The sequence below is a fragment of the Archocentrus centrarchus genome, chromosome 18 (assembly GCF_007364275.1).
Source record: "Archocentrus centrarchus isolate MPI-CPG fArcCen1 chromosome 18, fArcCen1, whole genome shotgun sequence".
Taxonomy (NCBI): domain Eukaryota; kingdom Metazoa; phylum Chordata; class Actinopteri; order Cichliformes; family Cichlidae; genus Archocentrus; species Archocentrus centrarchus.
In genome coordinates, this window is record NC_044363.1 from 7,154,493 (window position 1) to 7,220,780 (window position 66,288).

Consider the following 66,288-nt stretch of genomic DNA (forward strand, 5'->3'; position numbering starts at 1 on the left):
GGAGAGAGAGAGAGAGCGAGAGAGAAAGAGAGAGAGAGAGAGAGATGCTAGTGTCAGCTTCAAGCTGAAGCCGAATCAGCTCCAGCTATGTTATCTGTGAGTGGGGGAGGGGTTAGTGGTGTGTGGGTATTTTTAATTAACTGTCATTTATAATCATCAAAATTAAAAGAAATTAATATTTGAAATTTATCAATCTGTGTGTAATGAAGGAATATAATATACAAGTTTCACTTTTTGAATGGAACTACTGAAATAAATCAACTTTTTCGTGATATTCAAATTTTATGACCAGCACCTGTACTTCTAGAGGATCAGAACAACTGAATCAATAAATCACACTTGCATATTGAACACTAACAAATGCAACACTGCTGTTAGCTGAAGCTCCCTGAAAAGCCTTCAGCTGATCCAAAATGCTGCAGCTAGAGTACTGACAGGGACTAGAAAGAGAGAGCAGATTTCTCCCATATTGGCTTCTCTTCATTGGCTCTCTGTTAAATCTAGAATAGAATTTAAAATTCTTCTCCTCACATACAAGGTCTTTAATAATCAGACCCCATCTTAAAGAATCTGCTGCACAGATTTATTGTCTGTCTGTTATGTTATGTACGGCCTATGAGAGTTTACATGTGATACAGTGCTTCCAATGAATACACTGAATTTAAACTGAAAGAACAGCAACACTCAGACGGACAGTTTGTGGATGCAAATGTCTGACATCAGGTCAGTGAGGAAACACCGCCTGTTTGCTTTTTTAATCCACATTAACTTTATAACACGTGTATGACACTATAACAGCACATAGTTGACACAACATCAACGTGGCTACTTTTGCAGATTGTGACCATTTAACAGACCCTAACAGCAACATTTACAGCAAATATCTTTCAATAGAGATCTGCTCAACAGATTTATTGGCAAAAGTGATCAAATGTAGGTTCCCTGATACTCTTTATACACATAAGTACACAACACTTTGAAAACCTTTGCAGTAAAGCTGGCACGTGGTCACTTAAGTCTAACTCTGCCCCCTGCAGTGCATCATACAGCATTACACCATTGTTCTTCATTAGCAGAAACAGTTACACACAGTGTGACAGTAAGTATAAAAGGCTGAAATAGAAGCATTTTACTGCCATTAAAACCTTTAAATCACACAAGAGTTTTTTTTTTTTAATTATTATCATTTCAGTCACTGAATATGCAAACAGAACAAGTCTTGATAGAGGGCAACAGACTTCAGTGCAGAGTATAGTGAGTCACAGGTCACATGTTTGTCCATGAACAAACCACAGAGTCACTGTGGTGACTTGGTAGATGCTTCTTACTGATGTTCAAAGTGCAAACTGGGAGCGGAGAGAAAATTGATTTGTATACACAGCACATCAATTCTAAGATGTTCCCTTCTTGACACAGTAACAGCACATGGTGCACCTGCTTCTAGAAACTTAGAAATACAGCAAAAAGAAAAGAAAAATAATCAATGAACTCTCAAGCAAGCAGATGAAGCATAATGATGACGATGATGATGATGGTGCTTATGATGAAGTAAATATGACAGTGGGGGACGTCTGGGGGACCCTTGGTGCCAGCGCCAGTATTTGAACCTTTCAGCCCCGCAAGCTATCTGGTCTCGAACCAAGAACACGTGACAAAAGCAGCAGAAGGGCGTGACTCTGCCATCTCAACATACAGTTTTCTACCATATTACATGTGTATTACATGAGAAAAGTGAAGCGATTTTTACGGCTGTGAATTAGGTTGGGCTCTAAGGCTGAACTTGCTGCTTTGTATCAGTTCATATCACAGATAAAAGGACACAAAGTGCGTACTTGTCGTCTTGCTCTAATCTCTGTCTGTGTTTCCCTCTGTGCTGCACACAGATGCTGCAGTAGTTTGGTTTGGGCCGTAAAACGTATTTGCAGCACAAGAAAGGGGAGCGTGTTCTCCCACGTTTGTGCGCTTCGGCTTCCGTGTCCAGACGAGGACCCGCCCACACTCAGACGTAAAGGATCAGTTCACAGACCCGTTCTTAAGCGTTTTGTCGGTTCATTGGGAACAGCACCAGAACTGGCACAAGCACCGGCTCCTCGGCGGTGGAAAAGTAGCAACTGAGACTCTGTGTGGGACGCACAGATGATAGACAATAATAACTTAGTGAAACAGGATGTGCTCACCTTGGTCAGTTGTTTATTATTGAATCACCTTCAAACATGTTTCATTTACAAATTTGAGCACATGTGACTTAAACATACAGTCACTCTACTGGAAAACGTCCCAAGAGGCCGCCATGTCAAAATACCCAATTAATGAACAACTAAATAAACATATTTCAGCCTGGTGCAAAAACACTGTTCCACTCTCTGTAGCTTGTCTTCGGAAATCTGAGATAAATTGATCTACACAAACAGATTGTCTTTGTGAGGACTGAGTTTGTCTTTGCAAAGAGCTCAAACAAAACTACAGAGCACAGCAGCAGCAGTCTGCAGGGTATTCAACAAAGAAGAACAACACACAGAATAATTTACAGGAATCAGTTATGGGCCCACCAGGGTCACAGAATGCAACCAGAGCATTCCACACAAAAGATAACTTGTACATACGGGTGCAGGAAGACGTAACATGATACTATGGAGCCGTATGTTTAACCATAAGAACAAAAACTAAATACAGAGCAGGTCAAAGTCTGAATGATTTCCATCAATTTCCCACTTTTGATCATTTATGAATCACACAAAGATTTACAAATATGGCATAAACATCAGAGCTAAAAAATCCTGACAGGTTCAATCAAGGTCATCACTGAGTGTCATACAGAAAGCATGTACCTGTTTTTGCAGGGCACAGACACCCCTGGATGTATAGCAAGCAATAAGGAGTATTATTAATAAAATAATACATCAAGTTTACTCTGAACTTTCAGATTCTTCATCAAAATCAAAATGAGGTGAAATCAGTGACCCATCACTCAGAGGCTGTCACTTAGAGTCAGACAGGCCGATCAATCAAACTCATCACCACCAACCTAAAACATGGTGCTACACAACAGAGAAAAACAGCCCTAATCATGAGCACAGTCAGCACTGGAGCACATTATTACAGCAAGGTAGAGGACAACCACAAAATCCAGCACCACCTGAAGCAGCTGAGAGTTGATCTAAAATCTTATTTTGCAGCAGCATCAGCTCAGTGTGAGCTGAGGTCATAATGAACTGCACAAGTGCTGTACATTTGTGTTTTGAGCAGAACAAGCATGATAAGACCTTTATTTCTACACTGCTTCTCAAACTTACTGTCTAGAGATACCACCATAGAGATGTGTGAGGCACAGTGTAGAGAGTCAGGCTTGTACTTACTTGTACTTGTGTGCATTTTCTCCAAAAGTAGGTCGCTTTTGTACCAGCTGTAGTCTCCACCGAGAAGAACATAAAAACTCATCAGGGACAAAAATGTGTCTGGATCAAATCCTTCAGTTTCAACAACTTTTAGGCTCTCAGATGATGAAATGAATCCACCTCCATAAATAAAGTTGCCATTTCTTTATGGAGGTGCAGGAAATTCCCCACCTTTTCCTACAGATAAGGAAAGTAATCAGATCATCCTGAGACATTTTCCAAAACACATCTGCACTCAACACATGAGCCCACAGAGGGACTATAACTTTCTTCAAGACAGGAAATAGTCTGTGTCACAGTTGTGTGCATAAGTATGCTTTCGTGTATGCTGTAGGTATCGTACCTTCAACCTCAGGCAGCAGTTATGACTGCACGTTTCTCTGAATGCTGAAATAAAGTGATCTACGCAAACAGGCTGACTTTGAGAACATTTATTTTGCTTTTGCAAAGTGGTCAAAAACCAAGAGAGAGCAGTCTGTGAGGTATCTGACAAAGAATAATAACAAACATAGAATCACTTATAGATTATCTTCCTGCCACGGTCACAGATACAGTCAGAACATTCTTGCAAAAGATAACATGATAGTATGGAGCTTTCTGTCTCGCCATGAGAACCAAAAGAAGGAAATACAGAGCAGGTCAAAGTCCTAACTGCTTTCTTATTAACAAATACAATCACAAACAAAAATAGTAACATGAAGAATTCTTCATAACTGAATCATCTACATGGACCTTTCCTCCATTTGCACTGAAACAGAAATGATGAAAAGAAACTAGTGAAAAAAAAAGGGGGGGGGGTGTACACATTTCATTTCACTATGTTTCAGTAACTCCTCCATGTCCTCACCACACTCACCTGTCACCTCCTTTCTGAAGAGGATCTTGCAGATCATGAGGCAGGTGTTCCATTAGAGGTCGCCATATTCATTCATAAAACCATCATCATTGTTACTTAACTTTGCACTAAGCCTCTCTGCTGGTAATATCTTCATACCACTGAGTTGATGTAGGAGGCTGTTCATTGATCCAATTTAGAAGTGCACATTTATGGGCAAAAAAATAGCAGTTTATTTAACAATATTGATCTGTTTTTATCCATAATTTTATTTACAGGTGACAAACCCAATAGAAACTGTCGTGAATCTTTACAATCTCACTCTTTAAAATTGTATCCACTTCTTTAGTTATACACCACCAGAGTTTTGATATTTTGACAGAGTTCTTCCCCTCGATTGTAATAACTATAAATCCATTCATGAATGAGTCAGCTATGACAAGCCCGGTTGTGATGTGTTATATCAGGGAAAGAAAGGCCTTTGTCTTTAGGTAATTTTAGAGTTTTTAAACTCAATCTAGATTTTTTTCTCTTTCATGTGAATTTTGATGAATTTCTCTGGCCAATTTTTTAGTTCTATAAATCGGTAACATCTGAATAAGGAAGAGGAGACGAGGAAGAATATTCATTTTAGTCAATCTTATTCTGCCCATCCAGGAAACACTGAGATCCATCCATCTACCAAGATCTTTTTTAATGTTTGTAAACACTATGTCCATGTTTTTTTTGCTATTTGGAGCCATTTAAATTCCAAAGTATGTGACTTCCAAGGCCATAATCAAATACCATAAAAATGGGTCTATCTGTGTCACGTGGACACAGCTGATTTGTAGTTATTCCTTTTAGTGTCCTTATGACTGACACATGAATCAAGTGAGGATTGCTGAGAGATGCAATTATAATACAGCTCACACAAATAAATAAATAAACAGACTGTGAGCTCTTCACTGTCTCACCTGTGATAATCACTGAGCTCTTTAGTGATTCTCCAGCTCCTGGGATGTTAGACTTCTAAAGTCCTTTAGCTGTATCAACATTTGCAGCTATATTTCACTGCTTACTACAAAATTGTGGCATCTGTTTTGAAAAAAGTAATGCAGCACATTTAGCTTAGTGGTCGACCACAGAGAGTACCTGCTGTTCAGGAGCTGGAGCAGCATGCACATGCAAAAAGACACCAGATGGAACAAAATGGTTTAAACTGATATTTAATAACAGACAGATGCTTTTGGTAACATTTGAAGTTTATATGTTATTATAACCATGTAGTTCTGATAGCCAACTGTATCTGACCAAATATACACAAAATATGAAAATTTATAGACATGTACAGTGGATACGGAAAGTATTCAGACCCCTTTAAATTTTTCACTCTTTGTTTCATTGTAGCAATTTTTAAAGTCAAAAAGGTTCATTTTATTTCTCATTAATGTACACTCAGCCCCCCATCTTGACAAAAAAAAAGCAGAAATGTAGAAATTTTTGCAAATTTATTAAAAAAGAAAAACTGAACTATCACATGGTCATAAGTATTCAGACCCTTTGCTGTGACACTCATATTTAACTCACATGCTGTTGGTTCTGCTCCTTCATTGGAGTCCAGCTGTGTTTACTTAAACTGATTGGACTATATTAGGAAAGACACACAACTGTCTGGGATGGGTATTGGAGAAAAAGCATCCTTTTGAGCTAGTACAGCCATGAGTCTTCTTGGGAATGATGCAACAAGTTTTCCACACCTGGATTTGGGGATCCTCTGCCATTCTTCCTTGCAGATCCTCTCCAGTTCCGTCAGGTTGGATGGTGAACGTTGGTGGACAGCCATTTTCAGGTCTCTCCAGAGATGCTCAGTTGGGTTTAGGTCAGGGCTCTGGCTGGGCCAGTCAAGAATGGCCACAGAGTTGTTCCGAAGCCACTCCTTTGTTTTTTTAGCTGTGTGCTTAGGGTCATTGTATTGTTGGAAGGTGAACCTTCGGCCCAGTCTGAGGTCCTGAGCACTCTGGAAGAGGTTTTCTTCCAGGATATCTCTGTACTTGCCTGCATTCATCTTTCCTTCAATTGGAACCGGCCATCCTGTCCCTGCAGTTGAAAAACACCCCCATAGCATGATGCTGCCACCACCATGTTTCACTGTTGGGATTGTATTGGGCAGGTGATGAGCAGTGCCTGCTGTTCTCTACACATACCGCTTAGAATTAATGCCAAAAAGTTTAATCTTTATCTCATCAGACCAGAGAATCTTATTTCTCACAGTCTGGGAGTCCTTCATGTGTTTTTTGGTAAACTCTATGCGGGCTTTCATATGTCTTGCACTGAGGAGAGGCTTCCGTCGGGCCACTCTCCCATAAAGCCCCGACTGGTGGAGGGCTGCAGTGATAGCTGACTTTGTGGAACTTTCTCCCATACCCATCCCAGACAGGCGTGTGCCTTTCCTAATCAAGCCCAATCAGTTTAATTAAACACAGCTGGACTCCAATGAAGGAGTAGAACCATCTCAAGGAGGATCAGAAGAAATTGACAGCATGTGAGTTAAATATGAGTGTCACAGAAAAGGCTCTGAATACTTATGACCATGTGATATTTAAATTTTTCTTTTTTAATAAAATTGCAAAATTTTCTACATTTCTGTTTTTTTCTGTCAAGATGGGGTGCTGAGTGAACATTAATGAGAAATAAAATAAACTTTTTTGATTTTAGCAAATGGCTGCAATGAAACAAAGAGTGAAAATTTTTAAGGGGTCTGAATACTTTCTGTACCCACTGTACACCAAACAAAGCTAACAATGTACAGCTGGTTCCATCACAGAAACAATATGTTGGTTACTTCTTTGTCTTCACTTTCATTCAGATGTGATCGTGTCTTCAGTCAGTTCTCTTCCTGCGACCTGTGAGACACACAGGAAGTAGAGAACAGAAATTAAAACTTTAAACAAGGATAATTTTTTTTTCTTCAGTGCAGATTACATATCAATATTTACTTTACAGGATAACTCCTGTACAAATAAAAATCATTTTTATTATGAATCATAGTTTTCTTATAGCTTGCATTTTACATCTACCACCTCTCACATTTTATCTGAATGTAACACATAAAACATCATTAATCACAATTAGTCTCACCTTTGAGTTGAGCATCACCCTGGACTGAGGTGCAGTAAATGACTGTAGAAAACAATGTATCTTCATCTGATGGAGAGAGAGGACAGATAACCACAGTAACATTAGTGATTAAGATCTCTGTTCAATATTCATGTTATCTGTGAGGTTTGTTTTGAAATTCTCTAATATCTGATGTTCAGAGGTAGAGAAAAATATCACTGTCACTTCTACATCAGCTCATTATGTAAGTCGCTGCTAACAGGACACTAAACTAAATCAAGTTTCTGCTGTTTGATGACAAGAGCTGCTCTGATCAGCTTCTTGGTTTTTACCCTACATTTCATTGTTTAGCATCACAGAAAAAAATATCTTGGACCTTGATTTTTTGAGTCTCACAGGTTTAGGTTAGGCTTATTTTTGTTCTTGGTTAAGTTTTACCATACCATACCATACCATCTTTATTTATAAAGCACTTTAAAACAACCACAGCTGACACAAAGTGCTGTACATTAAAACACAAATAAATAACAATTTAATAACTCTTTCAGGTTAAAAAAAAAAAAAAAAAAAAAAAAAAACAGTTTAAAACTAGATCCTGCTGGAGTTAAAAGCCAAGGAAAAAAGATGGGTTTTAAGACGAACTTTAAAAGTGGACAGTGAAGGGGCCGCTCTAACCTGCAAAGGCAAGTCATTCCATAACTTAGGACCAACAACAGAGAAAGCCCTGTCCCCTCTGAGCTTCCTTCTTGATCTTGGTACCTCCAAGAGCAGCTGGTCTGCTGACCTGAGAGACCGGCAAGGTATGTAGGGGTGAAGAAGCTCAGAGAGGTAAGGCGGGGCAAGATTGTGCAAAGATTTAAAAACAAACATAAGAATCTTAAAATGAATCCTAAAATGTACAGGCAACCAGTGAAGTGAGGCCAGGACAGAGGTCATGTGCTCTCTCTTTTGAGTTCCCATCAAAAGTCGTGCAGCAGCATTTTGAACCAGCTGCAGACGTGAGAGTAGCGACTGACTGACTCCAAAATAAAGTGAATTACAGTAATCCAGTCGAGATAAAATAAAAGCATGGATCACTGTTTCAAAATGCTGCCTAGATAGAAATGCTTTTACTGATACCAATTGCTTCAAATGATAAAAACTGGACTTAACCACAGCTCTGATTTGGCTGTCCAATTTAAAATCACTGTCCACCTTAAAACCAAGATCAGTAATAATGGGTTTAAAATATACCTCCAAGGGTCCCAGGTCAACAGAGGAGGACTCACAGGAGCCACTGGGTCCAAACACCATTACCTCTGTTTTCTTTTCATTAAAATTTAAAAAGTTCAAGGCCAACCAAGCTTTAATATCACCTAGACATGCCAGGAGATGTTTTATGGAATGGATATCCTTCTTCTTCAAGGGCAAATAAATTTGACAATCGTCAGCATAACAATGAAATGAGATTCCATGTTTTCTGAGGATAGAACCCAGAGGCAGTAAATACAGTGAGAAAAGCAGTGGGCCCAGAATTGAGCCCTGCGGTACACCACATGGCAGAGAAGCAGCAGATGATTCAGCATCAAGAATGCTCACAGAAAAAGTTCTCTCTGCCAGGTAAGAACTGAACCATTTAAGAACAGTGCCACCAATGCCTACTAAGTGGTGTAAACGAGATATTAAAATGTTGTGATCTACTGTATCAAAGGCAGCAGTTAGGTCAAGTAAAACCAGAACAACATGGTTCCCAGAATCACATGCAAGAAGGATGTCGTTAAAAACCCTTAATAAAGCAGATTCTGTGCTGAAGGGTTTTAAAACCTGACTGAAAAACCTCCAGGGTGCTATTCTCATCTAAAAACTGTTTCAGCTGACAGTACACAATTTTTTCTAAAACCTTAGAAAGAAAAGGCAGCTTGGAAATAGGCCGATAATTAGCCAGCACAGCAGGATCAAGACCAGGTTTCTTAAGCAGTGGCTGGACTACTGCATGTTTAAAAATAGCAGGGACCACACCTGAGGACAGACTGCTATTTATAATGGTAAGAACAGGCTGCCCTATACTAGATAAAATTTCTTTAAAAAATCGTGGAGGGACAGGATCATGGGGGGAACCTGATGGCTTAATATGGCCGACCACATCCTCTAAAAGTGAGAGAGTCACAGACTCAAACTGAGTGAAAACAGCAGAGCAAGGGACTGAAACAGAGGGGTCAGAACCAGGAGCTGTGATAAGAGCCCTGGTACTAGCAACCTTTTCAATAAAAAAACGCAGAAAATTATTGCACGTATCAGGAGAAGCTTCCAAACAGGCATTCTGGGGAGCATTAAGCACAGAGTTAATAGTGTTAAACAAAACCCGTGGGTTATGGCTGTTGGAGGAAATAATTTTTGCAAAGTATTCCCTTTTTGCCTCTTTAACCGTGCTCTGGTAGTGACGCCAGCAGTCTTTTAAAATTTGAAGAGTCACCTGCAGTTTATCTTTTTTCCACCTTCGTTCAGCTCGGCGACATTCCCTCCTCACAGCACGAGTTCTGTCATTAAACCACGGCTCAGGTTTAGTCTTTGGCTGCCTGGTTTTTAATGGAGCCACCGAGTCCAGGATGGTTTGACAGGAAGAGTAGAACCAAGAAATAAGCTCTTCTGTATCAGAGGAGAGAAAGTCAAACGAACCACAGAGGTGAAAAAAAGCAGTAGAAAACTGAGCGGCAGTGGACGGGTTAATAACCCGACAGCGCCGAACAGGAGCGCGAGTTTTAACTGCAGTACGTGTCAAACTAACAGTGAATAACACAGGCAGATGATCCGAGAATACAGAGTCACAGATTTCCAGGTTAGTCACAGGCAGACCGCAGGAAAGAACCAGGTCCAGTGTGTGTCCGTGCTCATGTGTAGGGCCGGGTACGGCCTGTACCAGGTTAAAAGAGTCAAGAAGGCTTAAAAAGTCCTTTACCAGTGGCTTATCAGGACAACACACATGTATATTAAAATCTCCAACAATAAGAACATATTCATAATTAGGTATAATCCCTGCTAGAAAATCAGAGAAGTCATTTATGAAGTTTTTGTTGTATTTGGGGGGCCGGTAAACCACAGCGCAGAAAACCGGGTTAATGTGCCTCATCTCAAACGAGGTAAACTCAAAGCTGGAGAATGACGACTGTAGAAAGCACTGCTTACATTTGTAGTCCTGTTTGTAAACAGTCGCTGTGCCTCCGCCTCTCCCTGAAGCCCGCGGTGAGTTAAAATAACAACAATCCTCTGGTAAAAGCTCAGACAGAGCACTGGACTCGCCAACACTCAGCCACGTCTCAGTCACAAACAGAAGATCCAGGTTACGGGAACTAAAAAAGTCCCGAAGAATAAAAGTTTTATTCTAAATTTAATGAACATATTTTTACTTTATGCCACATTTATCTGTTTTGATCCATTTTGCGGAAACATTTGATGCAAACTATCAATACAAAGATCCAGAAATCAACCAAACAGATTTTTTTCTTTTTGTCTCCTTGATGTTTTTGTTTTTTGGCATTATTGCTGAAAAGGACAAGGAATGTTTGGTTCAGTAGCTTTTTTCTTCCTCTCTCAATTCAGCAACAATTAACATAAAATGTTGGCATGACACTGACTCTGTTTGCTCCTCAGTTGCGCCTTAACTATTGTTGACAGACAGAGCAAAGCTGCAGCAGAAGAGAACTTCCTTAACATTTGTTAAGGTACAATGGCAGATTTTTTCTGTTCAGAAAGCAGGCACTTTTTTGTTAAACATATCATGCTGTGAGTGTGTGGCAAAGCAAAAGCAATGAGCATAAAATATGACTTTCTTTACCTTTGTCCAAGCACTCATTGAACAAGTACTTTAAAAGAAACAGCAACAGAGCGCTCAGTACAGCAAGGGCAAAGATCCACGCTGTTTCACCAGGAAAGAAAACGCCCGTCACTTTGAGACAGTCTGGATCAGAAGTTGAATGTAAAAAATAAAACTTAAAATGAATGAAGGTAAAATAAATGAATGTTACAGACTTCTAAAAACCCTTTGGAACATTTTGTGCACTTGTTTCAGTTGCTGTCAACCACTAAATAAGAAAAAAGTGATTTGTTTTTTCAACTGTAAAACTTTTGGTCTATAATTGAACAACAAAAGAAAATCACATCAACAACAACAACACAATCACAGCTCGTGATGATTAAGACAAAGACGAGGTTCACCAAAGTTTTCCTGCGTTTCTAACATTCTCGATCCTCCAAAATGTTTAATAATGTTCATGTAAATGAGCAAACAGCTGATACTCACCAACTTTCTGATCCTGTCCACACAACAGAATCATGATGGTCATCGCTGAGGAGACACAAAGGATACAGATTTACTGAGATACTTATCACATCATGTCTGTTTCATAAAAATTTGTCACAAAAACAATAAAATATTAATATTAATATTTTTAATCATTTATTTTAAGTAGAAATGTAAAAGTACTCACACAGTCTGATGCTGAGAGCTCGGACCTCCATATCGTCTTATTACAGTCCAAACACTGAAGTGTAAAGACAGTAGAGTGCGAGTCTCTGCCTGCTGCCGCCACAACAATTTTAATATAAAATATTTTTACAGCTTAATCCAATGCAATGAAACAATTCAGTTTCCAGTGAAACTGAGTTGCTTTTGCATGAAGTAAAGTCTCAGTGTTTCTGTTCACTGTCAGTGGGTGGAGCAAGGAACCCCTTCGTAGGCCAGTTCATGTTTCCCACGCTCACATCATTAGTCTGATTTTATATGTTAATAAACTCACTCATAATGGCTGAACTTATTGTAGAGTCATTGCAGAAATACAAAAAAACTAAAGTATTAATCTTAGTGTTTGTGTCATGGTCCTGGGCTGTTTTACGTTCCTTTGGTGTAGTTCTGTTTCTTTGCAGTTTCTGGTTGTTTCTTCATTTTCTCACAGTTTAGTTTCTCAGGCTGCTGCTTCTAGGTTATTCTGGTTTTAAGTTCTTGTGTGCTGGTGTTTGTTATCCCTCCTGTGTCAAGTCTCGATGTCACGTTTAGTCTGCGTTTGTGTCTGGTTTGTTTACTTCCTGTTTTATTTTGACAGTCCTGTATTCCCTGTGTGTGTGTTGAATTTTGCTTCCTGTGTTTTTATTATGTGATTCAGTCCACCTGTGCTCCCCAGCTGTTTCCTGTTATCCTCATCATTCCCTGTGTATACATTGTCTGCATTTCCCTCATGGAGGTGTGGTTCAGTTCCTGGTTTCTGTCTGTTTTAGTTGTGTTACAGTGCTGTTCCTCTGTGTTTCTAGTTATCTTCAATAAAGCCACCATTTAAGTTCAGTTGGCCTTGGAGTTCTGCCTTTGGGTCCTCCCTGCCTGCCACACCACCCGTACATGACACTTTGTACCATTTGTTTTATCAATCCAACCAAAATCACTTTTCTTGGTGGTACAAGAGGAACAATATGAATGCTTCTGACAGCCAATAATAGTCATCATCTTTAAACCAGACATTTTTGTGCTAATCGATTCAGTAGATACTTCACACAGTAAGTGATATTTATCAATTTACATTTTTGTTCAAAAGACATTTCAAAAAAGTAATGCAGTTCTCTGACTCAATCATAGCATTTTCATTCAGACATACAAAAAAATGTAATGGAGAGTATCTGTATGTGCAATATTTGCTATACCTGTCCAAGATTTGTTTCACTTATGGCAATGCAATGTAACCACACCTTTGGACATGAAGAACAGGCTGTTTGGGTCTTACTGTGCACTGCAGGTCATGAGAGAGATGGAGGCGTCTGGCAGCCTGGTGCATTTTTGTGGAGTTTGCATGTTCTCCGTGTGTGTGCATGGTTCTCTGTGGGTACTTGGGTTCCTCCCAAAGTTATGTATGGCGTTGGGTCAATTGCTGTTTCTAAACTAGCCAATGGGGGCACGTTACATTGAAGGGGTGGGGGGTCATTTTAAATTGGGCAGAGATCAGCTTAAAAAAAAAAAAAAAAGGTAGGAGGCAACCGAGTAAACTAAAACCAAGGAGTAGGTGAAAAGCATACATTTATTAAAAACAAACTAAAACATTAAAGACAAGGCTAGCTCAGAAAATCCCCTTCGTACCGTCTTCACTTCCCTGTGGCCATTGCAACAATCAGTTCTTTTCTTTTTTTCTTCACCACATTCATGAAGTCCATTGTTTTTTTCCCTCATGGCCATCAGGGTGTCACCTCTGCCAGTTCTCCTCTTTGTCACAGCTGGTGGCCCAGTGTGTTTAGTTCCTTTTGTGTAGTTTTGTTTTACTTGTCAGGTTGTGTTTCTTAGTTGTTCCCACAGTTTAGTTTCTCGGTTTGTTGTTTGGGTGTTCTGTTTATTTAGTTATTTGTATGTTATTCAGGTTTCCATTTGTTCGTGTTCCTGTGTCTGTTTGGTTTCGGTGTCTTGGCCCTTCTGTGTTTAGTTCCCCTTCCTGTTGTTCCCTTGTGTGGTGTTCAGGTTCCCTCTCCCTTAGCTCTAGCTTAGTTCTCCCTGTGTTTTCCTTTAGTGTCCCTCTCTTGTCTTGTGTCTGTCTTCCCCGTGTTGTCAGCCTGTGTTCGAGTAGGTGTCTAGCCTTATGCTTAGATTCCCTCTGTTTCAGTGTAGCGTCTCATAGCTCATGCCTTGTGTCCTGCATTGCCGTCCTCTCTGCAGCTCTGTCTTGCTGCTTTCTCCTCTGCTTGCTCCCCTTCTCTGCTGCTCCTCCATTCTTTATAAAGACGCCCCAGCAGGTGTTTCCCATCACCCTGATTGATGCGGCAGAAAGTAAAAACCAAACAATAAAAGCATGTAATACAAATATTTAAAAAATGCAAATATAAAATGAAAAAAACAAAAACAAACTACAAACATTAAAATCAATTCTTCCACATCAAAAAGCATTCCCTGCTTCTTGGCTAAGGCAGCTGGGACAGGCTCCAGCTGACTGAGACTGAACATAAGAGTCTGAAATTGCATATTTTTGTATGAAACCCAGGAAAATCATCAACAATCTGTTTTAGGAGTTTCTGTTGTAATGGTCTCCCCACTGGATCATCGCCTTGTTGTGTTATGGGGGCTTGTGTGTCTCAGCGACCCTGAAAAAATTGCCGTTGCCATATTGGAGAGGTCGAAGGGTAGAGACCAGACTAAGATAATTCCTGGTCCTCCAAGATGGGGCTGGACATGGGCTAACAACCCCATCCCATAAAAACCCAAATGTTAGGGAAACAGCCACAATTAGATCTAACTCTGCTGGGTGTGAGGGGCTTCCAGAATCACCAGGTTTCTAGTGGTGAAAGCTATGATGAAGCCACGAGCAGAAAAATGGGAAAAAATGAGAATCCAAAAGCAGACAGAAGTCTACGGCCTTTGTTGCTGCCCTACAGGCCAGTTGGTCATCTATACATAGTAAGTTTAACCACTGCAGCTTTTACTACAATAATACCATTACTGCACATTCAACTCAGCTCTCTGGTGATTTTCAAGCTGACAGCATTGAAACCATAAAATGTGTTTCAACTGTGTCTATTTAAGTCTTCCATACAGAAAATTCAGTGGTGTTACACAAATGATAGAAATTTTATGCATAAGTACTATTTCCTTTTTAATATGCACAGATTAACTCTGCTTTAAACGTGCAGCCTGTGCCTGTTATAGAGGGCATATGAGAGTCTGTAAGTGAACACTTTGCAATAAAAGGAGAAATAAAGTAACATATGGATGCTTTTGTATTAATCATACAAATATTAAACTATAAATCCAAATCTCAGTTTTCAGTCTTTATTATTTCAAACAGAAACACAAAAAAAGCACCTGATGATGTGCAGAAACATTGAAGTACAGTCTCTTACAGAGAAGAAGCATCGTTGTGGGTTTTGTTTATCAGACAGTGGGATTTTACAGACGTGACTTTACATTGTTTTCTGAGGTGTTTATTTCTTTAATGTCACAGCACATGATGCATCTGTTTATAGAAGCTGAAAAATCCAGAAATCAAAATGAATTCACCAGTGAAGTATGAAAGATATTAACATCATTCCATGATCTGATTGTTTTAATTGTTATCGTTGTTTCCTGTATCACGACAGCTGAACAGACATTAGTTGTAGCTCTGACTGCAATAATAACACACTGCTGACCACAAACATGGTGCATCTGTTTTGTAAGAAAAGTACTGCGACAGTTTCAGATGAACGGTTGACCACAGTGTGTGTGTGAGTGTACAGGCTGCAGCAGCTCGTTTCTTGTAAGCAGCATTCATGTTTCTAAAAAAAAAAAGAAACAGAGCACATGGAACAAGCTGATTTATCTTCAAGCTCTGTGGATGATCATGTTTCTGATGCATCTTAATGTTTATCACTATCCAGATTTTAATGTTTGTCACTCTGTCTCTTTAGATTGATGCTTTTTTCACCTACAGTAGGTTTGGATGGCTTCTTTTTTCCTGACAGAATTTAATGAAATCATCATTTAAACACTGCGTTTATTTCCTTGTGTTATCTTTGTTCAAATAGTTTGATGATGTGAGACATATAAGCGTGACAAATGCTCATAGGGGGTTGTTTTGACTGTTGGGTTTTCTTTGTAATCATTGTAGGGTCTTTACCCACAATACAAAGCGCCTTGAGGCGACTGTTTGTTGTGATTTGGTGCTATATAAATAAAATTGAATCGAATTGAATTGAATTGAGTCAAATAAATAAATAAGAAGCACCAATATTTTTTTTCCCAGCATTGTTTGGGTAACAGATCATGTTTGAGTTAGAGCCTTGTTCAGTATCAAACTTCTCACATATATTTCACTGCTGACCACAAACATGGTGCATCTGTTTTGCAAAAAAAGAAATGCGACAGTTTGAGATGAGCGGTTGACCACAGTGTGTGTACAGGCTGCAGCAGCTCTTATTTTTGTAAACAGCATTCATGCATCTAAAAAAAGAGAGCAGATGGAACAAGTTGATTTAGCTTCAAACTTTAATCAACACACACATGCTTTGTTCAAACCATATATGTACAAAATCATCTGGTCTGGCAGCCAGTTGTATCTGACTGATAAGACACAAGATATTACAGTTTACAGACATGCACACCAAACCAAATCAATAGATGATAATTGTGGGTTATTTCATTGTTTCAGTCTCTCAAATGTGATCATGTCTTCTGTCAGCTCTCACTCTGCAAGCTGTAAGAAAAGCAGGAAGCTCAGAACAAACAGCATTAAAAAAGGATACAAATAACTCGTTGAGGACACTTCCTGGTTTTTATGCTACATTTTATATTTTTAGCTTTGTTGTAAGCTAAGCTGTAATTTCCTAACTTCTGCTCAACATTTGAGAGTGACAAAAATGTATTTCACAAAATGTATGTACACTAAATTTTATTTAAAAAAAAAAATGTTTATTTTACAGATTTTGGACCTCTTTTATTGTATTCCTCCTTTATTTTCATCTGGGTTTTCAAATGGCAGAATTTCTGGTTGCTCTCAGTACATACACCACACCAGAGAAAAAAACAAAACAAACAAACAGAAAACTAATGGGTCCGTTATCTACAAAGTAATCACACGTGAAATCCAGCAGCCAAAGTTTTCCTGCAAAATATTCTAGTGTGAAAAAATTAGTTTTCTGGTGTTTTAATGCAGATGACTGTTGCATTTATATTTGTAGCAATATTTTATAAAACATTCTGCTTTATAGTGGTAAAATTGAAACAAACCCAACTGACACGAGTAACCAAATGTTTTAAATACACTGACACAATTTCAATTTTGGGTGAATATAACTCATATACTTTTAAAGTGGATTGTTTTTTTTAAATTTTCTTCGAAAATTGAATTTATGCACAGCTTCACAATAAACAACCCTCACGGTGAAATGTTACTGATTCACATTCAAGGAACTGCAATTAGTTTGGAATGATAAGCATAGAAACTGCAGATTAATTGAGACCGCAGCATAAAAACAGTGAGGATGGCTGTCTTCCTGCTTTTACAACAATGTTAATAATACTTACTTTTTTTAATTCATTAATTTTTTTTACAATTTAGTGCACTACAATAGTCTAGCATTACAAAAGTACAGTGTCAACAACACTGAGATTTGCTTAAAAAGTGTAATTTGAAAAGTAATTTTTTTGTTTTTTTTGGAAATAATGTCTCCCAAATGGCCACTCATTATGTCTAAATTTGGTTGAAAAGTTAAAGGAAACTTTTCATTAACACAATGTAATCTCATCAAAAAACCAGAGCCAGCAAGAAAAAATAATTTTAATCATTTTTTTGTTAAAAAGAAACTGTTTATTGCTAATCTTTAAGGTACTTAACTTCTGTGACGTTCATGCTGAAGGTGAGCAGTTGAGTTTGAGTCAAACAGTTACAGGTCACATGTGAACACAAATTTGTTTTTGTTTTTTGTTTATTTTAGTTTTTTATAGAAAAGAAGCAGTGTTGTAGGTACTTTACAGATCAGAAAGAAAACATGGAATTTGGATTTTTTCTAATGTTTTTCTAATGTTTTGGATGGTTTATTAATCTCTCTCTCTTCCCCCTCAGCCCCAACCAGTTGCTGCAGCTGGCTGCTCCTCTCTGAGTTGGTTCTGCTGGTTTCTACCTTTTAAAAAAGGAGTTTTTCCCTCCCACTGTCACCAGTTGCTTGCACATAGTTGATCCTCTGATTGTATGGTCTTGACCGTACAACAAACAGTGCCTTAATCCAGCTGTTTGTTGTGATTTTTCACTGTATAAATACAATTGAATTAAATTAAATTCATCTCAAGTCCGTTAACTTTGACCTTTAAACATTTTTATTATTTATTGACAGCTTTAACAGTGAGAAACACAGAAGTGGAGACAGTACTCACAGTCTGGTGGAGGCAGCTCCGACCTCCATGATGTCATGCTGCAGACTGAAGCATCAGCTCTTCCTGTGGTTTTTACTTCGGCCTATGAAGCAACTGTAAAGATTTAAAAATAGTTTCCAAAGAAGGCGAACTGCTGTTGTTAAACAGTCAAAGCTTGTTTGAATGAACTGTCAGAGGTTTTCTCGTGTTCTCTCATAGTTTGATTCATTACATTCTAATATACTGTTTTCTTACAGGCACCAAACCCACAATAAAGATTTGGCTGTTCAGAAAGTCATTATCAAACGAGTATAAAAATATTATATAATGATCTGATGAGATTAACATTTAAAGTAATTTAACAGAGATATTTGATAAAATGCAAAACAAAAGTAGTTCTGATGGTAAGACTAGTTGAAAAGTAGGAGTGCTGATTGAGACTCATGTAGGTGAGATATTTCACTGCATGACTGAAATGTTTGATTAGTCTCGAAGGTCATGTGTTCACTAAAGTCAGAATGAATGTGTCAAACATTAACAGTGCACAACATTGTTGAAAACAGCTTTGTAAAGATAGAAAGATGTTTCAGTTTACACAAAAGTGTTGGATGGAAATTTAACCACAAAATGTTTTGATCTCTGGCTACATCTACTAACCTGTTATAACACTGCTTGCAATGACTACACCATTTAAGACTGAAGGTAAGAACAGCAACACTCAGAAGGACAGTGTGTGGATACATCAGGTCAGTGAAGAAACAAGGTCTTCAACCTGTTTACTTTTTTAGCCACATTAAATTTATAACACATGAGTGACACTGTAACAGTGACATAAAATCAATGCACGTTTCCTGTCTCAGCTCAGATGTCACAACTTTTGCAGATTGTGACCATTTAATAGAACCCAATAGAAATATTTACAGCAAATATATTTTACTAGAGGTCTGCTTGACATATTTACTACCATAAATTATTGAATGTGGTTTTCATGATACTAATTATACACATGAGTATACACCATTTTATGAGTACCTTTGCAGTAAAGATGGAACCTGATCACTTCAGTCCAACTCTGCCCCCTCCAGTGCATCATCCAGCATTACATCATTGTTCTTCCTTGACAGAAACAAAGTTATACACAGTGTGACAGTAAGTATACATGGCGGATGTAGAAGCATTTTATTGCCATTAAAACCATTAAACACACAAAATAATTCACACCTTTTTTTTATTTCAGTCAGTAAACATGCACCATTATATTCTATACTATAAAAAAAGAAACAAAAACTAATAACCTAGCACTGTTAATCACTCCTCATGTACACACTGCTCAATGTACTAATAGCAGAGAAACAACTTCCCGTTTCAAGAAAACCTTTCTGCTGTCATCAGTGGCCATGCTAATTAGCCTGAACAAATGATCTTCTTACAGCCTCTGACAGTGGACTCGTCCTGTTGGATCCTGTTCATACTGTTGACCATAATATTTTATTACAGAGATTAGAGCATGCCATAGGTACTGCCATAGGTACTGGTAAAGGTACTGCACCGCAGAAGTTTGAATCATATTTATCTCATAGACTCCAATTTGTTCATGTAAATGGGGAGTCTTCTTCACACATTAAGGTTAATTATGGAGTTCCACAGGGTTCTGTGCTAGGACCAATTTTATTTACATTATACATGCTTCCCTTAGGCAGTATTATTAGAAAGCATTGCATCAATTTTCATTGTAATGCAGATGACACTCAGCTTTATCTATCGATGAAGCCAGATGACACACATCAATTAGTTAAACTGCAGGAATGTCTTAAAGACATTAAGGCCTGGATGACCTCTAATTTCCTCTAAATTCAGATAAAACTGAAATTCTTGTACTCGGCCCCACAAATCTTAGAAACATGGTGTCTAACCAGATACTTGGCATTACTTTGACCTCCAGTAACACTGTGAGAAATCTTGGAGTCATTTTTGACCAGGATTTGTCCTTCAATGCACATATTAAACAAATATGTAGGACCGCTTTTTTGCATTTGCGCAATATTTCTAAAATTAGAAACATACTTTCTCAGAGTGATGCTGAAAAGCTCATTCATGCATTTATTACTTCTAGGGTGGACTATTGTAATTCATTATTATCAGGCTGTCCTAAAAAAAGCCTTCAGCTAATTCAAAATGCTGCAGCTAGAGTACTGACAGGGACTAGGAAGAGAGAGCAGATTTCTCCCATATTGGCTTCTCTTCATTGGCTCCCTGTTAAATCTAGAATTTAAAATCCTTCTCCTCACATACAAGGTCTTGAACAATCAGGCCCTTTCAGCTTTCAGGCCCCTCTTCTGTGGAAAAAGCTCCCAGGTTGGATTTGGTAGATAGACACCCTCTCTATTTTTAAGATTAGGCTTAAAACTTTCCTTTTTGATCAAGCTCATAGTTAGGGTTGGATCAGGTGACCCTGAACCATCCCTTAGTTATGCTGCTATAGGCCTAGTCTGCTGGGGGGTTCCCATAATGCACTGTTTCTTTTCATTCACCTTATTTACTTTGTTTATACTCCACTCTGCATTTAATCATTAATTATTTTTAATCTCTGGCTCTCTTCAACATTTCTTTTGTCCTGTCTCTCTCCTCTCAGCCCAACTGGTCGTTACAGCTGACTGCCCCTCCCTGAGCCTGCTTCTGCTGGAGGTTTCTTTCTGTTAAACGGGAGTTGCTCCTTCCCACTGTTGCCAAGGGCCTTAGCCACCACCAGGCCACAGCTACCAAGGGAGCAGGCCAAGACATCCGGCCACACACCCCAAGACCCACACGCACCCACCTCCCAGTGACGATCAGTGGCGAGCAGCGAAGAACAGCAGGGAGGGGTAACTCCCGCCCTTCGCAACCCTGTCCCACAGGGCCCAAGAACACTACCACCAGGGTTATCTGCTTGGTTATAGACAGAAAAAGGAGGTCACTCAATGAAATAATCAGTCAATCAAATACTGAGCTTGCATCTTTCTTTAAAGAGTTTCCACACACCTGGCGTTAGTGGGGAGTGGGGTTCCACATGAAATCCTGGGACTGCAGCTCAGTATTTTCCTCTGCAGGTCCTGAATGCTTTCATCAGGCTGGCCACCTCCTAATGTCACAGTGTACATTCCCTCCTTTAAAAAACATAAATTCAACCAGGCCAGGTAAAAGATGAACTTCCTTTAAAAAGATGTTTTCCTCAACTGAGATCTCTAATCCAGACGCGTAGTGATGAGAGTGTGAACCCGAAGCTTCGATAAGTGCTTCGAACCCTGAGCTTCCAACTCCAGAGAACCACTGCTTTGAAGCTTCAGGACAAAAAAAAAAAAAATAATCACGTGACATATGACGTCCAAAGCAGCAACTGCTTCGTTCTTGGAATGAATCACGTGATTCAGGTGATTCGCTGGTTACGAGTGAAGGAGCGAGAGCGAGACAGTCGGCCAGGTTCATATTCACACTGCTGTTCACACTGTTCATATTCACATATTCTCCAATCTCATTGTACATCCTGTATAATGACAATAAAGGCATTCTATTCTATTCTATTCTATTCTACACAGTTTTAGTGTTGTGATGGCCAACAGTTACTGCTGAGTTATGAATTAAAGACAATCTTTGCTGGCTCGTCCTTTCAACATGATGAAGGACGCTGTCATATCAAGATTAACGCGAAAGTGGTAGTTACACAAGCACACCCAGTTAATGTCATGTTTTCCCAGCACTCTGCTCAATAACACAACACACACACATTCATTCATCTGTATTTGTAAATAGAACCTGATATCATGATATTTGGTCAGAACGTGTGTGCCTCAAACAATGCAAAGATGCTTCAGATCACTGTGCATGATGACTGTGTGAGTGTGTGCATGCAGATATGTCATTGAAATCATTGCACTTTTCCAGGAGAGGGTGCTATAATTGAAGCTTTTAGTAATTAACCTATTTTTGAAACAGTTGTTCAAGCGGTTCAGTGCTTCACAAAAGCTTCATTTTCTCATCACTACAAATGCGTTTTGAGCAGCTGCTCCTGTGCTCTACAACCCTCTTACTTCCTGTCTCCCATGCATGCAGTGTTCCTCCTTTCTTTCCCCTTTATAGAGGAGAGTCCAAACCTACACCAATCACTTACTTCCAGTTCTCAACTCCAAACACCCAGTAGCTGGACTAGAGTGGGACCTCCACTCCCACATAGGTGTGGCCTATATCACAAAAAACAAACCAAAAAACAAAAGCATGCAAAACTTAACATAAAATCATCCTAACCCCATGCTTTGTAGGAGATCCTCTGTTATTTTCACTTTGCCACACATATGCTGATTTTTTTCTCTATTTCAATGCAACAAATGACCCTGTTAATGAAATCAGGCTTAGTCCTTCATGTCCAGCACTGAGACCTTCCTGTCATGCATGTTTATCTAGTACAGCTCCAGGAGATCCCAACAATCTTGAATGTAGAGAAATTTCAGTCTTTATATCATCAGGTATATCATCGTTTAAGATTAGTGGGTCTACTGTAGTGGCCCCACTTGCTACTTAACTGCTGTCTGCCCTTCAGTTTTATTTACACTTTAGACATTGAGGATGTTGGGGGTAGGTGTGGGTGAATCATGCTGATTGACATTCAGGTGCTCATCATGTTTCTGTCAGCTCAGTTTTAATAGCACTCTAGTTTTCATACAGACATCCTCACATTCACATTTCATTCACTCACGTATTCCAACACATGCAGCCAACATTTCAACTTCCAGATAAGTGGGGATGAGAGCAGGCACCCCTTTTTTCTTCATCCGATGTAGGACGGGGATTGGCTAGGGTGTTGGAGATGGCTCTGGAGTTACTGTTGGCTCAAGTGACACTCACTCGTCCACGCGCCAGAAGATGGGTTAATGAGTGGAAGTTTGTGTCCCATGGTTTTTTGTCTTGGTGTGTATGTTTGTCTGTGTGTGTGTGTGTGTGTGTGTGTGTGTGTGTGTGTGTGTGTGTGTGTGTGTGTGTGTGTATGGGGTTTGCTGTGCCTCTCCCCTCTGGGACATGTTTGCTCCCTGCTGGTCAATGCTGCCCACCTGGGAGGTGGGCACTCAGTGGTTGTGGGGTGCAGGGCTGGGTGTTTTGGCATGGCTGTTGGCCAGCTCCCTTAGGGGTTGTGGTTCGGGTGGGGGTGGCCTCCTCTTGGGTTGGGCACTCGGTTGTCATCGAGATGTGTGGTCCTGGGTCTTCATGGGGGGGCTGCGGGTGGCCTGGGTTTCATGGGTCTATCTCTGGCTCTGGGGTTCGTTGTTGTGGCTTCTTACCCTCCCTCCTATGTTTCATGACACACACACACACACACACACACACACACACACACACACACACACACACACACACACACACACACACACACACACACACACACACACACAACAGAACAAGAGTATATACTTGTTTTCTGTTCTATGCTTCTGTTTCAGATGCTATTTGGTGTTGTTTTTGTTTTGTCCTCTTTTACTAAAAAAAAAAAAAGAAGCAAAAAGCTGCAGCAGGTCTTTGCTTCTGAACAGCATTCATGCACATCCAAAAAGACAACAGGGTGACTCAACTTTAAACTCAACTTCTAAATATCACACAGACACTTTTGGTAGCATTTGAACTTTATATGTACTTACAAGCACTCAAAGCGCTTGTATAAGCACTTTGAGTGCTCTGACTGAGTAGAAAAGCGCTATATAAGAACTAGCCCATTTACCATTTATAACCATGTGGTTCTGATAGCCAGCTGTATCTGACTGAATATACACAAGATATGACAATTTATAGACATGAACACTAAACTCAGCTAACAATGCACAGCTGTTCAATTTGTCTTCACTTTCACTCAGATGTGATCGTGTCTTCACTCAGTTCTCTTTCTGCAACCTGTGAGACACACAGGAAGTAGAGAACAGAAATGAACAAAATTTTAAACAAGGATAGAAATTTTTTTTTCCTTTGGTGCATATTTGGTACAACTCCTACACATGTATATGTCATTTAAAAAAAAAATATGAACCATCATTTTTTTTTATAGCTTGCATTTTATATTTAACACCTCTCACATTTTGTCTGAATGTAATGCATGAGGCATCATTAATTCTCACCTTTGAGTTGAGCACCACCCAGGCCTGAGGTGTAGTAAATAGCTGTAGAAAACAACGTATCTTCATCTGATGGAGTGAGAGGATAGATAACCACAGTAACATTGGTGATTAAGATCCCTGTTCAATATTCATGTTTTTGTGGGGTTTATTTTGAAATTCTCTAATATCTGATGTTCAGAGGTAGAGAAAAATATCAACGTCACTTCTACATCAGCTCTTTATGTAAGTCACTGTTAACAGGACACTAAACTAAATCAAGTTTCTGCTGTCTGATGACAAGAGCTGCTCTGATCAGCTTCTTGGTTTTTACCCTACATTTCATTAGTGTAGCTTTGTGCTAAGCTAAGTGACATTTTATCTGAATGTAACACATAAGGCATCATTAACCACAATTAGTCTCACCTTTGAGTTGAGCATCACCCTTGCCTGAGGTGTAGTAAATGACTCTAGAAAACAATGTATCTTCATCTGATGGAGAGAGACAGTGGGAGTGAGATGACTGAGAACCAGTGATGATGATCTCTGTTTGCTATTCACTGTTTTCACTATTTTTGAGGTCCAATGGGAAATTCTAAAAAAATCAGATTTTTCAGAGGTGAATCAGAAAATGAATGTCACTCCTACATCAGCCCATTATGTAAAACACTGGTAACAGGACACTAAACTAATTCAAGATCTCCTTTTTTTCTGGCAGTAACACTTCGATGGCCAAGCCAAGTTTATTTATAAAACACTTAAAAAACAGCAACCACTGACCAAAGTGCTGTACATAAAACACATCAGGACAAGAAAAAAATAAAACTTACAAAAGTTAAAAATTACACACAAATAAAACAACTATAAAATGCATAATTTATGCTAACAATACATCAATAAAATAATACATACAAATAAAACCAATAATAAAAGCATAATTTATCCTAGAAATAAATAAGTTACAAATTTCAATAGACAGCCGCTCATATTAATCAAAGGCCAAACGAAATAAGTGGGTCTTAAGAGCAGACTTAAACTTGGCCAATGAAGAGGCCTGTTTAATGTCTAATGGCAAAGCGTTACAGAGTTTTGGAGCTGCCACAGGCTCTGTCTCCTCTGAGCCTCCGCTGTGTCCTCGGCACATCCAGGTACAACCGATCAGCTGATCTGACTGACCGGGAAGGAGTATTCAAGTGCAGCAACTCGGAAAGATAACGTGGGGCAAGGCCATGAAGTGACTTAAAAACAAGTAAAAGAATTTTAAAATGAACTCTAAAATACACGGGCAGCCAGTACAGTGAGGATAAAACAGGGGTAATATGCTCTCTCTATTTCGCGATCCCGTCAATAGGCGCACAGCAGCATTTTGAACCAGTTGCAGATGGGCTAGAGCAGACTGGCTAAGACCAACATATAAAGCATTGCAGTAATCCAGTCTAGTGGCAAATAAAAGCATGGATTACAACTTCAAAATGCTTCTTTGATAGTATATTTTTCATTTTCACCAGCTGCCTCAAATGAAAGAAGCTAGATCTCACCACTGCACTGATCTGATCCTCCAATTTAAAATTCTTGTCCATAATAAAACCCAAATTTGTGACAGATGGCTTTACATATTGTGATAATAAACCCACGTCCACGGGGGAAGATCAACCACCGAACACTAGGGCCAAAGACAATCACCTCTGTCTTTTTTTCATTAAAATTCAAGAAATTTATGCTTTCTGAGAATGGTTCTGAGGGGGAGCAGATACAAAGAAAATAACAGAGTTCCCATAATTGAACCCTGTGATACTCCACACGTTAACGGAACAGAGGAGGATTCAAACTCATTTAGATTTACGCAGAAAGACCTTTGGGTCAAGTAAGACTTAAGCCATTTCAAAACAGTGCCATGAAAACCAGCACAGTGCTCTAAACGAGAAATTAAAATATCATGGTCCACTGTGTCAAAAGCAGCTGTTAAATCTAAAAGCATTAAAATGATCTCCTGTATCTGTAGTCAAAATAATGTCATTAAACACCCTCAACACAACAGATTCTGTGCTGTGGAGAGGGTTAAAACCAGACTGAAAGATCTCGAGAATATTATTTTTATTTAAAAAGGCTTTCAACTGTTTATAGACAACTTTCTCAAGTATTTTAGACAGAAAAGAGAGTTTAGAAATAGGCCTAAAATTAGATAACACAGTGGGGTCCAATCCAGGTTTTTGATCAGTGGTTGAACTGAGGCATGTTTAATAGATTTAGGAACAACGCCTAAGGATAAGCTACTGTTGATAATAACGAGGACTAGTGGGCCTAAGGCAGCAATAGCCTCTTTAAAAAGTTGGAGATCCTGAGGGCTTCAGCTGACTAACAGTCTCATATAACAAAGGCAAAGTAACCGGCTCAAACTGGTACAGGACAGTCGAGCAAGGAACAGAGAATGAAGGGTCAAAGGTTGGAGGTGATATGAGGGCCTTAACATTGTTTACTTTATCCACAAAAACTTACAGAATTCCTCACATACCTCAGACGAAGGCTCAATACAAGACTATCCTTGATAGGTGCTCTCGTTTGGCATGTTTCACAACTACCTGGTAGTGATGCCAACAGTCCCTTAAAATTTGAAAAGACACCTGTAATCTGTCTTTTTTTCATTTACGTTCAGCTTTCTGACATTCACGTAGGGCAGCACGAGTGGTGTCATTTATCCAAGGCTCTAGCTTAATTTTAGATTTCCTGAGCTTCAATGGGGCCACTTCATCTAAAGCAGTCTGGCAAATAGAGAGAAACCAGGAATTAAGCATCTCTGTACCTAAACATGCAGAATCCAGAATTCTGCAGTTCTGTTCAATAATGGTGGAAAAGCAGACAGCAGTGAGCTGGTTTACAACACGACGACTATATGCAGAAACCCAAGATTTCATACGGCCACAAGGCATAGCAATGTCAAAAAGCATGGGCTTATGATCCAAAATGACAGCATCATTTAACGACAAGTTAGAAATAGAGAGACCATAGGATAAAACAAGGTCCAGAGTATGCCAACGTTCTTGAGTGGATGGGGTTGGACATGGGCTAACAACCCCATCCCATAAAAACCCAAATGTTATGGAAACAGCCACAAATAGATCTAATTCTGCTGGGTGTGAGGGGCTTCCAGAGTCACCAGATTTCTAGTGGTGAAAGGTATGATGAAGCCATAAGCAGAAAAATGGGAAAAAAATGAGAAGCCATAAGCAGACAGAAGTCGAGGGCGCTTTGTTGCTGCCCTACAGGCCAGTTGGTGTAACAGGCATGGACAGGCTGTAACTGTGTCTGCAAAAATGATCAGGTACGTGCAGTATAGAGGCAGGTCATTTTTAGTGTTGTAAAAGTTTAAGTGTCATGTAGACATAGTAAGCTTAACCATTACAGCATTTATCATAATAATAAAACCGTTACTGCACTTTAAATCAGCAGTCAGCTGATTTTCAAGCTGACAGCATTGAAACCATTAAACAGGGAATGTAAACTTGCGGCCCGCCGAATACTGCTGCCACAGCTACTATACACCAATCTATAGTCATAGCCCATTTCATACCGTCTCTGGCCAGTCTGAATTGTCAAGAAATTGCCAGAAACTGCAGTTTTCACTCTTTCACAGTTGTCAGTGTCTCGCCTGTATCAGCTCTCTGCTTAGTCTCCAACTCTTTAAATGTTGCTTTTAAAAGATCTGTCATCTAGAAGCTTCAGAAATGATCACATTTCTGATACATGTTAATGCTTATCACTGTAACCAGAGTGATAGAGGTCAATGACTTTGATTCTCATCTGTTCTTGAGTCTCTTTAGACTGATGCTTTTTCACCTACAGTAGGTTTGGCTGGCTTCTTATTTCCTTGTGTTATCTTTTTTTAAATAGTTTGATGATGTGAGACATTTAAGCATGTCAAATATGAAATAAATAAATAAGAAGCACCAATATTTTTTCCCAGCATTGTATTCAGTTTGGGTACAAGCTCATGTTTCAGTTAGAGCCTTGTTCAGTATCAAACTTCACACATATATTTCACTGCTGACCACAAACATGGTGCATCTGTTTTACAAGAAAAGAAAAGCGACAGTTTGAGATGAGCAGTTGACCACAGTGTGTGTACAGGCTGCAGCAGCTCTTATTTTTGTAAACAGCATTCATGCATCTAAAAAAAGAGAGCAGATGGAAGTTGATTTAGCTTCAAACTTTAATCAACAGACTCATGCTTTGTTCAAACCGTATATGTACAAAATCATGTGGGTCTGGCAGCCAGCTGGATCTGACTGATTAGACACAAGATATTACAGTTTATAGACATGCACACCACACACAGCTTGTTCAGTTACCCAAACAATAAATGATAATTGTGAGTTATATCGTTGCTTCAATCTCTCAGATGTGATTCTGTCTTCTGTCAGCTCTCACTCTGCAAGCTGTAAGAAAAACAGGAAGTACAGAACAAACAGCATTAAAAAAGGATATAAACAATTTGTTATGGTTACATATCAATATTCATTTAACAGAGCAGTAAAGACATTTTTAAGGTTAGTTTTCTTCTTTTATGTAGTGAAATTAAGGATTAAATCTACACTTTTATATCATTTCAGCATTAATGGAAGTGAGGAAAGCTCATAAGATGGCAAACCATACATTACATATTCCACTGACATGTAATAGCACATACATGTCTTTATAATGAAACCATGTATTAATCCATATTAGGTTTATCTGAATGCAGCACATAAAGCATCATTACCGCCCAGTCTTACCTACTGCAGTGTAATATAGAAGGGATCCTCTGTTATAGATTCAGACCTGCTGAGGATGGTTCTGTGATGGTTCCTGGTTCTGTTCTGAAAACAGATGGAATTAAATCTGTTAATAGCCAACATTTATAGTAAATAAAACATTTATCTTAGATCATTACAGTACTCATCATTAATAACACTTCTTAGTTTTTATGCTACATTTTATAATTTTAGCTTTGTTCTAAGCTAAGCTTAGATTCTAAATTCTATTTTTCTAAAAAAAAAACAATAATCTGACATGTTTATTTATTTATTTTACTCTTTTATTGTGTCCTCATTTATCTTTATCTAGGTTGTCAAATGACAAAGTTCCTAGTTGAATATACACTAATCAGCAACAACATAAACAAACAAAAACAACAACAATGAAACAAACAAACAATTCCACATGAAATCCAGGAGCCAAAGTTTTCCTGCAGAATATTCCAGTGTAAGATAATTAGTATTCCAGCATTATTATGCAGATGACTGTTACATTTATATTATTATCAATGTTTTATAACATATTATGCTTTTTAGTGGCAAAATTGAAACAGAACCTGAATGACACGAGTAACCAAATGTTTTAATGACATTATGTGCTTTCATTATATTCATTATATACATTATATGTTTTCAAATGGTTGATTTATTTATAGATTGTGTCTTTTGTCTTGTCTCTCTCCCCTCAGCCCCAACCGGTCACCTGGTTCTGCTGGAGGTTTCTTCCTGTTAAAAAGGAGTTTTTCCTTCCCACTGTCACCAAGTGCTGCTCATAGGGGGTCATTCTGACTGTTGGGTTTTCTCTGTAATTACTGTAGGGTCTTTACAATATAAAGCACCTTGCAGCAACTGTTTGTTGTGATTTGGTGCTAAATGAATAAAATTGAATTGAACTAAATTGAAGTGAAAAAAAAAAGTCAAAGTGGCAGCAGGCAACATGCCAGACATGTCACTTCAAAACTAAATCCACAGTCCAAAGTGGATGTTGTGGCCATGCCCACCTATTATAGACAGTGTATTTAAATAGAAATAATAAAGTAAATTATATGTTGATTAAATAAAATAATTAAGTAATTAAATAATAAAATGATACTTTGACTTTTTTCGAGTTTAGACTTTTACTACTAAACTTGAACAATGAAAAAAAGAAAAATATTCAGGAAATGAAAGCAAAATAATTGAAAGTGCATCATCACTTCTTCCATGTAACACTATCATCACAAAAGCACACTTTTCATACACTGTCTGCTCCAGCAAACACAAAAATAGTAAACATTCACATCAATAAGCAAACAGATGATACTCACCAGCTTTATGATCATGTGCACACAGCAGGATAATGACGATCATCCCTGAAGAGACAAAAAAGAGCTCGATTATATAAACTTTAGTTCAATTCTGCAGCTGCTGGCAAAGCTATTATAAGATCTCATAAAAGTGCTCACACAGTCTGAGGCACAGACCTCTGACCTCCATGTCCTGCTGTTGACTGTGTGCACACCTGACAGTGTAAAGTCAGTGAGCAGGGGCATTTCCTGTGTGGCTTCTTCCTGCAGCTAAAGCTAAATATTTAAAAATAGACTTCAGAGAAGCTGAGCTGCATTCTTGTTGCTCTGTGTTTCAGTTCACTATCAAAGGGGAGGAAAAGACAGACGTTGCTTTCAATGCAACATCCAATCATTTCATGTTTCACGTTTACCTCCATACTCTGATGTATTAGCATGCTAACAGACATTCATTAGCACTAAGCCTAAATTACAGATTAAAGAAAAAAAATTACCATTGTCCGTTCAGTGGCTTCATTGTTTCTTATGCAGGCAACTGAGGTCACAGCTCACACAAGCTCATAAAATTCAGGCACTGTTAAAATGTTGGCTGGTGTGATGGTCTCAATACTGTTGTGACAGAAAAAAAGAAAAAAGGTGGCAGTGGCGCAGTGGGTAGGTGCTCGTCTTGCAGCTGGAAGGTTACAGGTTTGAGCCCCTGTCCCCTGCGCTGCATTGTGTCCTTGGGCCAAAGACCAGCACATTGCCTAATGGTAGCGCCGGTCTCTGGCTGCATGACTGCAGATGAGTGATCTGGAACCATCATTTTGTTGTGTGCCTTGACACAATGACAATGAGTTGAACCTAACATTTTTGAATGGGTGCTCTCCAGGGTGCAGTTATCCCTATTCCTTGTACACTTTTTTCTACCACATCTTTTCCTTCCCTTCTCTTCTCTATTAATGTGCTTGGACACAGAGCTCTGTGAACAGCCAGCCTCTTTAGCAATGACCTTTTGTGTCTTGCCCTCCTTGTGCGAGGTGTCAAAGGTCATCTTTTGGACAACTGTCAAGTCAGCAGTCTTCCCCATGATTGTGTAGCCTACAGAACTAGACTGAGAGACCATTTAAAGGCCTTTGCAGGTGTTTTGAGTTCATTAGCTGATTAGACTGTGACACCAGGTGTCTAATTTTATGACCAGCACCTGTATGTCTCAATGAATGTAGACTGAGTCCCTATGCAATAGTATTCACTGCAGTCCAACCCTGCCACCTACAGTGCATTTGGAAACATTGCAACAATGATTTTCCTCTGGCTCAAAAAAAGGTTATATGCAGTTCACACTGAGTACATGTGGCTGATGCAAACACTAAAACAATTCAGTTATAAATTTATCATGATTCTTGTCAGCTGATTAAAATGCCTGGGACCCCAAGGCCAGCCAATCCAAAATGCTGCAGCTGAAGGCTTCTCAGGAATTTTTTAGGACAGCCTGATAATAATGAATTACAATAGTCCAGCCTAGAAATAATAAATGCATGAATTAGCTTTTTAGTAACACATTTTTTTTTTTTTTTTTGAATTGATTTTCCAAGATGGCGCCACTGTGTACGGGCTGCCGTCAGCTGTTCTGTGTATTGTTTGCTGTCGCTCTGTTCCTGGTAGTCATCTGCCCAGATGTCTCCGCTTTGATCACCTACGATCGGCAGACACTTCTAAACCTCCAGTTTGTTTTGGTACCAGCATATACTGTAAAGAAAAACTCAACGATTTTTCCTCCACACCTATCGGATGTACCTGAGAATTTGCGCCGGCTGCCCAGTGCTCCGGTCCCCAACAAACGCCAGAGGAGACGCGGAAAGCGGGGAGGTATCGCGGTGCGGGTCAAAACTTACCTGAGACTCCTAGGTTTGTCTGTTCATTACCCCCTGGATGGTGGTCTTTGCCGCCTCAAGGCTGTTGGGCTGCCTGTGGATTTCGGGCGTCGCTGGATCAGGCCGATTGTCCCACCTGTCATCCTGGAGACTCGGCGTCCCTCGTCCTGGCGCAGGATGCGGGATCGTGGAGGCGGCGTAAACCATGCTAACCTTCGCCTGTTGAAGCGGGCCCCGGCCTCAGCTAACAAGGATCTGGTCATCCGAATGGCCCTACTAAATGCTAGATCGTTAGCCAACAAAACTTTCCTTCTCAATGACTTTTTCATCGCACAGCAGTTGGATTTTATGTTTGTGACTGAGACGTGGCTTCATGCTGGTGAGTCTGCGCCTTTTTCCGAACTTTTACCTCCCGGCTGTTCTTTCTTCAGCTCCCCGCGGATCTCTGGAAAAGGTGGAGGACTTGCTTCAATATTTAAATGCAGTTTTCGCTGTCGTCAGGTCTCGGCAGACCTGTACGCCAGCTTTGAACTGCAGCTGTTGGAGATAAACTCTTCCCCCTCGGTGCTCTGCGCGGTGATTTACCGACCACCGAAGTGCATGAAGGACTTCATCGGTGAGTTTGCTGACTTGCTGACGGGTCTCATACTAAAATATGACCGTATTTTAATTGTTGGCGACTTTAATATTCATGTGTGTTGTGAGAGTGGTCCACTGGTTAAAGAATTTGCCTCGCTTATTGACTCTTTTAACTTAACACAACTCGTGTGTGGTCCCACTCATGAAAAAGGTCACACACTGGATCTGGTGTTGTCTTATGGACTTAGAGTCTGCATCACAGAGATACGTGACTGTGGTATATCGGACCATTTTCCTGTTTTATTTACAGCAGCGCTCCCCAGCTCTGGGATAAATAGAGTATCCTCTACACGTCGTGTGCGCTTGGTTAACTCTTCATGCGCTGCTGATTTTGCAGCTGCTTTTAAAAACTCTGACTTAAGCAATTTGGATTTTTGCTTGAGCCTGAATACCGAGGACTTCACTAACTCTTTTATATCTGCTTGCACTGCTGTACTGGACTGTATTGCCCCTTTTACAACCAAACGCACCAAACCTTCCTCCCAGCCCTGGCTGGATGAGACAACCCGCGCTCTCAGACGTGAGTGCAGACGCGCTGAGAGAAGGTGGAAAAAGGATAAGCTCCATGTCTCCTTAGAGATCCTGCGTAACTGTTTATTGAAATACCAGAAAGCAGTAAAATATGCAAAGTCTGCTTATTTCTCTAACATTGTTTCAAGTAACAGTCACAGGCCTCATTTTCTTTTTAGTGTTTTTAATTCACTTGCTGATCCTCGCTGTAATGTGAACCAAGCGAAGGTCTGTCCTGCACTGTGCGAAAACTTTAAGAAATTTTTTGTGGAAAAAATTTCTGCCCTCAGGCCTTCATCACCTCAGGCTGAAACAGACTCATCTGCACCTCCTCCCAGCAGAGCTGTCTTTGAGCAGTTTGAGCCTGTCACACTCTCCACACTAAAGGAGGTGATTCAAAATATGAGACCTGTAAACTCTCCCACAGACTGTGTTCCATCTCGCCTTTTTAGAGAGGCTTTTGATTCAGTGGGACCAACTATACTGGCTCTAATTAACAGTTCTCTTGCATCTGGTTGTGTTCCAGCTGCCTTTAAACATGCAGTTGTACAGCCTCTAATCAAGAAGAAGAACCTTGACCCTGATGTTCTTTCAAATTACAGACCAATTTCTAAATTACCATTTTTATCCAAGGTTCTTGAAAAAGTTGTTTTTAAGCAACTTCAAGCATTTTTAAGTGAACATGGAATGTGGGAAAGGTTTCAGTCAGGTTTTAGAATGCGTCACAGCACAGAGACAGCTCTTTTAAGAGTTTTTAACGATCTGCTTTTAACTGTGGACTCTGGTAGTCCTGCAGTTTTAGTACTTCTAGATCTGTCAGCTGCCTTTGACACTGTGGACCACGAGATCCTTCTATCCCGCCTAGAACATGAAATTGGCATTAAAGGCACGGTTCTGACTTGGTTCAGATCTTATCTTACTGATAGAAGTTTCTCTGTCCATCTAGGAAACTGTTTTTCTACCACAGCAAAGCTTTCTTGTGGAGTGCCTCAGGGGTCCATTCTGGGCCCAATTCTTTTTTCATTGTATATGTTGCCTCTAGGGTCGATTTTTAGGAAACATAATATTTGTTTCCACTGTTTTGCTGACGACATCCAGGTGTATATGCCCATCAAACTGAACAGCAGAGATCCATGGGAACCCCTGCTGAACTGTCTCAGTGACATTAAGTCCTGGATGAGAAACAATTTCCTAAATCTTAATGAAAGCAAAACCGAGGTCATATGCTTTGGTAAATTTGACCCCTCAAGCTACTCCTCTGGCACTCCGAGTCATTTGGCTCCTCACTGTCGTGATGCTGTGAAAAATCTGGGTGTCATTTTAGATAGTAGTTTTAAAATGGAGAAGCAAGTAAGTGCTGTTACCAAAATCAGTTTTTACCAACTCAGAGTCATTGCCAAGGTAAAACCTTATCTCCCACAGCAGGACCTGGAAAAAGTTATTCATGCTTTTATTACTTCCCGCCTGGACTACTGTAATTCTCTGTACTTTGGCATAGATCAACCATCTGTGCGCCGCCTGCAGGTAGTCCAGAATGCGGCAGCTCGTCTTTTAACCGGTTTAAAAAAGCATGAACACATTACCCCAGTCCTGTCATCCCTTCACTGGCTCCCTGTCCGTTTTAGAATCGATTTTAAGATTTTATTGCTTACTTTTAAAGCCTTAAATGGACTGGCACCTTTGTATCTGTCTGAGCTGCTTCACTGTCACACCCCTGTAAGAGCTCTGAGGTCATCGAACCAGCTGCTCTTACAGAGGCCTAAAACTAGACTAAAACAGAGAGGTGATCGAGCTTTTGCAGCAGCAGCACCAAAGCTATGGAACGATCTACCTCTCCATATCCGCACAGCTCAGACGATACACACATTTAAATCTCTATTAAAAACACATTTCTTTTCCTTGGCATTTGGCTGCAGTGCTACCTCCTTTTAGATGATTGTTTTATGGTATTTTATGGTACTTGTTTTAAACGTTTTAATTTTTAATTTTCTTATGTTATTTATTGTTCTTAATGTTTTTATTTATTTATTTTTATTTTATTATTTTATTTATTTATTTATATATTTTTATTTTTATTTAGTATAGTCCTTGGGGTTACAGATCTTGTACAGCACTTTGGTCAACGTCGTTGTTTTAAATGTGCTTTATAAATAAACTTGACTTGACTTGACTTGACATTGCTTACAACTAACAATGTGTTTGACCTGTGGGGGATTAATCATGGATGCACTTGTGTTAGGGCTGCGATACAGTCTGAACAGTCTCCACTCTATCTGGCACAGGATTTGAACTTATCACTGGACTTGCTCAGAGATTTATCTTAAATGGTTACCTCACTGGTTACCTCATTATGTGAGAAATGTTGCTTGAGTTCAGCCTATCAATTGATTGACTCAATATGTAATTGAATGAGGCAGAGACTGCTGATTGTCTTATTACTTTCATCTGGTAATGTGCATCCTAACCCAGGTCCTGAGTTGGTGCCCATCCAGACACCATCTGATGTTAAATCATTGTCTGGTTTTAAACTTGTTCACTTTAATTCTTCTTCAGAGGCTTCTTGCTCCAGCCTCTGACGGGGACGGTCGCATTCTATCTCTCTCCCTGCCCTCCCTATCTTTCCTGCTTGCTGCTTGCTGTGAGAGCGTCTCTTGCACACTGTTCGAATAAGAATAAGATTGAGAGCAATATGGATTTGGCAAACTGGGCCTTCACGACCATTGATCGAATTTTTTCCACTATGAGATCTGGGAAAGGGGAGCCTGCGTGTCCGAGTGGAACAGACCCGGTTGGATACGTCATCGATTCTTGGAGCTCGTGAAGACCTGTGTGCTTCTCAGCCCTCGAGGTGGAAGACATGGAAGACGCCTACATATTTGGCTATCTGGTAGTGGTATCTTTTCTGTTTGGGCTCGGAGGATACCTGACTTACCGAGAAATCAAGAAAACCTGGACGGCAGTTCGACATCTGCCGAGGCTGCCAACCCAGGTGGATGGGCAGACCAGTTAGACTGAAGGCTGTTGGAAAAAAACAAGCAGCCTGTTCCAAAACAACATCTGCATTATCAGAATTCGGCTCCCTAGCCGGCCTTGGCCGGCAATCATATCTCTCCAGGACAATGCGTGATGGCTGCTCTCCCCCTCAGCCCTCTCTGTGATTTGTGAAGCTGGATCTGGTGTACCACGGCCGCTGATGAACTTCCATCACTATCAGCAAACTGTTTTGGCTAGGAGCTGGCATCTGGGCTCCACAATGGCCCCCTCACCCTCTCGTCTCCGTCTGCATCCCCTCCTGACCCTGACCCTACCCACCATACTGCTATCCCGGCTTTATATGTGCAATATGCTTTTGCTGAGGTGTTTTTTGGAACCTCTTTATGAACACAGTATGAGATGATTTTTTGAACCTAACTATCCCAGTGTATCTCTTTCTGTCTTTCTGCTAAAGGTAGCGCCGTTGAGAAACGGCTGCATGACCTCAGACATCTTTCCCCCCCTGTCTGTGTTATGTTTATGCTTGTTTTGGAATTTCCCCATTTGTGGGACTAATAAAGGCATTCTTGATCTTCTTGAATAATGTGCACAGCTGGCTTTCTAAGATAGATATGGTCTAGATTTGGGTGAAATCAACTGATCCAGATACTGCAGTAGTTAAAACCCTTTAACAATCCTAGGGCCCTGATACGGGCCCAAATACATGGGAAAATGAACTCCAGGAATGTTAAAGGGTTTTAACCAAACCCATTTCTGATGATATTTTTATATATGGATACAATGTTTACTGCACCAACAGGCCCTCGAAGGGAGGTGGTGTTGCTATAGATCAGTGCTTCTCAAGTATTTTCTGTTGCCCCCCCAGGAAGAAGAAAACCTTTTGCGCCCCCCACCCCCACTGTTTGCCTACTGAGTAGGCAAAAAAAAAAAAAAAAACGTGCACCATAGAGCTGTGACTTACTGCGCACACTCTGACAATGAGAGCGCCACTGCCACCTACTGTTGTGGATGTGCAATTACACTTTATTCTAGTACAGCAAAAAATTTTCCTTCCAAATTGATGCTATTTTTAAAGTCTTTTAAAGTCTTAAACTTATATAACCAGTCAAACCAGTCAAAGGTTTGGACACACAGGATTCTGTGTTTTAAGATTCAAAGCAATTTTTCAATTTTTCTTATATAAAATACAGAAACTTTATTATTTTCACAATGTTCATTTGCATTATTTACATTTTTTGCAACTTCTTCAAATGTGAATATTTAAAATTTAGTCAACAACTTTCTAACTTGTTACTCTGCATAATGATATTCATATCACACATGACTGATTAATATTTTTAGATTAAGATAAAGCTTTGAAACTTTATAAGTAGATGTTATTTTATTTTCTATTATATGTACACACAGTATAGAACTAAGGTCAAGCCCAAATAACCTGAGAACCTCCTCCCAGCATCTAAACCTCATCCTCTTCATTATTATCATAGAATCAGCAGCACCCACTCAGCTCCTGAGTTCTGCTTCTGAACAGCTGCATGAAACAGAACACATGTGCACTAGACTGCACTACTCATAGGTACATACTCAACATCAAACATTGCAGGTTTATTTCAATGCTTACAAAAACACAGTGCATCTGTTTTGGAAACAAAAAAGTAACACTTTGAAATTAACAGTCGACCACAGGGAGTGCCTGTTCTTCAGGAGCGAAGAGCTGCAGCAGCTCTGAGCAGAGTTCATGCACCTGCAAAAAGACAGCAGGTGGAACAAAATGGTTTAAACTCAACAGACAGATGCTTTTGATACCATTTGAACTTTATATGTAGTCATAACCATGTGGTTCTGATAGCCAGCTGTATCTGACTGAATACACACAAGATAGGACAATTTATTGACAAGCACACTAAACTCAGCTAACATTGCACAGCTGGTTCAATCACAGAAACAATATGTTGGTTACTTCTTTGTCTTCACTTTCATTCAGATGTGATTGTGTCTTCAGTCAGTTCTTCTTCTGCGACCTGTGAGCCACACAGGAAGTAGAGAACAGAAATTAACACAATTTAAAAAAAAAATAGAATTTTTTTTCATTGGCACATATTACATATCAATATTTACTTTACAGGACTAATCCTACACAAGTATATATCATTTTTAACGTGAAACATAAGTTTTCTTATTATAGCTGGCATTTTACATTTACCACCTCTCAGATTTTATCTGAATGTAACACATAAAACATCATTAGTCACAATAAGTCTCACCTTTGTGCTGAGCATCACCCTGGACTGAGGTGTAGTAAATGAGTGTAGAAAACAATGTATCTTCATCTGATGGAGAGAGACAGTGGGAGTGAGAGGACTGATAACCAGTGATGATGATCCCTGTTTGCTATTCACTATATTTGTGAGGTCTAATGGGAAACTCTAAAAAATCAGATTTTTCAGAGGTGAATCAGAAAATGAATGTCAGTCCTAGATCAGCCCATTATGTAAGGCACTGGTAACAGGACACTAGAAATATGGTTTGTGATTTTATGAACCTCATCAGTAATTAACTTCTGTACTGCAGTTTTTCCCTGCGTGAAACAAACAGGGTGGATGGAGCAGCTACATAGTTCTCTTTTCTTCACTTATTGATCAGGCGGTTGATGAAGGACCTCCAGCTGTTTCCCAGTAAAGGTTTAATGGTGCTTACAGGGAAAAAAAAAAGCTTCTTTTGGACTCTAGAAAAACATCATCTGGTACCGGCTCCACCTCTTTGCGCTTGTGCAGACGGACTGCACATAAAACAGTGTCGGGATATTTTTTCACTACTTTCATCTATCATCTATACTTTCCTTACTGCAAGCAGAGGCCCATTCAATATTTCGCGCTGGCAGTAACCACCCATTCATTGCGTCATATACTGGGCGGGACTTTCCACACCCACAGCAGTGGGTCATCCATCATTTCATACTATGTACTGTGAGGACTACTCAACCTCTGCTAGGAAGGACCCATCACTTATCTCAATACTTTACGCTACGTTCCCCATTGCTAACTACAGGCATTGCTCCCATGGACCTCTAATGAGTCACTGTTACTTTCATCTATCATCATATATACACAGGAATATATTTTATTATTCACTTATGTTATTTGTACTGTCACAATTTTTATTTTTATTACTTGTGCTGAGAATATTTTTTTTTTATTCTATTTGGCCTTCAGACTGGTGCATGGAGTCATTATTTTCATATTTTAGGTACCAGGCACCACTTTTATGGCCTGTCTAAAATACGAGACAGGTACATTATGACAGGTACATTCCTAAAATGGAGTTCTGTAGGCCCCCCACCCTCGTGTTCTTGTGGCCAAAAGGGGGGCGAGATAAAACTTGCCTGTGTGGGATGATACTAGCGGTGTTATCTCAGCAGATGCTTAAGGGAAAGAGGACTCATCATGGGGACATCTGTCTGAACTGTCATAAACCTAAAGGTACCCCTGTGATGTGTACGCTTTAAACATGTGACTTTAGAGTGGGCGTAGTTTAACCAAAAGATTCAGGTTTCATGGGTTAAGACTTTATGTAAATTAGGAAGGGTCAAAGGCAAGTGAGCAGTTACCATCTTTAGGATATAAACAGTGACCCGCTCTTTGTCTGGACTCTCTTCTGAATTCTTATTTCTGGCTTTTCTCTTTTCTGTCCTCTTTTTCTTCCTGTTTCTGTATCTTTCTCTGTCTCTGTGTTTCTCTCTTCTCTCCTCTCCTCTCATCTCTTCTGTGTGTATCTTAGTCTCGAATATGTTACTGTCTGTATCTTGGTTTTTGTTGGTGTTCTGTGTAACTAATATGTCTAATAAACAGCCTGCACTGGAACCTGCTCGTCCCAGTGAGTTTTTGGATATTTTGGGTTTAATTGAGTTTGAATCTTCGGCCAAAACGAACATGGAGACTCAAAGGAAATGTCACCGACAACAGCTGATTGCTGTTGTTGTGTTATCAGTGTTTATGTTGAAAAACTGGGGGCTGCTTGAGCATAATCTTGTAAAGCTTTATATTCACAAGCATTCTCCTGAATACGTTTCTGCTGCAGGTCTATATTTAGTCACTAATCAGGGATTAAAGTATCAAAACTATTTTGATGGGGAATGGGTCTTTCCAGGACCGGACAATCGCTAGTGCTAATGCTGGGAGCTGAAGTAGAGACAAAAATAACAGCTGAAATTCTCAGCACAGCGAGTACAACACAAACATGGTAGAAAACCGTGGAATTTAAACCCAATGAAAGCAAATGTTTCAATGACATTATAAACATTTATAATTCCAATGCTTTTAAAATAGATCATTATTTCAAAAAAGTTTGTTCTGTGTTGAAGTTAAAATTGATTTTGAAACTGAGTGCATATCTGAAGGTGACCTTCATGTCACATGTGACCATTCTGAGCTGCACGAGGAAACTCAAGCCTCACATCTGATGCAGTGCATGTCTGAAAGAGCTGCTTCAGGCTTGTGGTTTTTATTTGAGGCGCAACTTTGAGAAGCTCAAATTATCACTAGCATCTACACATTTATAAATAACACACACTGTTCACACTGAACAAAGATTCAGGCGATCCAGTTTTTCTTAATTTTTGTGAGTACTTTTGTGTTACTGTTATAGAAAAACTGCTCTGCAACATACCTTTCTTTTTACTGATTGTTCGCACAGAAGCATAAGTCACTGTGTTGGCCTCTACAGACAAAACGAGAAAAACATTATAAAAATATTAAAGCAGGCGCCGATAAAGGATTTCTCATAAACATCTGTGTTCTGACCTGTTTGATCCTCGGCTGATCCTGAACCCTCTCCCTCTGACTGACAGAGCAATGCTGCACCTGAGAAGGAAAGAAAAAACAAGAGCAATGTTTTTCAAAGATTACTGACCAAATGCAATTAATTAGAACATTTTCCATCTAGCAATAATTAAGGTGCAGTGACTCCAGATTACAGCTGCCATACACTTTTGCTTTAACAGGCCGTACTGTGAGTGTGCAGTACAACAAAACAGAAGCAATGAACCTGAAGTTACTGTATGCATGAAATATATTTATTTTCTTTACCTCGGACCCAGCACCCTTTGCCAAAGTGACAGAGTCCCACTGCTGTCATCAACAGAGCGCTCAATAAAATGGTGGCAGTGATCCAAGGTGTGGCTGCAGAGGAGGGACGGCTCTCCTCTGTGTGAACGTCTGGATCAGTTTCTGAGTCTAAACGAAGATTTCAAAAGACAGAAAGATTGAATTGAGAAACTGTACAAATGTTCATGTCAGCTTCTTCATACTGACTCATTTAAAGTGTTGCAAACTGGAAATTTCAGCTTTTCAAAACTCCGACCTTCAACAGCTTTGCTTAAAAAGAGCGTCAGTATCATTCATGTCTCACCTGTGACTTTCAGCCAGCTCTCTGGTGATTCTCCAGCTCCTGAGATGCTGCACTTGTAAAGTCCTTCATCAGACTTGGAAACTCTGTAGATGTTCATGTTTCCTGTGGAGATTCTGTGGATGTGATGTCCATCTTTATAGAAATCAGCTGTGAGGTTGGAGGAAGCGATTTTGTTTCTGCAGTGAAGAGTCACAGTTTGTCCCTCCATCACAGGAAGAGCAGGAACCTCCAGGATCACAGAACCATCTGAAACAACATGCAATTGATATTTATGTCATATTACATTTAATTAAAATGAATATTGCTGTCTCCTTGTTGTCTTGATGCAAACATACCTGTGACAGTGATGTTGATAATGTTGCTTCTCTTCCCTCCTTCAGTCTCAGTCCAGTACTCTCCACTTTCATCTGTATAAACATTGTTGATGCTGCAGGATGATCCTGTTGGTGTTCTCTTATTAGTGTTGCTACATGATTCTAATTTCCCTTTGACTTTATGCACAATTTGACAATAATCGACTCCTTCACAGTAAAATGTTACTGATTCATATTCAAAGAACTGCGATCTGTTTGGAGCGATACTCAGAGAAACTGCATCTGAAACAAAGAAGAAAGATTCAGTTTAGACTTTTACTGCTGAAACTGCTGCAGTGAACTTAAACCATGAAGGGATAAAAGGGTCAATAAAACAAAAAAAGATCATCATAACTGCTGTTAACTCACCAGCTAACTGCTCCTGTGCACCCAGCAGGACCACGATGGTCATCACTGAAGACACAGAACAGAGCTACAGATTTACTACATTTGTTGACTTACAGCTATTAGTAAAGTATTATCATATCACATCTCATAACTAGTCTTGACAATGTTCAGTAGTTAAACTTTCTTCCTTTCATTGCCCTGGATAATGTATAAACAGAGGAGATACTCACACAGTCTGAGGCACTGAGCTCTGACATCCATGATGTCTTGCAGCTGCATCAAGTCTGCAGCGTAACCTGAAGCATAAAAACAGTGAACAGAGTTATCCTCCTCCTGCTGCCAAAATAATTTTAATATCACTTCAGTGCAATTCAATCATCTAGTTTTACAAAAGTACTTCTGAGAGAAGCTGATCTGCTTTAGTGTCGAGCCTCAGTGTTTGAGTTCAGTGGGTGGAACAAGGAAGGAGTTCAGACTAATGTTGTGTTTGATGCAACTTTGTAGGTGGTTCAAGTTTCCTGTGCTCGTATCCTCAGTTTGGTCAACGTTCCTGCAACATGTCACAAAAGTATTGAAAATTTTAAACCTCTCTGAGTCGAATTCAGGAAACCATCAAAGTCACTGAAACTATTTTCAGTCTCAGGACAGAAAGAACTTGCAGTATGATCGCACTTTAGAACATTTAGTTCTTTGTCACTGAAGAGAAGACTGTGTGTTTGTGTTGCTGTGTGTGTGTTGCATGGTGTATGTGGCATCTGTCTTTCACTGAGAGAGAGATGCCACATACACAGGCTTGAGGAGAAAGCGGGAGATTGTGTTGGGAATGTTAAAAAAAAACAACATGAGTCTGGCATGGGCGGTAGCCATGGCCCCCACAAAGACGTTCACGTCTCTCACACGAGCCGTCCTAGCATCAGCATGGCGCCACTGCAACAACCTCGTCACAGATAAAACAAAACAGGCTCACAGTGTAGTGATCGCTAAACATGAGCTGTGTGAAACGTGATGGCTCTGTGATTAATTCACAAGTCAGCATGTTTGATCTTATGCTGAATCTCCCCCACAGGGAATTCAGAAATTTGTTGCAACGTCTGACCGCCTTGTTAACACAGATCTTTGCAGGGTCTAATCTAATACCCTCTTTCTCGTAGTACTCCTGAATGTACAACTCCTGTTCATCTGGAGTTTTCACATTCTCAGGATAGCCCGAAGCTTCTTGCTTGCACTTTAGAAACGTTTTAACGTATTCTTTAAAAAGCGATGCAGACCTGTGAGGGAAGTGCCACACTTTGTGGGTAGAGAGGATTTTGTATCCTTTTTCAACTGCTTGTTCAAGCTCGAATGACACCCACGTGCCGGAGAGCTGTCTCTCACTGTCGGTGTGTGTGTGTAATTAGTTTCCTGATTCTCAGCCTCTGTGCATGCGCAGCATAGAGGGAACATCAGTTTGTCATGACACCTGTAGGGGAGGACAGGATGATAGGGACCTCTAGGTGGGAGTATTGTGCATTTCACAAACCCCAAATAATTCTTCAACCTGTCAAAATCCCTATAGATGATGACGGGGTGGCCCAGAGGATACTGTTTCTTTGCCTGTACCGTCGGGCACAGGCTGGTAAAGTCATAATAATGGATCTTTTCTCCATCACTGACCTTGTGGTACAGCTTCATCGCATTTGCGCGACCATCAAACAGCACATCTCTGGAGTTCAGACGTTCCACATTTTTGCAGCTTTGCATGAACGCCTTCACAGATGGAGCCATCTGCTTTAACTTTGCTCAGTCACATTCCCACATCATATCAACAACCCATGAACGGTCCTCAGCACATCCAGCCTCTGACAAAAACTGTAATACAGTTCACCGTATGACTTTTTGGACACTGGATTAATCTTACTCTCTGGAAAAAAAATGACACAACCATGAAATACACAGCCTGCAAATTTGTAGCATGTTTTTGAGCAGCGTGAACCAAATACAAAATATGGGACGTACTTTTTGCTCACCCCCGTTGAGTGTGTGTTTGATCACAATGTTGTCTTTGTGGGCTAAATACTGCAACCACTCAATAGAGATGCTGGAAAATGTTTTATGTTGATTTATGTATGTGCTGTTGAGTGTGAGAGCTACTGTGTCTCTAGGTAATAACCAGAGGTGGCAAAAGTACCGAGATTCTGTACTTAAGAAGAAGTACAAGTACTTGTGTTAAAAAATACTTGGGTAAAAGTTGAAGTACTGGTTCAACTTCTTTACTTAAGTAAAAGTAAAAAAGTACAGGCTCTGAAATGTAGGTCTGAAATGTACTCAAAGTAAGAAAGTAAAAGTAGCTCTTTGGGCGACGTTTCTACCTGCTATTTTTGTGTAACTCAAACTGAACTGCATTATATATTATTGTTATAATATAAATCTTCAAGATGGTGCCGGTGAATGTTCAAGATGGCGCCGGTGAGGTCAGCAGCCGTCGTACCTGCTCCTACGCTTTGTTTGTATATATTAGGTTTAGCTCTAATTTTGAACTTTATAATTCCGCCTGCTCTGTGTCATATCACGTATGACAGACAGACTCTTTTTAATATCAGAATACAGCACTCTGGCTGTATTCTGACACCTTTTTCTCCCGACCCGACTTGGCCTCAGGAAATACTGCGTTTCCAGTGGGCCAGCTCAAACAAAGGACCCAGGTCACGGACAAGGCCCCGAGGGAAAAGAGCCGGCGTAAGAGAGAGGCTGAGGCGCAGAGCGCACCAAACGCCACTGCCGAGCATCCTGTTGGCTAATGTCCAGTCACTGGATAACAAGCTGGACGAACTCAGGGCCAGGATACAGTTTCAGAGGGACATAAGGGACTGCAACATCATCTGTCTCACGGAGACATGGCTGACTCCCCTCATACCGGACCACGCCGTACAGCCGTCGGAGTTCTTCAGTGTTCACCGCACGGACAGAACGAGTGACTCTGGAAAATCAAGAGGAGGAGGTGTGTGCCTAATGACTAATAACAACTGGTGTGACAGTAGGAATGTTGTCCTTCTGAAACAATCATGTTCACCTAACCTGGAGCTCCTAACCCTGAAATGCCGCCCCCACTACCTGCCCCGCGAGTTCACTTCGGTCATCTTCAGCGCCGTCTATATTCCACCTCAGGCGGACACAAACACTGCACTATCCGAGCTACATGAGGCGATTTCCACCTATCAGGCTAACCAGCGTGATGCGGCTGTCATCGTAGCCGGGGACTTTAACAGTGCAAACTTGAAAAAGGTAATACCGGAGTTTATTCAACACATCGACTGCCCCACCAGAGGAGAGAGGACCCTAGACCACTGCTACTCTACATTCAAAGATGGCTACAAAGCAAAGCCTCTTCCGCCTTTTGGGAAGTCTGACCACACCTCTGTACTTCTCATGCCGAAATACAAACAACGGCTAAGGCAGGAACCCCCTGCTGTGAGAGAAGTGACACGGTGGTCTGATCAAACAGAGGCCGCTCTGCAGGGTGCGTTGGATTCAACCGACTGGGACATGTTTCGCAGCAGCGCGGGCGGAGACATCGAGGAGTTTACGGAAACTGTTGTGGGATTTATTGGGAAAGTTGTTGAAGACACTTCACTTAGGAGGACCATCAGGACTTTTCCCAACCAGAAGCCGTGGGTGGATAAATCTGTCCGCGACGCCCTGAGGTCCCGCACCGCTGCCTACAACTCCGGCCTCGCCTCTGGGAACATGGAGGACTACAAGGTATAGTATATAGAGTATAGTGTATAGTGTGAATTACTTTTTTTTATTTTTATTCTTCTTATTTATATGTGTGTGTATATATGGTTGCAGGTACAAAATACATTTCACTGTGCATTGTACTGTGTAAAACTGTGCATGTGACAAATAAACACTATCTTAATCTTAATCTTAAATAATACATTCAATTAAATTTTCAATTCAATTTTATTCATAGCGCCAAATCACAACAAACTGTCGCCTGAAGGTGCTTTGTATTGTGGGTAAAGACCCTACAATAATACAGAGAAAACCCAACAGTCAAAACGACCCCCTATGAGCAAACACTTGGTGACAGTGGGAAGGAAAAACTCCCTTTTAACAGGAAGAAACCTCCAGCAGAACCAGGCTCAGGGAGGGGGGGTCATCTGCTGAGACTGGTTGGGCTGAGGGGAGAGAAAAGACATGCTTTGGAAGAGAGCCAGAGATTAATAACTATTAATGATTAAATGCAGAGTGGAGTATAAACAAAATAAATAAGGTGAATGAAAATAAACAATGCATTATGGGAACCCCCCAGCAGCCTAGGCCTATAGCAGCATAACTAAGGGATGGTTCAGGGTCACCTGATCCAGCCCTAACTATAAGCTTGATTAAAGGAAAGTTTTAGGCCTAATCTTAAAAATAGAGAGGGTGTCTGTCTCCTGAATCCAAGCTGGGAGCTGGTTCCACAGAAGAGGGGCCTGAAAGCTGAAGGCTCTGCCTCCCATTCTACTCTTAAGTATCCTAGGAACCACAAGTAAGCCAGCAGTCTGAGAGAGAAGTGCTCTGTTGGGGTGATATGGTACTATGAGGTCTTTGAGATAAGATGGTGCCTGATTATTCAAGACCTTGTATGTGAGGAGAAGAATTTTAAATTCTATTCTAGATTTAACAGGGAGCCAATGAAGAGAAGCCAATATGGGAGAAATCTGCTCTCTCTTTCTAGTCCCTGTCAGTACTCTAGCTGCAGCATTTTGGATCAGCTGAAGGCTTTTCAGGGAGCTTTTGGGACAGCCTGATAATAATGAATTACAATAGTCATTAGTACAAGAATTTCAGTTTTATCTGAATTTAGAAGCAGGAAATTAGAGGTCATCCAAGCCTTAATGTCTTTAAGACATTCCTGCAGTTTAACTAACTGATGTGTGTCATCTGGCTTCATGCTGAGTATCATCTGCATAACAATGAAAATTAATGCAAAGCTTTCTAATAATACTGCCTAAGGGAAGCATGTACAGTATAATGTAAATAAAATTGGTCCTAGCACAGAACCCTGTGGAACTCCATAATTAACCTTAGTGTGTGAAGAAGACTCCCCATTTACATGAACAAATTGGAGTCTATTAGATAAATATGATTCAAACCACTGCAATGCAGTACCTTTAATACCTATAGAATGCTCTGATCTCTGTAATAAAATGTTATGGTCAACAGTATCAAAAGCTGCACTGAGGTCCAACAGGACAAGAACAGAGATGAGTCCACTGTCAGAGGCTCTAAGAAGATCATTTGTAACCTTCACTAATGCTGTTTCTACACTGTGATGAATTCTGAAACCTGACTGAAACTCTTCAAATAAACCGTTCCTCTGCAGATGATCAGTTAGCTGTTTTACAACCACTTGTTACTACTCAGTTAATGCCATGTTTTCCCAGCACTCTGCTCAATAAAACAACACACACATGTATTTGTAAATAGAACCTGATATCATGATAATTGGTTATAACGTGTGCGCCTCAAACAGTGCAAAGATGCTTCAGATCAATGAGGTGTGCGAGTGTGTGCATGCGGCTGTGTAACTGAAAGCATTGCACTTTTCCAGGAGAGGGCGCTATAATTGAAGCTTTGAGTAATGAACCTATTTTAGAAACAACTGCTCAAGCGGTTCAGTGCTTCACAAAAGCTTCATTTTCTCATCACAAGCTCTAAGAAAGGAGCAGTGTTCTCTGTGGCCTACCTTAGCTGACAATAGAAACAAGGCCTTACAAATGAGTCTCCAGGAAAACCACACACTGCCAGGGAACCCCACACAGACATATACCACAGCTCCAGGTTCAAACGAAACAGCTGCCATAATGACCAGCACCTGTGCTTATAAAGGGGAACACCGTGCCCACAAGGGGAGGCACATAAGTCAGCTTCCACCCCCCACATACTGTTTCAAGAATCTTTGAGAGAAAAGGAAGGTTGGAGATTGGCCTATAATTAGCTAAGACAGCTGGGTCAAGTGATGGCTTTTTAAGTAGTGGTTTAATTACAGCCACCTTGAAGGCCTGTGGTACATAGCCAACTAATAAAGACAGATTGATCATTTTTAAGATTGGAACATCAATAATTGGAAAGACTTCTTTGAACAGTCTAGTAGGAATGGGATCTAATAAACATGTTGCTGGTTTGGAGGAAGTAACTATTGAAGTTAACTCTGAAAGATCAACTGGAGCTAAAGAGTCTAAACAAATACCAGCAGTGCTGAAAGCAGCCGAACATGAAGATAAATCTTTGAGATGGTTATGAATAATTTTTTCTCTAATGTCTAAAATTTTTTGTGAAGAAATCCATGAAGTCACTACTAGTTAAAGTGAGGTGTTTATTTCTTATAAATGTCACAGCACATGATGAATCTGCTTATAGAAGCTGAAAAATACATAAATCAAAATGAATTCATCAGTGAAGTAAGAAAGATATTAACATCATTCCATGATCTCTTTGTGTTGTCAACATTGCCTCTGTTTCCTGTATCATGACAGCTGAACAGGAATTAATTGTTGTAGCTCTGATTTTCTCACAGTGAACTCCAACCAGCAGCAGCAGCAGAGCCACCGTCACCTTAGTGAACACAGTCAGTAAAACAAGCTGAATGATGGCCGAGGAGGAGTCTCTGAGTCTGTGTGTGATTCACTGCTGAGATGATGATGAGTCTCTTTAGACTGATGCTGCAGTAGGTTTGCATGGCTTTTTGTTTTTTTAGAGAATTTAACGAAATCATCATTTAAACATGGCATTTTGGATTTACAGGTGTTATCTTTGTTCCATTAGTTTGATGATGTGAGACATATAAATGCAACAAATATGAAATAAACAAATAAGAACTGCCAATAATGTTTCCCAGCATTGTATTCAGTTTGGGTTAGAGATCATGTTTCAGTTAGAGCCTTGATAACTATCTTCACATGTATATTTCACTGCTGACCACAAACATGGTGCATCTGTTCTGCAAAAAAAGAAATGTGACAGTTTCAGATGAGTGGTTGACCACAGTGTGTGTGTGTGTGTGTGTGTGTGTACAGGCTGCAGCAGCTCTTTACTTGCAAACAGCATTCATGCATCTAAAAGCAAAAGGAAAAACAAATAAAGCAAAAGAAACAAAAAAACAGAACACATGGAACTTTGCTCAAACCTTATATGTACAAAATCATGTGGTTCTGGCAGCCAGCTGTATCTGACTGATTAGAGACAAGACAGTTTATCCACATGCACAGTATAAAAATAAAATAAAATAATAATAATAATAATAATAATAATTATAGTAAAACAATAAATGATAATTGTGGGTTACTTCTTTGCTTCAGTCTCTCAAATGTGATCATGTCTTCTATCAGCTCTCGCTCTGCAAGCTGTAAGAAAAACAGGAAGTGCAGAACTAACAGCATTAACAAAAAAGGATATAAACAATTTGTTATGCTGCATATTAAACGCCAATATTAATTTAATAGAGTAGTTCCTGAACAAGTGTGAACATTTTTAAAATTAGTTGACTTCTTTTATTTAGTGAAAGTAAGGATTAAATCTACAGTAAGATGGGGCCTGATTATTCAAGACCTTGTATGTGAGGAGAAGGATTTTAAATTCTATTCTAGATTAAACAGGGAGCCAATGAAGAGAAGCCAATATGACAGAAATCTGCTCTCTCTTTCTAGTCCCTGTCAGAGTGATAATACACGATCAGAAACCCCTGCTGTAGGTCCACTGGTTTGTTACAGCATGTTTTTTTACAGCTTGTGGGCATTCTATGATTTAGTTTTATGGATTTGAACCAGAGACCTCCACACCGTGCTTCAGAAGTAACACACACATGCAAACAAAAGAACACGTAATCACAACAACACTGATTTTCCCAGAGTGAAGGGAAGCCTCTGTAATCAGCATCTAAGGCGACTGACTTGGTCTCAGTGCAGGAGCTGTTATTGCTGCTGCAGCTTACCAACACTCTTCCTGAGAGTACTGCAGTTTATTTAAAAGAGCACTGGGTGTCCACTTTGTAACAGGATGTCACACTGACAGAGGCGCCTGCCCTGAGTCACCACATAAAAAAAGTGCAGCCTCTTCTCTGACTTTGATACACCCCTGTGAGCTGGTGAAACAGCACTTGCACAAGTTCCCTTTGTGTTTCTTTTGCCACAAAGCTGTTCACAGTCATTAACTGCAATAAAATAAAATGTAAGCAACAAGCATTGCCTTGGACTTGGCTTCACAAAAACAGTGAGTCATAGTTGTCAAACAATTGATGATGTGTGCAGTCAAAATCAGTCACACTTTGTGGATTAGATTCATTCCTGTTTAACTGTATTTATTTTTTGTGTATATAGTTCCCAACAGTCACTTTAAAGCACTTTGCATTGCCTGCTTTAGTCAGCACTTCCTGAAGCAAGGTGAAAAAACTATTATACCTATTATAGAGAGAATCCTAATGATCAGGTGATCAGAGTGATGGCTAAACACCACTCTAATGTGAGCAGGCTGAGCACCTCTGAGCTGCCCTCTGTTTGCCCCTTTTCTGGCCTTTCTGATGAGCAGCAGGGTGATGCACTGAGTTTGCTTCAGTTTCCCACTTTGTTCTGTGACCCACTGCCTCGTACCATGACTATGTAGTCTTGGGACTACAGTATGTAGACAATGCAGCTTCAGTACCACGGTAAAGAGTCAGGAGTGGTATTGCTGAGTTCACTTAGCAATTAGGCTGGGAGTACTTAAGGTCAGGGAGAAGAGAGCAGACTGCCAGTACCATCACTGTGCAATAACTGTCCATCTTTACTATCTATTACATATTATCTGAGCAACTAAAGCATCACTGCTTCCAGTCTTACCTACTGTATTGTAGAATAGAAGGGATCCTCTGCCACAAGATGGTAGAGACCTGATGAAGATACACGAGTGCTGGTGGATCTTTCCAGGTCTGCTTCAACAGCAGGTGGGATTAAATTGGTTGGTAGCCACAATTTCCACTTAATACATTATTACAAACTGGTTTACAATGTTTCTGATGTTGGTTAATATCAGGACAGCATATTGCTTGAATGGCTGTAAGTCAAAATGAGTCTTACCTTCTATTTGAGTGTCACCCGGGCCTAAGAGGGAGTAAATGGGTTTAGAAGACAATCCATGTAAAGGAGAGATACAGTAGGAGTAAAAGGGGGATTTCATCAGAGCAGCAACAATGATGAAAATCTGCATCTGCTTTTTTTTAATCAGTCCTAGATTGACATTTTCAAAAATTCTACAGCAGGGGTGACCAAACTTGCGGCCCGCGGGCCGCTTCCAGCCCCGCCCACTTCCGGTCCGCGAATTGATGTAAAAAATAACACAATTTGGCCCTTTAAGTTACTTTTTTGAAATTTCGCCTTCCCCTACAATTAAGGTTTTAAGCGAAATGGCAAAAAAAGGAACAGAAAGGGCCAAATTGTATGTTATTTCTGACATCAATTCACGGACCAGAAGTGGGCGGGGCCGGAAGCGGCCCATGGGCTGCAAGTTTGGACACCCATGTTCTACAGGAACAGGAGAACTATACAAACAGGAGAGAACTGCAGGTTCAACTTAAAGGTTATTCTGCACTCAGTACACGTTTTACTACATGCCATGTGTAACAAGTTTGAGCTGCAAACTCACAACCTTTACCATAGATACAGGTCTACAACTCATGTTTAGCGCTGTGGCTTTTAGTTGAAGTGCAACTCCAGGAAGCTCATGCTGTCACCTACAGATTTATAAATAACACACATGAAGTGAAGAGTCGGGCCAGACGTGACAAGCAGGCAAACAAGAAGTGGTGCAAGCAGTTGCTTTTGACTTGATTAACAGAATTTTGTGCTAAACACTGTCATAGATTATGTTTTATCTGAGTGGACTAAACAATAACTCATTTCCACTTAAACATTAAACATCAGAATACCTGTCTTCCTGTTTTTTGTTACAGCAGCATGTGTTTCATTTCCTGCATCTGCTGCATTGGCCTCTATAAAGACAGTAAACAGAGAAAAACAGTGTTGAGGCAAAATAGACTGAACTTCTTTCTTTCTCAATAATAACAAAAAAAATCTTTGAATAAATATTACATCAATCCAAATATTTATGTCTGTTTCAGCATCACTATGTAAACACTACTTTATGTTATATCAGAATAACAATCATCAGTGGTCACATCCTATTACATAATTGTTGGCTTTACTGTTGCTACTTTTCCACCGCTGAGTAGCCGGTTCGCGTGCCAGTGCTCGTGCTGTTCCCAATGAACCGGCGAAACGCTTAAGAACGGGCCCGCGTTCCCACCGCGTTTCTGTGAACTGCTCCTTTATGCATGAGTGTGGGCGGGTGGAAACCGAAGCGCACAAACGTGGGAGAACACGCTCCCCTTTGTTGTGCTGCAAACACGTTTTACGGTCCAAACCAAACTACTGCAGCATCTGTGTGCAGCACAGAGGGAAACACAGACAGCGATTAGAGCAAGACGACAAGTACGCACTTTGTGTCCTTTTATCTGTGATATGAACTGATACAAAGCAGCAAGTTCAGCCTTAGAGCCCAACCTAATTCACAGCCGTGAAAATCGCTTCGCTTTTCTCATGTAATACACATGTAATATGGTAGAAAACTTGAAGTTGAGACGGCAGAGTCACGCCCTTCTGCTGCTTTCATCACGCGTTCTTGGTTCGAGACCAGCTAGTTTGCGGGGCCGGAGTTGAAGCCGTTTTTCGGCCGAGCACCGAGCACCTAACGGTTCAAATTAAGGCACCAGCACCGGAACCCTGTTGGTGGGAAAGAGGCCTGTGTGGTGCACAGTGTAAGTTTGGTTTTAAAGGAGTTTTATTGTTCCTGAAGAAAGGAGGAAGTGAGTTTAATGTAGCTGATGTTGATATTGGCACATGTTTGTGTTCTGACCTGTTTGATCCGCTGCTGATCCTGAAGTTTGCATCTTTGCTGACAGACAGAGCAGTGCTGCAGAGGATGGAGGAAACTGAACTTCACCAATGAACAACAACAAAATAGATTTTTGGAGCATTAAACAACAAGTAAAGAAACAGCAATGTGCAAAAGTTTTGAGCCACTCCTCACACCTTAATGTTTGGGAAACTGTTGGAGCAATTTATTTAAAGATGTGCAAACCTGGAAATGCTTGCACTTCTATTAGTGAGGCAGAAACAGAGCCTGTAAGTCAGTATTTGGTATGACTGCATTCATTTTTCAGCACAGTCTGAACTCTCTCAGGCAGCTTTCTTGTGATTATTTAAGCAGGCTTTAGGATAGTTCTCTCTACTTCTTGAAGGATATTTCAAAGCTCTTTTGTTGGGTGTAGCTACCTTTTGTTTCATTCTCAGTCAAGATTATTCCACAGTGGGTTAAATCCAAATTTTCTAGGCATTAAATTATTTTTTTCTGTACTTTGAGTGTGTACCAGACTTTGAGTGTGCAGAAAATTCGAATTGATTCTCTCCTGGTGCTGCGTAGATATCTTTAGATTCTTTTTGGGTCATATTTTTCAGTCTGTTCAGTTTTCTCTATTACCTGTTCTCTAGTCCGTTAGGCTTTTTTTTTTTTTTTTGTCTATTACGTCTCAGTATTTCCTGTGGAACTGCTAAACAAGGACACAGACTTTCGTGAATTCGCCATTTTTTTTGTTCTCGCAGTGACTTTGTAGTCCAAGTTCAGTTATGCCAAAGTTGCAAGTAGACAAGTCAAAATATTCTGCAGGTTCATCGTATTCATTCTCCTGCTCTTGGTCAGACTGACTCGAAATTGTAAAGGTGGATGGACAAGTGTTCAATTGTTGACGTCTTTAATAAATTTGTGAATAAAAAGTTTCTCTGTCAGTAGATAAGCATATTGCTGCTATCAAACTACAAAAATGGGTGGAGTAGAACGCTCTGCGAACTGGAGGGGGCGGTGCATTAAAAGTCTCATTCACATTTAAAGAGACCACACCAAAACGAGCTGCTCTAAGACGTGCCTCAGAAAGGTGTAACAGAGGGGTCTGTGGAGCTACAATAAAGAGGAATTCAGACCAAAGCATTGCAGTTCTACTTTGTATAGACCACAAGTGAATGATTTACATATGAAAAGGAAGGATTTTAAGCATGATAAGTGCCCTTTAATAATGTTGATAGTGTGCCACTGTATGTTTTTTATTTGAGTAAGTAGTTATTGCATTGGCAGTGTTATTATTATTATGTCTTCTGTACCTCTGTCCCAGTAGTCTTTGCCAAAATGATGGAGTCCCCCAACCACCAACACAGCAATCAATAAAGCAATGACAATAATCCAGGGTGTGGCATTAGTGGATGAATGGTTTTCCTCTTTGTGATTGTCCACGTGAGCAAATAAAGATAAAAAAAAAAAAAAAAAAAAATTTAAAAGACAGGAAAGCTTCTAAAATGCACTGGAAAGGTTAGTACACCTGTTTCAGTTGCTTAAATCAGTCATTTGACACTGCACTCAGACTTCAGACTTCTACTGCAACAACACACATTTATATTAAACAAATACATAAAACTTAATTGAAACTTTACTGCTTCTCACCTGTAACTTTCAGCCAGCTCTCTGGTGATTCTCCAGCTCCTGAAATGCTGCATTTATAAACTCCTTCATGAAGCCTGGAAGCTCTGTGGATGCTCATGCTTCCTGTGGAGCTGCTGCTGATGTGGAGTCCATCTTTATAGAAATCAGCTGTGAAGTTGGAGGAAGTTGTTTTGTTTCTGCAGTGCAGAGTCACAGCTTCTCCCTCCAACACAGGAACAGCAGGACTCTCCAGGATCACAGAACCAGCTGAATAACAGTGGATATAAATGTATTATTAAAACTTGTGTTTGATTATGACAGCATGTTACTGTCTTAATGGAAACATACCAGTGACACTGATGTTGATGCTGTTGCTTCTATGTCCTCCTCCAGTCTCACACCAGTGCTCTCCACTGTCCTCTGGATAAACATTGCTTATAGTGCAGGAGGATCCTGTTTTTTTCACATTACTGTTGCATAATTTTTCCCATTTCGGCTTTCGTACAACATTATAGTGAGAGACGCCCTCACAGTGAAAAGTTACCGACTCATATTCAAAGAACTGTGATCTGTTTGGAACGACATGAAGAGAAACGGCATCTGAGACAAAGAAAAGGAGAAAACTTCACTTTAGAATTTGATTGTTGAAAAACCAAGAATGAAAAAAACAACAGAGCAAAATAACAGAAATCATAGAAATAATTCCATCAAACATCCCAGAGGAATGAACACATTTTCCCACTTCCTACTTTTTCTAAATCCTCTCCTTCTTCATCACAACATTGTAATTGATGGTTACATCAGTGAGCAGGTAGCTGGGACTCACCAGCTTTCTGATCATGTGCACACAGCAGGATCATCACAGCCGTCACTGAAGAGACAATGAAAGAGCCGCACTTTACAAAGATCCTTTAGTAGCATCGTTATAACTGTTGACTCCTACAGCTGCTAGCAAAAAAGCTTCCTCTACATGAAATCATTCAAATGCTTTAAATATTTGAACCACATCAACAAACTCTTTATAGTTTAGGTTTAATATGGAGGTGAGGCAGTACTCACACATGCTGACACAGAGAGCTCTGAACTCCATGATGTCTTACTGCACACTGAAGTGTGGACACTGTGAGCAGGCGTATCTTCCTGTGTGACTTCCTGCTGCTGCTGAAACAGTTTGAATAATAAATACTTTTACAACTGAATGCAGTTCAATGAAATGTAGTCATTTAATTTTATAGAAGTAGTTTAAAGAGCAGCAAAGTTAATTTGGGGTCAGAGTTTCGGTTCAGTGTCAGTGGGTGAACCAAGGAACTACTACAGACTGATGATGTACAAACAGAAGACAAACTTAATTATTCACTTGATGATTAGTTCATCCCGTACAGACGATAATCTTTGCACCAATTTTCTCTCCTATCAGCCAGTAATTATCACTCTATTTCAATTTAAAATAAAAACAGGCAAACTGTAGTTCAGTTTGAGAACATATAAGAGATTAAAATATAATAAACGCTTCAATGAAGATTTTATGAACCAGACTGACCAACACCCCCCAGCCTCAGACAGAACATGCAGGAACACTTTCAAACACATTGACACTAAACACATGTTGTATGTGCTGTGGGAGGTTTGTGGTTGGTGTCATTAAATTACCTTTTGGATCAATGCAATATCTGATTGTGGGGCATATTTCTGCCAAGTACAATTATTTCATTCAATCTTCATCCATTCATTCATTTATTGTGTCATTGTTGTTTAATGGGCATAAACCCAACACATTCAGATTGATGAAACAGTGTCTGCATGGAGCTCATGACCAGGTTGAGCCTTTGAATCAACATTTTGTCTTTCATTTGTTTCAGGACCAAAACAGCTCGCCTGCATTTCCAGTATTGGAGCTGTGATCTTCATAGCAGTTAAACCAGGGTCAGATTTGATCCTGTGAAAGTGTCAGAGTGCCAACAGTCCCTGATGACCTTATTATAAACAATAACAGATGCATATAAATATTCTTTCAAGACTTTCATTTCCATGCAGCAAACAAACATGAAGTAACCAAATGTGAGCATTCAGAGGAACACATGGGAGTATAAACGATCTCTGAATACCCAGCAGAACATAGAAAATACAACTCTGTGTATTTGTGATAACAGAGCAACAGGTCAGCTGCTGACACTAATGTGAAGGACACACAGATACACGGGGCGGGTCTGGCTCCAGAGCAGTGGTAGACGTGCCTAAAATAACACATAAGTGGGAGTCACAGTCTTCAGGTGGTTCTTGTTTAAGCTCAGAACAAAAACAACAACGTGAGTATTTTCTTTGTAAATGTTGGTGAACATTTTCTTTGTAAATGTTCATCTCTGAAAACCTGATCTTATCCAGCTGCAGGTGTTTCTGATGTTTAATGTCTCTGCTTATATTGTTAAATAGACTTTAGTCAACAAGATTTATGAAGGGTTATATACAAAATCAAGAAATGACTTGTTTTGCTACTGTTTTTTTGATTGTGTTATTGTATCTACATCATTATTATCATACCATATCTTTATAGAACTATGATGTTATAGTCGTTGCAACCTCTGCTGCCTTCATGGCCAGATCACTCTGGAAAAATTTATTTTTTAAGTCAACGAGAGTTTTTCCCCTGATAATTGAAAATTATATAAAAGTCACTGCCAAAAAGTGATTGTAGCTTCTAACTTATGACAGGAGTGTTTGTTCTCACTCAGAATGAGTTGAAATCATTCACGATGTCATGGCCGGGGAGGAAACGGACGAGGAAGGACTCACATGAAGGACTCCAGAAGCAAACATAACTAAAAAGGGGATTTATTTCAACGGGGAAACACAAATACAAAAACCTTGGAAGGGAGGCACAGGGAGACGAAGGGCAGGCACAGGGAACACAGGAACATGCGGGCACAAAACATCAACGACGCGACAGAGAACAAATGAAAACTGAGGGCTTAAATACACAATGGGTAATCAGGGCAAGAGGAAACAGCAGGGAACAACAGGTGAGGCAAATGAAACTAATTACACAGGGGAAGCAAAGCTAAACACAAAGCACAAGGAAATCACATTGGCAAAATAAAACAGGAAGTGATAAACCAAGGAACACGCAGACAAGTCACAACACTGGGAACATGACAAACATACAGGGAGGACAAACTCAGGAAATAAATTAACACAAAACGCTGGGCCAACGGCCCAGGACATGACAGTACCCCCCCCTCAAAGGCCGGCTCCCGACGGCCAAAACCAGAAACAAAACCAGCCAAGGGCGGGAGGCGGGGGACCAGGAGGGAGGGCCCGAAACAAAAACAAAGACAGGGAGCAAAACAGAAATCACAGGGCGTGAACAAAACAAATCAAACCCGGACAGGAAGAAAACAAAAACACAGGACCAGAACAAAAGGCGATGGCACAAGGCCGGAGACAGTCCAACAGGGGGCATCAAAATGAGGCAGAGCAGAGGCAACACAGTCCAAACAAGAACAAAACACGGGGACGAGAAGCAAAAAAAAAACCGGATGAAACAAAAAGCGACGGCACAAGGCCGGAGAGCTCCAATGTCCAAAACAGGGGGCCGAAACAAGGAACAGTCCAGGAGCTATGACAAAACAAAAAACAGCAGGGGAAAAAACAGTCCACAGTTCAGGGGAGTCAGTGGGAAATCCAAAAACAAAAAACACACAGTTCAGGAGGCCGCAGAGGCCAAGGGGCCACAAAGCAAAATCCCAACGAGGGAGGCCGACCGCGCTCCCAGCGGCGGCGGCGACGAGGACGAGAAGGAATCACTGGAGGCCGACCGCGCTCCCAGCGGCGGCGGCGACGAGGACGAGAAGGAATCACTGGAGGCCGACCGCGCTCCCAGCGGCGGCGGCGACGAGGACGAGGGGGAGTCACTGGAGGCCGACCGCGCTCCCAGCGGCGGCGGCGACGACGAGGGGTCACCGGAGGCCGACCGCGGGGCGTGCGGCGGCGGCGACGGGGAGCAGACACTGGAGGCCGACCGCGGGGCATGCGGCGGCGGAGAAGGGCGACCCCGGGCTCTGGTGGGGAACCCTCGGGTGACGTGGAGCGCTCGGACTGAGCAGAGACCCCCACCGGCTCGGACTGAGCGGGACCCCCTGGCTCGGAGCGCTCGGACTGAGCGGAGACCCCCATCGGCTCGGACTGAGCGGGACCCTCGTGCGCGGAGCGCTCGGACTGAGCGGAGACCCCCATCGGCTCGGACTGAGCGGGACCCTCTGGCGCGGAGCGCTCGGACTGAGCGGGACCCCCTGGCTCGGACTGAGCGGAGACCCCCATCGGCTCGGACTGAGCGGGACCCTCTGGCGCGGAGCGCTCGGACTGAGTGGAGACCCCCATCGGCTCGGACTGAGCGGGACCCTCTGGCGCGGAGCGCTCGGACTGAGCGGGACCCTCTGGCGGGGAGCGCTCGGACTGAGCGGAGACCCCCATCGGCTCGGACTGAGCGGGGCCCTCTGGCGCGGAGTGCTCGGACTGAGCGGAGACCCCCATCGGCTCGGAATGAGCGGAGACCCCCATCGGCTTGGAGTGAGCTGAGCCCATGGGCTGAACGGGGCCTACATAGTGAGGCACCGGATGCGTAGGCTGGGACCGCGGAACAGGGCACACTGCTGCTTTATTGAGCAGGCGGGGCCGCTCGAGGAATAGCAGAGGTGCAGGGGACTGCGTGGAAGCAGGCCGGGAGACGACTGGCTGCGTGGAAGCAGGCCGGGAGACGACTGGCTGCGTGGAAGCAGGCCGGGAGACGACTGGCTGCGTGGAAGCAGGCCGGGAGACGACTGGCTGCGTGGAAGCAGGCCGGGAGACGACTGGCTGCGTGGAAGCAGGCCGGGAGACGACTGGCTGCGTGGAAGCAGGCCGGGAGACGACTGGCTGCGTGGAAGCAGGCCGGGAGCCAGAGAGAGCGGGCTGTGAGCTAGGGAGATCTGGCTGCGTGGAAACAGACCGAGAGCTAGGGAGATCTGGCTGCGTGGAAACAGACCGAGAGCTAGGGAGATCTGGCTGCGTGGAAACAGACCGAGAGCTAGGGAGATCTGGCTGCGTGGAAACAGACCGAGAGCTAGGGAGATCTGGCTGCGTGGAGACAGACCGAGAGCTAGGGAGATCTGGCTGCGTGGAAACAGACCGAGAGCTAGGGAGATCTGGCTGCGTGGAAACAGACCGAGAGCTAGGGAGATCTGGCTGCGTGGAGACAGACCGAGAGCTAGCGAGATCTGGCTGCGTGGAGACAGACCGAGAGCTAGGGAGATCTGGCTGCGTGGAGACAGACCGAGAGCTCGCTGACACTGGGGCCTGAGAGGGAGCTGACACTACTGGAGCTACAGAAGGAGCAGGAGCTGAGGGAACTGGGACCAAAACCGAAGGAACTAAGACAGGGGCTGAGGGAACTGACTGAGAGGGCACTGAAACAGCTGACACTGGGGACCGAGGAAGAGTTACTGGAGCTGACTGAAGGCGAGGGAGAGCGACTGGAGCTAGAGCTGACTGAGACCCTGCTGCTGCAGCTAACACAGAAAACCGATGCGAAGGCTTGGACCTGGTTGCCCCCACCCGCGGAACAGGAACGGGTGCAGAGGTCAGCCCGTCCGTGGCTGCCCCCACCCGCGGAACAGGTACGGGTGCAGAGGTCAGCCCGTCCGTGGCTGCCCCCACCCGCGGAACAGGTACGGGTGCAGAGGTCAGCCCGTCCGTGGCTGCCCCCACCCGCGGAACAGGTACGGGTGCAGAGGTCAGCCCGTCCGTGGCTGCCCCCACCCGCGGACCAGGTACGGGTGCAGAGGTCAGCCCGTCCGTGGCTGCCCCCACCCGCGGAACAGGTACGGGTGCAGAGGTCAGCCCGTCCGTGGCTGCCCCCACCCGCGGAACAGGTACGGGTGCAGGGGGAGCTGGAGCCAAGGGAGCGGGAGCAGGGTGAGCAGAGGGAGCTGGAGCTAACTGAGGGGTCTGAGACTGCGACTGAGGAGGAGCTGGAGCTACAGCTGACTGGGAACACTGCCACTGAGGAGGAGCTGGAGCTACAGCTGACTGGGAACACTGCGACTGAGGAGGAGCTGGAGCTACAGCTGACTGGGAACACTGCGACTGAGGAGGAGCTGGAGCTACAGCTGACTGGGAACACTGCGACTGAGGAGGAGCTGGAGCTACAGCTGACTGGGAACACTGCAACTGAGGAGGAGCTGGAGCTACAGCTGACTGGGAACACTGCGACTGAGGAGGAGCTGGAGCTACAGCTGACTGGGAACACTGCGACTGAGGAGGAGCTGACACTGGAGGAACTGACACTGGAGGAACTGACACTGGAGGAACTGACAGAGTGCTAGGGTGAACAGACATTAGGGAAACCGACTGAAGGCTAGAGGGGCCTGAGTACGTCAAAACTGGCCGCGTGGAAGCAGGCCGGGAGACAGAAAGAGCAGACTGCGAGCTAGAGAGAGCAGGAGCTAAGGGCGTTAGAGCTAACTGCGAGCTAGGGGAGACTGACTGCGAGGAGACTGACTGCGAGGAGACTGACTGCGAGGAGACTGACTGCGAGGAGACTGAGACTGAGCCACAGCTGACACCGGGCACTGAGAATGCGCTGACACTGGGGACTGAGAATGAGCTGACACTGGGGACTGCTGTAGGTGAAGGGTGGAGGTTAAGAAATCCTGCACTAACCCATGCAGAGAGCCAAATAACCAAGGGTAATCATCGACTAGCCCTTGCAGCTGGGCCGTGAGCTGTTGCTGTTCCTGCTCACATGGGTCAGCCAGAAGGTCCATAACCAGTGAATCCACCCAACAGATAATGGTCTGCTTTGCCACCTCAGGGAGGGGAAAGGCAGGGGGGTGACGGGAATAATTGTCCGCAGGCATAGTAGCGTTGAAGCCAGTGTTACTCACGGAAACGGAGGATTGGGTGTGAAGTGGTGAAGCGGTCCGCGGCGTTATACCGCTCGGGTCTCGGGGTGCCTTCCGCCGTTGCTGCCGGGAACTCCCTCTCCTCCGCGGCTGCCGAGGAAGGGAGGGATCAGCGAAAGGGGAGGCAGGTGAGTGACGATGACGGGGACTGTTCAAAGACGCCGGGCCCCCCAGCGCTAGACGAGTGCCGTCGAAAAAATTGGAGCCGGAGGGGGTTTTGTAATGGTCGCGTCGTTCTGTCATGGCCGGGGAGGAAACGGACGAGGAAGGACTCACATGAAGGACTCCAGAAGCAAACATAACTAAAAAGGGGATTTATTTCAACGGGGAAACACAAATACAAAAACCTTGGAAGGGAGGCACAGGGAGACGAAGGGCAGGCACAGGGAACACAGGAACATGCGGGCACAAAACATCAACGACGCGACAGAGAACAAATGAAAACTGAGGGCTTAAATACACAATGGGTAATCAGGGCAAGAGGAAACAGCAGGGAACAACAGGTGAGGCAAATGAAACTAATTACACAGGGGAAGCAAAGCTAAACACAAAGCACAAGGAAATCACATTGGCAAAATAAAACAGGAAGTGATAAACCAAGGAACACGCAGACAAGTCACAACACTGGGAACATGACAAACATACAGGGAGGACAAACTCAGGAAATAAATTAACACAAAACGCTGGGCCAACGGCCCAGGACATGACACACGAGTGATATCTTTGACAGATTATAGGTCAACAAGTCATTTACAACAGTTCAAAAACAGCCGGTCATTTTTTGGCAAATATCAAAAATCAGTTTTTGCCACAACAACGGCAAAAAGGTACGAGAGAGAGAGATGCTGGTGTTTGCTTCACACTGAAGCTCAGTCAGCTCCAGCTATGTTATCTCTGAGTGGGGGAGGGGTTAGCGGTGCGTGGGGATTGTTGTTGACTGTTTGATCACAAATGGTAAATGGACTAGTTCTTATATAATGCTTTTCTACTCTGAGCACTCAAAGCCCTTAAACAACATGTTTACATTTACCTATTCACAGCCTTTCATACAAGCACTTCCACGAATAAGTAAACTTTGTATTGGAATGAATGTCTAACATTCACCGGAGAGAAGATTGGGATTCAGTATCTTGTCCAAGGATACTTTAGCATGGAGCCCGGAGCAGCCAGGAATCGAACCGCTGACCTTCCGATCAGTAGGTGCTCTGCTCTACCTCCTAAGCTACAACCACCCCGAATGACCTGGGCATGAACCAGGACAGAGTCTGGAAGATTATCACTGAAGATTTGGGTCCCCACCAGTGGCAGATGCTGGTCTTTCAAGGAGGGGAAGCTCAATTTCGGCCTACATCATAAAATGTGTCGGTTTATTTATACAGCAGCACCCGCTGGACAGAAACTGCGATAGAAGTCAGAAAGAGTGATAGAAGTCAGTCTCCAAACACAAGCAGCTACAAAAACCCCACCAGAAATAGAAGCTCGATTTGTCGCTAGTCGTTTTCAACAAAGAAAATGCCGCTAAGAGGATTAGGAAAGTCTCCGGTTCAACTCAGAACAGAATGAAAATTTAAAAATGCTCCCACGGATGTTTACACCAAAAGATCGCTGATTCGCTGTCAATCAAAAAGGGATTCAGACTCAGACAGATCATCCAATCATCATGCAGAAGCTGAGCGTCCAGGCACCGAGGCCAGCCCACTGCCCCATAGACCCCCAGAGACGCTGAGCGTCCGATGGGCGGGACAAAGCCCAGCATTTATCCAATGACTCGTCTCATTTCGCTGCACTCTTTGCTTCGCTATCGAACTCTGTAGACGCTCAGCGTCCACGCTGTTTAAAGCGCAGTGAAGCTGCGGGAATGAGTGAGAGGAAAGCCGCGTCGTTACCAGTGATAAGAAGCTGATTCTGAACAAAAGTTGAGCGCGTTGTAGCGCATATTTAGTCAATGACATGTACACACAACAGTATATATTTGATCACTTATTTTTTGACATTTTAGGGGAAGCTGAGCTTCCCTTGCAGTCTTAGAGTAATCGCCTCTGGTCCCCACGATCCCCACACACCATCTGCCTGAGACGCTCCACGTTGGACTCAGACCTGCTGGTTTAAGGCCTTCAACTCCTCAGGTCATCTTTCACATCCTCATGTCCTTCTTTGAACTTCTTGTACCACTAAAAAACACATGAGTGTGACATCATGTTATCTCCACACATTTGCTGGAGCATTTCGAGTGCTTGTGATGGAGTTTTCCCCAACTGCACCAGAAATTTCAGGCTGCCTGGTGGCTCTGTCTGGTTGGTTCATTCCTCTGCTAATTGCAGAATGATCTGAAACAGAGGTCATCCATTTAAAAGCATGTTTAAAAAAAAATAATGGCTACAAAGAGTTAAGTCGACAGGTATTTGCTCCCTGGATGTTCAGATCACAACTTGCCAATCCCTCTGCTACTCACAGCTGACACAGCACACTCAGGCCTGGAACTTTTCTTACACACCTCATAAATATTCACCTCACTTTTTCAACTCTATGAATATATTATACTGAAGCTAAGAGTAAAAACATTGAAACTTACATTGCATTTTTTGGTATTTGATTGATCATTCATATGGCTGCAGATTAATAAACAATCAGAGTTAGAAGTTTGGGTTTCAGAGCAGAGTTATGAGCATTTTTGCACATATTCATGTCTTGGAGCTTTGACCATCTGTAAGACAGATAACTGGCATCACAGAGTTTATTAGTGACAGAAAATCACTGTATAACTGCCATTTCTGTATTAAAATGTCAAATTTTGTAGATTAACTTTAGAATTCAAGGCCTTAATGAAACATTTACAGCAAATATTTTGTTCTAAAGAATCTGCTGAACAGATTTATTGTTTATCTGTTATGTTATGTACGGCCTATGAGAGTTTACATGTGAGGGCCTTTACATTAAAGGCAGCATGTTTCAATTCAGTCCAACTCTGACCTCTGCAGAGTGCCGTCAGCTTTGTAACACAAACTAAAGGTTAGTTACAAAGTGTAACATGGTGGGTAAAAAGAAGAGAAAGGTAAAAATATTTACAGACATGAAAGATCAGCTTTTTATGTGTTTTTCTTCCAACACATTCAGCTGTAATGAAATGTTTTTAATTAATTTTGAGTTTACTTATATTAAACTGAAGGTAAGAACAATGCGAGTGACAATGAGACATAACTGTGAACGTGTGAGGCCTCGAGCCAACGAGGACACAGACGAATAAATGTCAGCAGGGTCTTCAGAGCAGGCAGCAGTTTGGACTGTTCGATTACAGGGAGCATATTTATACATATTTCACCTCAACTGATGGAACTGTTTCAAAATCAATTTTATTTATAGAGCCCCAAATCACCACAAAGTCGCCTCAAGGTGCTTTAACAGATGTGACAATTTAATAGCATATGAACACTTTTTGTGGATTGTGATCACTTAACAGCCTTAAAAAGCAACATTTACAACAAATACATAATTTGTTATATTTTTCAGACTCATTAGCAAACATGTTCCAATAAACATTAATATTAAGCATTAATCTTTGCAATGATGGTTTGTTTCAGTTTCAAAATAGTTTTGACTACAACAGCAGTTCTGCTGTTGTAGTCAAAACTTTTTTAAATCTTTACAGTTGCTTCATAGGCCGAAGTAAAAACCACAGCAGAACTGCTGTTGTTGTAGTCAAAGCTTGTTTCTATGAACTGTCAGAGGTTTTCACATGTTCTCTCATAGTTTGATTCATTATATTCTAATATACTGTAATATACTTAATCCTCAATAAAGATTTGGCTGTTGATAAAGTCATTATCAGTTGAGTATAAAAAATATTACAAATGTCAGTGAGGAAACATGGTCTGTTTTCTTTTTTTAAAATTCACATTAACTTTATAACACGTGTATGACATTATAACAACACATAGTTGACACGACATCAACGTGGCTACTTTTGCAGATTGTGACCATTTAATCTTTTAATAGAGGTCTGCTCAACAGATTTATTGGCAAAAGTGACTAAATGTAGGTCCCTTGATACTAGTTGTACACATAAGTACACAACACTTTGAAAACTTTTGCAGTAATGGTGGCTTCTGGTCACTTCAGTCCAACTCTGCCCCCTGCAGTGCATCATACAGCATTACACTATTGTTCTTCATTAGCAGAAACAGTTACACACAGTGTGACAGTAAGTATAAAAGGCTGAAATAGAAGCATTTTACTGCCATTAAAACCTTTAAATCACACAAGAGCTTTTTAAATTATCATTATTTTAATCACTGAATATGCAAACAGAACAAGTCTTGATAGAGAGGCAACAGACTTCAGTGCAGAGTACAGTGAGTCACAGGTCACATGTTTGTCCATGCACAAAGCAC

General features: G+C 41.4%; 2 protein-coding genes and 2 long non-coding RNA genes across 4 annotated transcripts; all 4 read right to left on the reverse strand.

The window, feature by feature from the left end:
• Window positions 1-18,171: 18,171 nt before the first annotated feature.
• LOC115796680 (uncharacterized) lies at window positions 18,172-21,441 on the reverse strand. Its single transcript, XR_004021321.1, has 4 exons — window positions 21,173-21,441; window positions 20,970-21,076; window positions 19,187-19,270; window positions 18,172-18,268 (listed from the first exon to the last, which is right to left on the reverse strand). It is a non-coding gene; the product is annotated as an uncharacterized LOC115796680 (long non-coding RNA).
• A 7,202-nt stretch (window positions 21,442-28,643) lies between these two features.
• On the reverse strand, window positions 28,644-30,401 carry LOC115796775 (uncharacterized). The gene is made up of 3 exons (XR_004021340.1): window positions 30,359-30,401; window positions 29,031-29,114; window positions 28,644-28,694 (listed from the first exon to the last, which is right to left on the reverse strand). It is a non-coding gene; the product is annotated as an uncharacterized LOC115796775 (long non-coding RNA).
• A 7,930-nt stretch (window positions 30,402-38,331) lies between these two features.
• Window positions 38,332-42,701, reverse strand: LOC115796632 (Fc receptor-like B). Its single transcript, XM_030752995.1, has 9 exons — window positions 42,671-42,701; window positions 42,462-42,506; window positions 42,075-42,335; window positions 41,740-41,985; window positions 41,418-41,564; window positions 41,133-41,192; window positions 40,999-41,049; window positions 38,598-38,663; window positions 38,332-38,354 (listed from the first exon to the last, which is right to left on the reverse strand). The coding sequence occupies exons 1-9, from the start codon at window positions 42,699-42,701 to the stop codon at window positions 38,332-38,334; spliced, it is 930 nt and encodes a 309-aa protein (XP_030608855.1).
• Window positions 42,702-42,949: 248 nt separating this feature from the next.
• On the reverse strand, window positions 42,950-56,070 carry LOC115796633 (Fc receptor-like protein 5). The gene is made up of 6 exons (XM_030752997.1): window positions 56,025-56,070; window positions 55,792-55,836; window positions 55,314-55,565; window positions 54,987-55,232; window positions 43,578-43,688; window positions 42,950-42,990 (listed from the first exon to the last, which is right to left on the reverse strand). The coding sequence occupies exons 1-6, from the start codon at window positions 56,053-56,055 to the stop codon at window positions 42,950-42,952; spliced, it is 726 nt and encodes a 241-aa protein (XP_030608857.1). The 5' UTR covers window positions 56,056-56,070.
• Between the last annotated feature and the right edge of the window lie 10,218 nt (window positions 56,071-66,288).

Excerpts from the sequence above, each read along its gene's own strand:
- LOC115796632 (XM_030752995.1), bottom strand. The coding sequence starts at position 42,701 with ATGGATGTCAGAGCTCAGTGCCTCAGACTGT. Across the intron at positions 42,336-42,461 it reads TGCACAGGAGCAGTTAGCTG|ATGCAGTTTCTCTGAGTATC; the intron begins GTGAGTTAACAG and ends TCTTTGTTTCAG. Across the intron at positions 41,050-41,132 it reads ATCAGCCGAGGATCAAACAG|AGGCCAACACAGTGACTTAT; the intron begins GTCAGAACACAG and ends TTTTGTCTGTAG.
- LOC115796633 (XM_030752997.1), bottom strand. The coding sequence starts at position 56,055 with ATGGAGTTCAGAGCTCTCTGTGTCAGCATGT. Across the intron at positions 55,233-55,313 it reads CATCAACATCAGTGTCACTG|CTGGTTCTGTGATCCTGGAG; the intron begins GTATGTTTCCAT and ends ACTGTTATTCAG. Across the intron at positions 43,689-54,986 it reads GAGCTGGCTGAAAGTTACAG|AATACGTTAAAACGTTTCTA; the intron begins GTGAGAAGCAGT and ends CGCTTTTTAAAG.